General features: G+C 38.0%; 2 protein-coding genes across 3 annotated transcripts; both read left to right on the top strand.

Annotated features, from left to right (window-relative positions):
• Positions 1-24,207: 24,207 nt before the first annotated feature.
• Positions 24,208-32,879, top strand: LOC148075144 (acetylcholinesterase-like). Its single transcript, XM_087796343.1, has 10 exons — positions 24,208-24,339; positions 26,290-26,585; positions 27,076-27,298; positions 28,455-28,587; positions 28,853-29,004; positions 29,083-29,269; positions 29,623-29,933; positions 31,517-31,726; positions 31,808-31,965; positions 32,606-32,879. Exons 2-10 carry the CDS (start codon positions 26,300-26,302, stop codon positions 32,695-32,697), a joined length of 1,752 nt encoding a protein of 583 aa, XP_087652469.1. The 5' UTR covers positions 24,208-24,339; positions 26,290-26,299; the 3' UTR covers positions 32,698-32,879.
• A 28,893-nt stretch (positions 32,880-61,772) lies between these two features.
• Positions 61,773-66,905, top strand: slitrk3a (SLIT and NTRK-like family, member 3a). Of its 2 annotated transcripts, XM_087795312.1 has the most exons (3): positions 61,773-61,992; positions 62,441-62,525; positions 63,413-66,905. In XM_087795312.1, exon 3 carries the CDS (start codon positions 63,471-63,473, stop codon positions 66,180-66,182), a length of 2,712 nt encoding a protein of 903 aa, XP_087651438.1. In that variant the 5' UTR covers positions 61,773-61,992; positions 62,441-62,525; positions 63,413-63,470; the 3' UTR covers positions 66,183-66,905. The 2 variants fall into 2 exon arrangements, with proteins under 2 accessions (XP_087651438.1, XP_087651437.1); XM_087795311.1 differs by having other exon boundaries at positions 61,773-62,525.
• The last annotated feature ends 5,184 nt before the right edge of the window (positions 66,906-72,089 follow it).

Here is a 72,089-nt window from a genome sequence, read left to right as displayed (position 1 = left end):
GACTTCTTTCCACAGACGTGGCCCACAAACGTTCCCCTCACGGAGCGGCTCAACATCAGATGCATATAAACACCCTCATTAAGCCGGTTGTTAACAACATCAAAGTCACTTTCCGGTCCGTCCCACGGGTCTGCGAGCGACTCAGGTAGGAAGTGGCGCCGGAGAAAACATGGGATTGTCAAAGCCACAGCTGTGAGACAGAGAAGATCAATAATGCAAGCGCATGATAACATCTGTTGGAGGAACTCTGTGCCGCTACGAGTGCCACACAGACGCCGCAGTAACACCTTTATTTGCACAACAAAAGCAAGACGTGGAGTTGAGGATGATGTGTCGAAACTTGAAACAGAATCTATGAAAAACCGTTTCATTAATATGTTTATGGATCACAATAGTTTAGGTTTGGATGATGAATCTTTCAGTGATCAGCATTTACTTTTGTTTTTGTTGTTTAAACTATGGAAGTATATCAGCGCCATCAGATTATTGATTTGTTTATTTTGAATTTAACATATAAAACGTTTTTTATTGGAACGTTCTTGTTTTTTCCAGGAATTTAATAATATTTTAATTGAATTATTATATTAGAGAAATTCATTTATACAACAAAACAACTGATTTTGTTTTTATTGAATAATGTATTCTTTTTTTTATAGTTTTTTTTAAATAGTCACATTTTTCAAATTGAATAAAACCTTTTTTTACAAATAGATCTAGATAATTCCAATAATTGAGAAAATAATATTAAAAATTCAATAGTTGTTTATTTCATAACCTTTTGAATTAAATATAATTCAGCCAATCATGGTGGCGATATTTTATCATTTTACATTTTTTTATATATTTAAAAAAAATGTAATTATTTTTTTTACTACGAACTAAAATTGATTGAATTAAGAATTGTTATTTGTTATTATTATAATTATAATCATATCAAACTATAATCGTAAAAACACAAATTATTAATAAAAAATATATATTTATAAATAATATTTAATTATAAAAAACAATTTAATATTTAATATACATATTATTGACTAAAATTTGTCAATAAAAACAAATTCAACCTTAATTATACAAGTATTCAATTCCATTATTATGAAAAATATATTCAATATCATGATATTTATATTATATTAAACACAAAACAACAACAATTCGATAAAAAATTTGTCTACTTTTAAAATATTAAATTAAATCAATAAATATTCAGATGTCACTATTTAATAATAATCCAAATAATTATTAAATAGTGAACAACCATTGGCTCTTAAACACTTATTATTATTATTATTATTATTAATTGTTATTTTACTTATCAACAGTAGAAGAGTCAAGGTCATTTATTTTGACTTCCTGTTCAAGATTTACATTGAATTTTACAGCCTTACAAAAAGAAACTCATTAGCTCTGTATCTCACATCTATTAACTCTAGATGTTTGATTACATAAATATATATTCCAGGTGTGTACTTGGCAAACGGGAAAAGTCTGGATCGTCTCCACTTTAAAAAGATAAACTATCTTTACAAGGTCACAGATGGCTTCACTCCACAGGTATGAAGATAAACTCGGCACACACCTATACGAACACACACACACACACACACACACACACACACACACACACACACACACACACACACACACACACACACACACACACACACACACACACACACACACACACACACACACACACACACACACACACACACACACACACACACTCACACACACACACACACACAAGGGTTAAAATTCCAATCATAAATCAGCCGCGCTGACATTTAAAAGGCCCTCCTCGCTTCTCTGTGAATGTATGCAAACTCCATGGGATTGAGTGCTGCGGGGTCAGCTGGGGGATAGACGGGGTTGTGACAGTGAAATGAATGCTGCGGGTCTCATTACGGAAGGTGTCGTCACTGCTATGTCTCTGCATTAGAGGGAGAGGAAAGATGTATGTGACGGTTCAGATCCACATTTGAAGATCCATCCAGTGATGGCAGCAAGAATTCCTGTCAAGACGGTTTCCTTTTGTTAAGTTTTACCATCCATCTATCCATCCATCTACCTATCCACCTTTTCGTATCGCACCGTAACTATCGTATCGTATCGATCGTATCGTATCTATTGTATTGTATCTATAGTATCGTATCTATCTTATCCTATCTATGGTATCGTATCTATCGTATCGTATCTATCTTATCCTATCTATCGTAACTTATCTATCTTATCTTATCCAATCTATCGTATTATATCCATCTTATCCTATTTATCATATCGTATCTATCGTGTTGTATCGTATCGTAACTATCTTATCCTATCTATCTTATCGTATATATCGTATTGTATCGTATCGTAACTATCTTATCCTATCTATCTTATCGTATTGTATCGTATCTATCTTATCCTATCTATCGTAACTTATCTATCTTATCTTATCGAATCTATCGTATTATATCTATCTTATCCTATTTATCATATCGTATCTATCGTGTTGTATCGTATCGTAACTATCTTATCCTATCTATCGTAACTTATCTATCTTATCTTATCCAATCTATCGTATAATATCTATCTTATCCTATTTATCATATCTTATCTATCTTATCCTATCTATCGTATCGTATCTATTGTATCGTATCGATCGTATCTATCATATTGAATCGATCGTATCGTATCTATCCTATCGTAACTATCATGTTGAATCTATCGTATCGTATCGTATCGTATCGTATCTATCTGAATACTAATAGACTCAGGGACTCATTTGTTCCTCTATTCTTCGCCATTAGATCGTATAAAATAATAAGTTCTGGGGCAGGAGTGGAGTGAAAAGATGACTCTATTCTATGTTAATCTTTGGATCCTTTTTTTGTGTTATTTTTGTGTTATTTAAAGTTCTTTATACTTATACTCTGTAATTTTTATTATATTTATTGCCCTTTGTTCTTGTTTTATGAATCTATCGTCTGTGTTGCTGTGTGTTGGAAAACAATTTCGCAAAGGAGACCTCCAGAGGATCAATAAAGTTTATCCATCCATCCATCTATTTGTTTACATCCTATAAACAAAAAAATAAAACTACAAATAGCATAACCTTTACAAAACATCATCATTCATCTCAATTTAAAAAATATATACATAAAATGTAAAGTGTATTTACAAAACACCCTATCTTGGCAGGCACATCTTTGTCATGATTTACGCAAAATAAATAATTTTAATACATTGACAAAAATAAACATCTTATCTAAACGGGAACATTAGAAACCTAAAAAAATTCAAGTGTTTTTTTTTATTTTTTTTATTCTATATGCAGCAAAGGGAATAAATGAATTTATTTATTTATTTATTTATATACCATTTCATTGTAACATTGTGTCTACACAAGAATGATCTGTCTCGCCTGCAGTTAATACAAAACTCTGCAGTGAGAATTCTGAACCGCTCTGGTAGAAGAACTCACATTTCTCTGATCCTTAAAACTATTCACTCTCTGTCCATGAGTGCACTTGTGTTTATTATAAAAACAACGTTTGTGTTACAAATCAAGGTTAATTCATATAGAGACTCACATTTGTTTTGACCGATCAAGTTTACCTCTCACCCTGACATTTTTTTTGGTTTCCTATTTAATCCTTGTGTTATCTCAGGGTCAAGATGACCCCAAATGCCCGAAAACAAATGTGTTTGTGGTATCCCTTTTGGGTCAAAATGAACGACCTCCACTACTTTTCATGTATTTATGAAAGCCAGTGTTGTCGTTCACCTTGACCAATGGACAACACAAGGGATACCACAAACACGTTTGCTTTCGGGGGCTTTGGGTCATCTTGACCCAGAGATAACACAAGGGTTAACTTTTAACTAGCAATGTTTGACTGTCATGAAATTAGGCAGCAACATTTGACCTGATTTTGCTTAAATAATTAAAGAAATTTACATTTTAGAAATCTCAATATATATTTTCTCACTATAAGGTGGTTTAAATTTTGGACTTTCCATGACTAATCTTGACAGTCATACCCGAGAACACTTCTAAGGCACTTTTCTTCTTATGAATCTTCATAAGTCATATTTCATTACACCGTGCGAGATGCATAAAAATGCTTTTAAGATACTTTATGAAGATGAATTCATGCTAATGAATATATGTAAGAGACATGAAGACTATGAATTATGGGTTCATAAAAGGAAGTCAGCGTCCGGGACAATAATGAGGCAAATAAACAACAAAAGCTGCTTCACTTTCCGTTTTGATAATAAATGCTCCTGAGGGCCTGTAACTCTGTTTAAATTGGCCAATTTATCGTTTTATTATTAGTAACAGAAGCACCTTGCTGTTTATTTGAAGTGAGACGGACAAGACTCGTTTGTATGACAAATTATGAAAGATTTTTCTTTCTGTTATTATTCATTTAATTTATACAAAATATATATTTAAAGTCAAGGACAACCAAATGCTTGTTGATAGTTGATTTCTTCAGTGGTGATAAAATATAAGAGATAAATAAAGTATGTTTGGAATGTACAGCTATTATAGTTTACGGATTAAAAAGCCTAAAATTAAAGAATGCAAGATGATTATTTTTTGATACATTTTAAGGATGTACATGAGGGCATTGAGGAGCTCCATCAGTGATAGGATGCTCCATCCCCGGTGTGTGAGGGAGAGGTACTGCAGGTCCTTCCTCCCTGCTGCCATCAGACTCCACAATAAGAACACAGCCAGATAATCGTCTAACTGCACCTTTCTTGTTATTTTTGTAAATATGATTGTGTATATAATATAGTGCAGATTTATTTTCTATTCTATTTAGATTTTTTCTTTTCTTTTTAATATTTTATTTCTGGGTGTTTTATTTTTCTTCTGGTATATTGTATATATGGTATATATATATCTGGTATATATTCTCTTGCTGTTTGTTAAAAAGAATTTCCCCTCGCGGGACAATAAAGGGATTCTGATACATGAACCCTAGAAGGTTGCTGGTTCGCTTCCAACCTGCAGAGTTTTATTGGTTTACTCCGGGTACTCCCGTTTCCTCCTACTGTCCAAAGACATACTGATGGTGGTTATTAAATTGTCTGTAGTTGTGAGTTTGTGTATGAGTGTTTGTGTGTTCAGGGTGTCCACCGCCTGTTGCCCGAAGTAGCTGGGATAGGAGGTAAATGGGCCAAAAAGTTGATTAACAGAATCAGAATGATGTGTATTGCTATCATCTATAAAGGGTTTGACTAACTAGGAATGTGCTTTGGTAGAGTTTTTGCAAAATTAAACGTGAACAACTTAATCTCAACCCTTGTGTCGTCTCTGGGTCAAGGCGACCCAAAGGCCCAATAACATTTTCCCAGAGGCATCACAAGGGATATCTCAAACACATTAGTTTTCTGGCCTTCCGGTCACATTGACCCTGAGATAACACAAGGGTTAACCTAAATAAAAATTAAATTTTAACTATTTAAGTCTAAGGTAACTTGACTTAGTGTTTTTTAAAAATAATTAATTCTAGGTGAAAGATGGTTGTCTCTAAATCAGTTTAAGTTAAGATTCCAGCTATATGACCCGTGATGATGGCAGTCTTTAAGATTACACCCTTATCCTTTGTGTTATGTCGGGGTCAAGGTGACCCGAAAGGCCAGAAAACAAATGTGTTCGTGGTATCCCTTGTGTTGTCTCTGGGTCAAGGTGAACGACCTCCACCACTGCATATGAGTTCATGTTCGTTGACCTTTACCTAGAGACAACACAAGGGATACCACAAACACAATTTTTTTTTTCGGGCAACCGGACCCAGAGATAAGTACAAAAATTATACAGATAGAAACACTGAGATAATAAGGATGGACTGACGGAAGTTACCAGGAAACACAGAAGAATGTGAATATATTTTTAGTTTTTTTAGCTTAAATTAAAGTAACATAAGCTTTTGACTCTTGACAAGAAAACTTAATATACAACATAATTATTTTGATCAAGTTCTCTTTAATAAATATTTCTGTAAAGCATCAAAAACGATACATGGGACCCTATTTTTCGCCGGTAATACCGTTTCATTCCGTTAAAATAACAATTATATTAAAATGGGTTGAGGGGACCCCTGCCACTAATAAGCTCTGGTTTCATGCGTTTTCTAAAATCTCTCCGCTCGTGTTAATGTGTCGCTCCGTCTCGAATGACGCACGAGTTCGTCTGTCAGCGTTTGTTTTTCCTGCTTGTTGTTCGCCACCGCGAGGATGAGTGGCTAATCACGGCTAATGAGAGGTAGCAGGAAGTCGACGCTGGTCCGCATTACCTGGTGCAACGGCGACGGTTGGGGGAATTGCTTTAATGATGTAAATTGTAGGGGAATTCATCATCTGCACAGGAAGTGGATAAAAAAGAATGCGAGAATGATTATAATTAGGCGACTAATTATAGTGTAAGCTCAACACGGCACATGCTGGTTGCTTCTTAGGATAATTCAGCGACACGCGGGAAAACCTGCTGGTTCTTGGTTGTTTTTCTTTTGAATCTGTGATTCTGGTGCAAGTTTGATTGACGTGACATCTTTGGAATCAAAGTCAGGTATGGTGTGTGTCTACAATTACACAGCAGAGGAATATTAGAATGGGTTTAAAGTTTATATTTAATATAGTAAGTAAGTAAGTAAGTAATATTTATTTATATAGCGCTTTTCGAGACCAGGGTCACAAAGTGCTTAAACAATCAAAACAATACTCAATAGTGCCCCTGGTAAGTAAGTATGTAAGCAAGTAAAGGTTATTTGTAAAGCGCCTTTTTGGACCAGGGCAAAAACAATACACAGTTAAAATATATACTATAAAAGTCCAAGACACATAAGACAAATACAGGAGTCCCAGATAATCAGGGAAAAGCACAAATAAAAAGGTCTTAAGATGTTTCTTGAAGGAGTCAGCAGAACAACAATACACAGTAACCACCTCCACAGTAGTTCATGGAACCTTTTAGAAGAGTTTTTTCAAAGCAGCTGCAAAAAAAAGATTGCGAATAAAAGGTCTGCATCTATTTTAAAGCTTTTTGTGGCGAGAAATGATCAGCGAAAAAATGACGTCCCGATAAAGCTACCTGTTTTTTGTTTTTTTCGGTTGGATCATGGAAGTCAGTACCGCCACCAAGGAAATTGTTTTTCTTGTCATCAGTCTTTACCGTATTTAATGACATGAAAAAATGTTGGTTATGTTATTTTACCAATCTTTAGGGTGATCGAGGTTATGTTATTGTTAATGTCTACCTCACAATAATCGATAGAACTCAAAGAAATGCCAGTCACAGTCCCAAAAAAGCGTGATTAAATGGTGGTGGTGTTCTCGATTTCCATCTGGATCCAAGAGATTTTAAAAGGGGGAAATAATATGTTGATTTAAGTGTCTTTAAATAGATCTTGGACTCTATTGTACTCATCCATATGTGTCTGTTTGTACAAAAACTCACTTTTAATTAAGATGTTTGACTTTTGTAATGTTTCTTAAGCCCCACCCACTGAAAAACACTTCATAACCACGCCCACTCTGCTGTGATTGGCCGCGCGTCAGGGTTTGTCACTAGTCATCGTTAATCCCAGATTTCTCCACCTCAAAGGGACTGGTCGTATAAACAAAGCAGCGGTGTGATTACAGCTGGCTGGAGGAGAAGTGAAGCCAATATCAGATCATTATGGACTCCGCTCTTGTAACCCTTTGTTCGCCCAGATTACAGACGGGGGGAGAACTTTTTGCATCTTTTTTTTTACTGCATCTTTGAGAGGAAGACTTCAACGTTTGAAACATGGAGGGTGAGTCAGGAGAGTTGAGTTTTCACCTTAAATGAACTCGGACGGCTTAGGTGCTACAGAAGAAAAAACAGAACTAAATCAATGTAAACAAGTTGCTAATGTTGCTAAGCTAACATCACTCATGGTGGTTCATCCACGTGGTCCTGCGTCACTTCCTTGCAGAGGACGCTTCCTGTTTAATTTGAAGCCGTTGTATCGATTCGATCGTGCGTTTCATAAAGTCATTGGAAAGGACTTCCTCCTTGGTGGAGGTATGCGCTGCCTCAGCGCTTTTTATCGGGGGGAAGTGATAAAGCAAGCGACAACAACAACAACAATGGCCGTTAAACTCTCCATGTATTCGGTTCAATCACAGGAACCGAGATCAACAGTACAAGTGGACGGTATAGATTTATCTAGGGCGGCTGAAAAAGACACGTCTCCCTCGGGACATGGCTGAATAGGTCCGACTTCTGTCAGGCAAACTGAGAAAGATTTCGCCGTTTCCCCGTGTAGGCATGAATGGATGGAGGCTGTGAGAGCTCAGCGTTGTTTCCGAGCCATCGTGCCTTTGGTGGCAGCTCCAGCTGGAAGGAGACCACGGTGTAGCGCCAAGTGGAAAGATGATATCCCAACTCTGGCACGAGGCATTCGAGGACGCCTCACTGAGATCTGGCCAGAAGATGAAGCCATCTTAATTTTCACAGCAAAAAGGACTTTTAATTCTAACACTGGAAACAAACGTTTTATTTAAAAAAAGGACTTCCTGATAAAATACATTTATCAAAGGACTTCACTCTTGCTCTTCGAGGATCAAAGGCAAGATATTTCAAAGTGGCACAACCATAGAAAGGGAATACTTCTCTTAGAAAACAAAAGTTTTCGAAAAACGTGTACCCTGTTGCTATGTTTGGCCTGTAGAGCCTCGGGGTCTCAGCAGGGGGTCTCATCAGACCTGCTCCTCTGCCCGATAAAAAAAAAAAAAAAGCGACGTTGAGCGATAGAATTCAGACGGCGACGACACAAAGAGCGAACATATTCAAGGACTCAAAAGATAAACAAGATGCCACAACAAATCTTAGATGAATGAAAACCTTTTTTTTTTCCCCACCTCTTCACTTCTCAAAACTATGCCTTATTGTTATTCTACATAAAGGAACAAAACCAACTTTCACAGATGAAAGAACGAAAGATTGATCATACAGAAAATATGTCTCCATGTTTCCTTATCTGCCCTAAAGTCGCCCCATCTCATAAGTAGGTGTTTTATCAGAGCAGAATATGTAAAAATACAAGTCGAAAAATGTAAATAAATTAACTTTTCACCATCTTTTATAGTGATACTTCGTGGAAATTCTAATTGACCTAATTTTCTTTTTAATTATCAAATAGTTTCAGAGAATTCTTTATACTTTGGGTAAACTATGTCCGTACGACTGTGGTGACCACGTTTCTTTGTCCCCAAAAACACATAAAATCATCCGAATACCTCCATACTGCTCGTCCATAACGTCCCTCTTTTTTTTTTAGCCTCGACATTACACATAAATAGACCATATTTTAAGCTTATTTGTAGCGGAAGGCTAACATGCTACAACAACACACTCTTGCAAGCTTAAAATATAGACTTTTCTTGAGCAGCATGGAGGTATTTGGAGGTTTTTAAGTTTGTCTTTTTGGACAATGAGGACAAAGAAAAGTCGTCAACGTTCCCTACCGTCATATGGACCTACATTTCTGCCCGTAACTCCAAAAAGACATGGATTTCACTGAAAATAATCCCAACCGTAAATCGACATGAATGCGGGAGAAGTTTGAAGTTTGGCTGAACTATCACTTTAATAAAGCTGCAATGCATGTTGGGTCACCCTGAACTTGAACATTCACCTGCTTCTTCTCGATTATAATTGATCCCTGTGCTCCAACAAGTGGTTCAGCAAAAGGGTTAATTGTCCATCTCCGAAACACGGTCGATGATCCGACCTCTTGGAACAATAGTGTCACAAAAGGATGTGGAAATAATTAGTCTCTTCAAATGAGTTTTATTTTGGGTGACATCCATTAGTGCTGAAGTGGAGCTGGTACTGAGCTGGTAATTGTGCCTAATCTATGTCACGGGGGTTAACTCGGGGTCGAGTTGAACTCGATGGCGACCAGGAACGTGGTCTTTTGATTTCTCCGTGTCGTGTTTAAGATGCAGACGATTTTTTGGGGGGTCTGGCACATGATCAACAAGGTTTAAATAGCGAGAAAATATGTGATTAAAAAAAGTAAATGAGAAAAATGTCTGTGCCGAGAATAGCGGTTCAACTACTGTGTTGATTTAAGTGTGTCTTAAATATATCCTGAACTCCATTGTATCATCAGTCTGTTTGTACAAAATGCTCTTTACATTAAAATATTTACGTTAGAAAATGTGCTTAAGCCCCTCCCACTGAAAACACTTTTGCTGTGTCTCAAATCGCATACTAGCGTACTAAAAGTTAGTATTTTTAGTACGTTAGTGTGTCTCAATTCTTAGTATGCGAAATTTAGTGCGCCATGCACACTAAATTGGCATACTAACACGCCCACAAAACTAGCATGGTTCGATGGACACTAGCCACACTAAACAGCCGCCATTTTAGTGACGTTTTAAACGGAAGTTACGTCATATATAAATGCATATATATGCATATACTTAAATGTGTATTTTCAGCAGCAGTATGTAACCCACATATAGATAGAAACGATCCACTTCCGGTCCGGCTCTTATTTTAGCGGGCCAAGTTCCTCCTCCACGTGACTTCCGCATCCTGTGGTTGCCGGTAGAAGCCCCCACACGCTGTTGCCGCGGACTTTTAAAAAAAAACTCCTTGACGCGGACTTTAAAAGTCGGATCAGAAATCGAGATCAGTATACTGCAGCGGTTTTCGTCACCTATCCGTTCACGCTACTCATCGGTCAGGTTTTTTATTTTTATTTTTTCCCTTTGATGACTTTTCATTTCACCGAGGTGAAATGATGGCGAGCTGCCCAACCCCCGCTACATCGCGGTAGGAGTACCTCTGTTTTTTCTTCCTCCGAACCTGGGACATGACTCTATTTCCTCCCTCAATTGGATTATGAACATTTATGAACTGGACTCTAATACAAAAAGAGAAAATACTTGAACGTTTTGGTTTTGTTTATGACATCAAAATTGTATTTTGATTTACCTGTGTCTGGAATTTACCTCTGTTAATTTAAAATATATATTTTTTTCAACCTTAAGTCGACAGTCTCTTGTTCAATCCCCTGGGCTCCTGTATCGAACCTAGACAAAAGACCCTAGCCCTTAAACGTTACAAGTGGCGAGCTAGCCAGGAGGAGCCCAAGTGGGTTGAATAAATTGCTTGTCTGATACTTGTTTTTTTTCATGTCAAAAATGGATTTTGTTGTTCTATCAGGGGTGAATATATCGCGCTCTGTATTGATCATGGGTGTCACTAATACTAGTGCCGATGATGAAGTCCTTGATGAACTCCGCACATATGGTTCACTTAAAAATGTTTTGCCTGTTAGCGACCCGAAAAGCACTTTTTATAAAAACCTGATCGTTGAGTTCGAAGAAGGTAGCGCTTTTAGCGCCTTAGCTCGATTACTCCCATACGACTATACTTCTGTTCACGACCATGTGTATAGCCTTACTGCTCTCGCTTATGAGTATGTCGCCACAGCAAGTAGCAGCAATATTCCCCACGATTACCTCACTAATTTTAGAGCGATAGCAGACCGAAGCGGCACACGTTTAGAGGACGTGCTAAAAACAGTGATGGATCAAATCCGTGAGCATTTAAGTGGAGCAACTGAGGACGAAGATAATAAAAATGATAATGAAAATGGACATAAGAAAGGAGGGTACGGCGAGAAACCAGAAATGTACTTGCTGAAGGCAGAACCACCTGTGACTGAGACCCAGACGTCCCTGCCTGCGCCCCTATCTCCTCGACCACCCCCTGGTCCGTCTCTCATTGAACAGCAGGGGGCAAGACGTAGGCATATGCCCCAACCAGAACCCATGAGAGCTGGGTCTGTGCCAAGGGTTTCCCTGTCGCACAATGACCTGAGTCCTCCTGAGATACAGAGGGTTGTAGTAGAGCATGTTGTCCGAAATACTAACCTGAATGTACCTTCTCCCGTGCACCTTCGCTCTTTTTCTGGACGCATTCCGAAGCCGACCAGTGAAGCTGATTTTGATTCATGGCGAGTCCAAATTGACCTCCTTCTTGCTGACCCAGGGATATCTGCATTATACGTCACCAGAAGGATCATGGAGAGCCTGCTGACCCCCGCTGCAGATCTAATTAAAGGTTTGGCCCCAACTACTCTGCCTAATGTCTTACTACGGGTATTGGATTCAGCTTTCGGCACGGTACAGGATGGTGAAGAGTTGTACGCCCAATACCTGAACATCTTGCAGAATCCAGGGGAGCGGCCATCGGTGTATCTCCAGCGGCTTCAGCTCACGCTCAATACAGTGGTGAAGAGAGGAGGGATAACGGCTGCTGAGACAGACAGACACCTACTGAAGCAGTTTCTGCGGGGATGCTGGGAAAACGAGGTGATAACCAAGTTACAACTGGAGCAGCGGCGCATTAACCCGCCACCATTCTCGGAACTCCTGTTGTTACTACGCATGGAAGAAGACAGGCAACAAGCTAGGGAGATGTTGATGAAAAGACACATAGGTTCTGTGTGTTCAAAGCAGAAAGCCAACATCCAGTCACAGAGCACTTGTTCCTGTGGACATTCTGGCAGTAATGAAATCAAGGAACTGAAGAAACAAATGGCGCAACTCCAGCAGCAGTTTTCTGTCTTCCTTACGACACAGCGAAGTTCAGCAAAGTTCAAAACTGTGCCGCGTCAGTCCAGCCACCCTTCATTTCAGCCCCAAGCAAAGCCCAAGCCATGGTACTGCTTTAACTGTGGTGAAGATGGGCACATTTCGTCCTCCTGCACCAATGCAGCCAATGCAACTCTGGTTGAGCAGAAGAAAAACCAGCTACGCCAGAAACAGCATGACTGGAACAAAAAGAACATTCAGACTGGTCAGTTAAACTAGAACCAGCTTCTGTGCAGGGACTCTCATGAGCTGCTATCCACAACAGACCATGTCCCAAGACTACGTGCATACTGCCACATCTACCCCGAGGCCTTGTCGGAACCAAGAGCACCGGTCGGATTCAGATTAAGGGAACCCACATAAACTGTCTCCTTGATACTGGCTCCCAAGTCACTACAGTGCCCCACTCGTTTTACAACGAGTACCTTTCTGATCACCAGATTAAACCACTGCATGACCTCTTAGAAATAGAAGGAGCAAACGGACAGTCTGTACCTTACCTTGGGTACATCGAACTGAACGTGACATTTCCTCCTGACCTCCTTGGTTCCACGATTACCATCGACACTCTGGCCCTTATAATTCCTGATTTGAAGCAGTCTCAACAAATGATCCTCATAGGCACCAACACCCTTGATGCTGCCTACAGACTAAACTTTGACAGTCACCTTGACCAGCCTCTCCAACCCTCCGCTCCTGGTTACCAATCCGTGGTGCGTATCCTTCAACATCGCCATATGAACAGCTTGGATAACCAGTGTGCCCCTCTGCAGTTAAAGCACCCGTGCACCATCTCTGCCGGCCAGACTATAGTCCTCGAGGGATTCCTGGCCACGCGATTTCTGAAAATGGAGAAGGCTGTCATGATTGAACATCCGGTTTCATACTCACTGCCTGGTGGTCTCATCGTGAAGTCTTGCCTCGCTGACCTGCCGGCACGTTGCCCGTGCCATTTGCCGGTCATAGTGACCAATGAGTCCGACCATGATGTCACCATTCGAGCCCGAGCTATCATTGCAGAAGTATGTTCCTTCCAAAATGTCCATGCAAAACGGCTAAACGTCCTTACTGACCAACCTGAAAGCACTCCACTGTCGACACACTACGACTTTGGGGATTCTCCACTATCACCTGAATGGAAATGGCGAATTACAAGACAGCTCAACAACATCCCTGAGGTTTTCGCCAAGCACGACCTGGATTTTGGCCGAACGGACAAAGTCCGACATCACATCCATCTGTCCGACCCAAGTCCATTCAAACAGAGACCCCGGCCAATCCACCCTCAGGATGTTGATGCTGTGAGAAAACACCTGCAGGAACTGTTGGAGTCTGGTGTCATTCGAGAATCCGAGTCGCCTTTCGCATCCCCAATAGTGGTCGTGCGAAAGAAAAATGGAAGTATTCGTCTATGTATAGACTATAGCAAATTAAACTTGCAAACTATTAAGGACGCTTACCCGCTACCGAAGTTGGAGGACACACTTTCTGCACTGTCAGGGTCCAAATGGTTTTCAGTTCTTGACCTAAAGTCTGGATATTACCAGATCGAGATGGAGGAGGCTGATAAACAAAAGACTGCGTTCGTTTGCCCACTAGGGTTTTACGAGTTCAATCGGATGCCACAGGGTGTGACCAACGCCCCAAGCACCTTCCAGCGGCTTATGGAGCGGTGTATGGGGAAACTACACTTAAAAGAGGTTTTGGTGTTCATCGACGATCTCCTAGTCTTCGCACCGACTCTTGAGGAGCACGAAGAGCGGTTGATGAAGGTCCTAAATTGCTTGAAGGAGTTTGGGTTAAAATTGTCTGTAGAGAAATGCTCATTCTTTCAAACGTCTGTGAAATACCTTGGACATGTAGTTTCTCAGGAAGGTATTGAAACTGACCCAGACAAAATAAAGACCCTTACTTCATGGCCAGTCCCTCGGAACCTCAAAGAACTAAGGTCCTTTCTAGGGTTTGCTGGGTATTACCGGAGGTTTGTGCATGGATACTCAGCTATCGTGAAGCCACTCCACGACCTCACCGCCGGTTACCCTCCGTTTCAGAAGAAGCTGAAGGCCAGAATCAAGCCTGATGCTTATTTTAACCCAAAAGAGCCATTCGGAGGTCGTTGGTCACCAGAATGTCAAGATGCCTTTCAAATGATCATCTTGAAACTAACCTCTGCTCCTGTCCTAGCATTTGCTGACCCTGAGAAGCCCTACACCCTGCACACCGACGCTTGTTCGAGCGGCCTTGGTGCCATCCTTTATCAGGAACATGACGGGGTGAATCGAGTTGTAGCCTATGCCAGCCGTGGACTTACCAGGAGCGAGGCCAACTATCCTGCCCACAAGCTGGAGTTCTTAGCTCTTAAATGGGCAGTCTGTGAGAAATTTAACGACTATTTGTATGGTTCCCAATTCACAGTGATTACAGACAGCAACCCATTGACTTACCTGCTCACATCAGCCAAGCTTGATGCCACCAGTTATCGCTGGTTGTCTGCCTTGTCCAGCTTTAATTTTAAGATTGTTTACAGAGCCGGCAAGCAGAATGCAGATGCCGATGGCTTGTCTCGCAGGCCCCATGGTGAGCTGGCTGATGACCCATCATCCAGAAAAGAACAAGAACGAATCGTCAAATTTGCCCAGCAACATCTAGATCCAGCCAGTATCTCTCTCGACCAACAGACGATCCGTGCCATCTCCGACCGCCATCTGTGCCGTTCAATCGCTGGTGACCCCACTAATGCTCTACTGCTGTCCATGTCCACTCATGTTGGCAGTGTGCCGGACAGTTTTATGAACGACGATCAATTCTCCCTTCCCTTGCTTCCGCAGTTCTCTGCCGCTGAGATCGCCAGTAAGCAGCGTGCCGACTCCATTCTCCAGCACGTCATCGCACAGCTCGAGCGAGGGGAGTCGCCGCCGCCAAAGCTGAGGGATCAGCTCCCAGATCTGCCTCTGATACTGAGAGAAGTTAACAAGTTGGAGCTCCGTAACAGCCTTCTCGTCAGAAGGAGACAGATTGGGAGTGAGAGCACCTACCAGCTAGTGCTGCCAGAAGAATTCCGGGCTGAAGTGCTTCACCAGCTGCATAACCAGATGGGTCATTTGGGGACAGAGAGAACCTTGGACCTAGTCCGTTCCCGTTTTTACTGGCCACGGATGTCGCTGGATGTGATCAATAAAATCCGGACCTGCGAGAGATGTGTGCGACGCAAATCCTTGCCTGAACACGCCGCACCTCTTGTAAACATCCTAACGTCCCGTCCATTAGAACTGGTGTGTATGGATTTCCTCTCTGTAGAGCCAGATGGAAGAACCAAAGATATCCTTGTCATGACCGACCACTTTACGAAGTACGCAATCGCTGTGCCAACTCCGAATCAGAAGGCCACGACTGTCGCCAAGTGCCTCTGGGACCACTTCCTTGTGCATTATGGCATTCCAGAAAGGCTGCACAGTGATCAAGGTGCTGACTTCCAGTCCAAGATTATAAAAGAACTTTTTGAACTGGCTGGTATCCACAAAATCCGAACAACTCCATACCATCCAAGAGGCAATCCCGTTGAGCGGTTCAACCGAACTTTGCTGAACATGCTAGGTACACTCACAGAGCAACAAAAACAACACTGGAAAGATTACGTCAAACCTCTTGTACACGCTTACAATTGCACCAAAAACGATAGTACTGGATATTCACCGTACGAACTGCTTTTTGGCCGCCAACCCAGACTTCCAGTGGACATGGTTTTTGGTCTACCCTTAAATGATGACAAGCCAGAGTCACATACCCAGTATGTCCAAAAGCTAAAATCCCATCTAGAAGAGAGTTATAAACTGGCTATTGAAAACTCACAAAAGTTGATGAACAGAAATAAACTGCGTTTTGATCGCCGGGTAACCCCATCAGAATTAAGCTTTGGAGACAGGGTCTTGGTGCGGAACGTACGTCTGAGGGGCAAGCATAAACTGGCAGACAGATGGGAGCCCCATGTGTACATAGTAATAAAGAAAGCTGGAAATCTTCCTGTTTACACTGTAACCCCAGAAGGCAAAGACAAGCCAGAAAGAACATTACACAGAGATCTCCTTCTTCCCTGTGGGTACCTACCTATTCTAGAGCCTGACATACTGGGAAAGAAGAAAAGGAATCTTCTTCCCCTGCCTCCTCTCATTCCTGCTGACGATGATGCTGAGAATGACAGCAGTTTTATTGTGCACGTTCCCTCCACGCACAACCCTGTTAAATTCACCACTTTTGTTGACCTGCCCACTGCCCAACAGGCTGCTCCTTGCCTTGAACCTTCTGAGGCCCCTGTTCCGCCCCGAGCTTCTGTCAATCCGGATGATGGAGGCTCTGTAGTTGGTGAGCCCGAGTCCTCAGAAGAGGAAACCTTGCCTGTGGGTACAGTGGAACCTGAAGTGCCTGACATCAACATTGAACTCCCTGAATTTTTCTCTCCTGCTGAAGTTCCCTTGGCTGTGGGTTCTCCTCCTCAGTCAGAACCCTCCGCCAGTGATCATGAAACCGACCTACCTTTGACCTCGGAGCCATTGAGTCCTGAACTCGAGCCAGTTCTGCGTCGTTCAGCTCGCTCGATACAACCTCCAGATAGACTGCAGTATTCACAGCTCGGCCGTCCATTGTTGAAGAGCATCCAAAGCCTCCTACATGGACTCAGCTCCACCTTCACTTTCGCTCTTCAGGAAGATGAAGATTGTGTGGTTCCTACTGTCCCCAGCCAGACAACTGTCCGGTGCCAGCCTAGACCATGTCCGAGGACGTACATGGGATCAGGGGGGGAAAGTGTAACCCACATATAGATAGAAACGATCCACTTCCGGTCCGGCTCTTATTTTAGCGGGCCAAGTTCCTCCTCCACGTGACTTCCGCATCCTGTGGTTGCCGGTAGAAGCCCCCACACGCTGTTGCCGCGGACTTTTAAAAAAAAACTCCTTGACGCGGACTTTAAAAGTCGGATCAGAAATCGAGATCAGTATACTGCAGCGGTTTTCGTCACCTATCCGTTCACGCTACTCATCGGTCAGGTTTTTTATTTTTATTTTTTCCCTTTGATGACTTTTCATTTCACCGAGGTGAAATGATGGCGAGCTGCCCAACCCCCGCTACATCGCGGTAGGAGTACCTCTGTTTTTTCTTCCTCCGAACCTGGGACATGACTCTATTTCCTCCCTCAATTGGATTATGAACATTTATGAACTGGACTCTAATACAAAAAGAGAAAATACTTGAACGTTTTGGTTTTGTTTATGACATCAAAATTGTATTTTGATTTACCTGTGTCTGGAATTTACCTCTGTTAATTTAAAATATATATTTTTTTCAACCTTAAGTCGACAGTCTCTTGTTCAATCCCCTGGGCTCCTGTATCGAACCTAGACAAAAGACCCTAGCCCTTAAACGTTACAAGTAGGAGGATAAACACGTCTTCGCTGCTGATACCAGCTTAAATATCTCGCGATTATTTAGATTCTCATATTTTTTCTTTATTTCTTTTTCCAAAGTTGCAATACGTGGTGCCAGCAGGTGTCGGCGATAGCGTTCAAACAGCTGCTTGAAACATCGTTAAATAGAAGTAGAAGAAGAAGCTCTCCTGTGATTTCCGGTTAGTGTGTAGCTTCAGGGTTTGATTTGAGACATACTATCTGCGGAGAATTTGCGTACTAGTTAGTATGCATACTAAACTGATGCATACTAACTTCTAGCATACTAAGATTAGTATGCGATTTGAGACACAGCATTTGTTTTTCGAGAGATTCAATCTTGTTTACCATAACCACGCCCACTCTGCTGTGATTGGTCAGGTTTGTCACAACACGTCCACAATCCGGAAAGTCTCCAAGGGACTCGTTTTATAAAAAAAGCAGTGCATGATGCTGGCTGGAGGAGGAGTGAAGCCATTATTACGTCATTATGGATTTAGCTCTCGTAACCTCTTGTTCGCCCAGATTTCAGACCAACTTTATAAAGTAATAAGTTCCAAACATGGTCATGATGAGGGACTTACTGCATCTTGGAGAGGAAGACTTCAACGTTTGAAACATGAGTTTCCTTTTCCTTTCAAAAGAAAGGTTTTAGAATTAGATTTGAACTTTGATCTGTAATGGTGTCTGCAGCAGCTGCTTTGAAATAACTCTGCTCATAGATGTGAGTATGTTAATCTCTCCAACCACTGGCATTACAAAGTATTATCTTTCACTCGTCGAATGCCACAAGCATATTTGCAGCGAGCACGGAGGTTGTCATATGAACTCATTAAGAAACTGTAACATGTACATGTTAGATATACAGTTGTTTCATTTCAATACATTAAAAATATTTTAATACCAGTTGGTCTTCCTTTGTTATCATATGTATCTGTTTGAGAAATCTTATACTAGCTACTGAACTACTTAAATTTTAAGAAATTAGGAGTTTGGAAATCCTGCAAAAAAGGTGCAAACCTGTGTGGAAATGTCTTTGAAGGTATTGTATAAATTTTTTTCTAATCTTTGCTCTTTTACAATTTTGTTCTTCATCCCTCCACATATTCATCAGTCCCTTTTATGACTAATATGTGTGTAATTATATTTTACCTCACTTTATACTGGCTTGAACATCGCGTTGTCTTTTAAACTTTTATTATTCATTAGTTGATCAAATTGAATCAAATCAAACTCAAGTTGATCTTTAGAACTTCAAGTTATTCATTCGTTGATCACATGTTTTTCTGTAACACTTTTATTTATTTATGATCTGGTTTCGACGAACCATTGTTTTCAGTAGCACAAGAAAAACAACAAACTGTGCAAAAAGAAACAGTAAAGTGAGAGATTAAAAAAAGAGTTTTGAAAGCAACTACAAAAAAAGATGAACCATAAATAATTAATTATTTAACTACACAAATGGAATCACAAGCTTATTCTAAACATTATCTTAACTTCCAGTCCAGAGATCCTCTCTCTTCACAAACACACTTGTAATTATTTAAATAAATTGTTCTTTAAATTAAATTTATTATCAATAATTTAGCGAGAAAATTAAGTTTTTAGGAAAAAAAAATGCATTTAGATCTGTAAACTTTGATCCTATCAAATATCCCGGGTTATTAAAGCAACACTAAGTAAGGTCAAACTTGTTCGTTTTTGGCTCCCCCCTCTGTTAGAAATGTGTAAATGCAACTAGGTAAACGGTGTTGAATAGTGCCATAAACCTGTTTCCGCACCATTCTTTTGAGTATAAAACCAGAGAAAGTCCCTTTCAAAAGTGCTCTCATTACTTCAGCCACGACAGAAATTAATTCAACTGGCAGAAGATTTTTTCCCAGGAAAACTATTCATGAAAAGAATGGTTAAAATAATGACTTGAGAAATCTACTGCATGAGGCTCGACTCAATGGTCTAATCGTGGCCATGAATACAATCAATCTTATAAAGCGCTGCTATAAAAACATTTTAAAAAAACAAGTAGTAATAAAAAAGATATACATCCAGGACTCGACAGGTGAGTCCTGTCTTACGTTGCTAAAGTTCAACTATTGTGTAAATTTGTTCAGCTACACGTTTAATTAAATCCTTTTCCTGTGGCAGCTCCTCCTGTGTCTACGCCATGTTGAAAAATGAGATTAACAAGAAAGAGAGAATTTCCAGAGGAAAATGCAGTGTGAATGCTGACCCTGCTGTGCTGTGGAAGTAGTACTGGAATCAGTATTAAACATAGATAAAGTGGAATTAGTATAAAAATTAGAAGTAGTAGAAAAGTAGTGGTAGAATTAGTAGCGAAAGTAAATAGTAGTAGTATTAGTAGTAGAAGTAGCAGTGGAAATATTAATGGAATTAGTAGTTGAAGAAGAAGTGGAATTAGTAGTAAAATTAGAAGTAGTAGAAAAATGAAAGTAGTAGTAGAATTAGTAGTAAATGAAGAAGTAGTAGTAGGATTAGTAGTAGAAGTAGTAGTGGAAGTAGTAGGAAATATATACGTAATAGGTCAAAGTTGAAGGAGTTGAAACATGAGATTTTCACCATTTAAATGAATGGTGTAGAAAAAATAGGAATAAAAGAAAGAGTGGAAGAGATAAAGGAAAGCTAGAACTTAGCTAGCATTTTGGAAAAATGAGCTGAATTGAAAACATTTTGAACGGATCAAATTTGTGGGAGAAGAAGTGGCACAAAGTTTAGGTCAGAAGAAAACAGGATCTCAATTGTTTGAATGCTTCCCAGCATTCACACAATAAATCACAAACCCTTGTTGACAGACAGTACTTCAGACACATTTGTATAATATGCAAATAAATATATATTTAAACAATGCATATTTCAAACATATATTATCATTAATAAATAATTACTTTCTAATCAAAATGTATATATGTAATCAATTAATTACATTATCAATAACCTTAAATTTAATTATACTCCCCCCCAAAAAAAAGTTGGTGTAATGCATCTGCCCTTAAGCAAGTTTTCTGCTTATCCAACATGTTTTCAAGTGACATTTAAAAAAAAGCTTTATCAATGTTTTCATTCGTCAACGCCTAAAAAAAAAAAATCAAAACGAGCCGGAAGCAGGTGACGAAGCAATCGCCGGCGAAAAGAGAAGCAAACGTGCGACAAAGAAAATTAATACGAACATAAACAAGTCTCCCATCTTTGCTTCTCTCCTTCAATCTCATATATAAATGTGATGGTTCATCTCCCCATACAAAACCCCACAGGCAATTTAAAGAAAGTAGGCCAAAATGAAATATGGCTGCAATATAAAAACACAACACTTTAGACACGCGGCGGCGGCGAGATGAGACTCGTTTGAGAGTGCACGAGTGATTGAGCATCGGTAAAGTGTGTGCACGTGTAAAAGAAACAGGCAGGAGAGTTTGGAAATCGTCTTGGTGAAGTGGCTTTAAGGCACTTTATTGTTTTGAAATTTGAATTAAAGATGCAATAAAATCATTACACAACCGCCTTCTTTTTTTTTTCTTTTTCCCTCCAGAGTCTCGACTTACGATAAGCGGCTATGTAAACATATGCGGTCAAGTCGTGTCCACTTTGATCGCTGCAGTATCGCAGCACTTCTCTAACCTTTTAGCCAGAATCACACTGACGGATAAATGGGCTAAATCCCCGGTAATCTGACAGTGACATGCATGAGGGCTCGGAAGAGTGAAGCCTGACCCAAATATGGGGAAAAAAATGGGCATAAGCCAAGAATGTGACCTATTATGCGGCGATATGGTTACGATGAGTGATTGAACGAAAAAGAAAATAAAGAAATAAAAAAAATAAAAGTCAAAATAAATGATTCAACGTTGACGTTTGGTCTGGATTTGGGACTTAATATGAGATATTTTTAAAGTGGGATCTGCCCCAAATTTTGTGTTGACAGTGGATTGTGGGGGATTTACAAAAAACCCAACAGGTTCACGGTCATCATGGGCTAAATCCTGTTGATACCGAGCTCTCGCTCGCTCGTGGTTAAGCACAAATGCGTCCCTGACCTTATAGTACATTAAAATGGGATATTTATTTATAATTCGCAGCATAAATGTGAGCAATCGTCAGCGTAAAAATGAAAGCATTTTTTTTATTAACCTTTCACGTGATTTATGCAAAAATAAAATTAGGGAAAAAAGGCCTGACTCGATACGTCTCTCTATGGCTGGATATATTTAGTGCGTTATCGCTGCCAGCATGTGCCAGAGATTGCATTTTTATGATGCTCCGTGCGTCCATGACAGGAGATTGACAGTTTAAAGGGCATGGGTGGAATCGTCGCCTCTGTGAGGGGTTTATGTAGGGGATGAGTTTATTCCAGCCAGTAAATGCGCAAATGTCAAAGTGAAGGAGATCACCGATCGCACCTCTGACCTCTGCCAATGTTTTCCGGCCCGAGTCGAATTTTCTTGAGAATAGTAATAATCAGGATGAGAGGTTAAAGGTTGTCGGTTCGATTCCTGGATTAATGCAACCTTTTTGTTTTTCTCAGTGGAGGTTTTTGCTCTACTGTTTACTCCGGGAACTCCGGTTTCTTTCCACAGATTTTTTTTTTTTTTTCAAGCACTGAATTCAATCATTTTATTGAATTCGTCTTTTATTGAATAATTGATTTAAATGATTTTCTAAATTTAAAGGTATTTATAACCAAATTAAAAAATGAATGATTCTTTTCTACAGGTAGAGTTTGATATTCTTATTCAAATAGATTAAAAGTTATTTTTCTAAATTCAACATTTTTCAATACGTAGCCTTTTTATTCAACATCAAATGTTGGTATAATAGTACAACAAGAAAACACAAACTACTACTTTAACTTCTACTTGAGAGTCGAATGATTGGCTTAAACTTTCTAGAAAATGACACAAAAGTCATTATTTTCTACTGCTTATTGGGGTAGAAAAGGTAACGCCTATTGAAAAAGTATTCAGAATTCTAAAAAAAAGGGTTATTGGAGTCTGGGAGGAAACCGGAGTACCCTGAGTAAACCCAAGCGAATTGGGGAAAACCTACAGATGTTTGTAGTTGTGGACAATAACAACAATCATCATCATCATACAAATAATAATATTCCATCTAAAATTGTAAATTACTATTGTAATTGTTATTATTATTATTATTATGCTATGACTACTACCACTACTAAATAATAATAATAATTGCTGACATTTGCTGTCAGGGAAAACACATTTCTTTGAGTTATTCTTCTAAATCAGGCCCCTGGGGCCACATGCTTTATTTGTATTGATGCGGCCCTCATGAGATCATTCATTAATGTTTCCGACAAGTTGTACTATTTAACTCATGGAAGATATAAGTTAAGGATTCTTTTTTTTTCTTTTTTTTAAAATCGGTTTTATTACTTTTTATTTATCTAGTTTGGGTGAAATCGTTCGGAATTTTAAGTACTTATATATCATAACCTATACTATTGATATACTATCAACTATATGATAACTGTTGTGTTATCAGTTTTATCTTGCCCTTTAAAGTATATACTTTATCGAATATTGTTATGATTGTTTAAGCGCTTTGTGACCCTGGTCTGGAAAAGCGCTATACAAATAAAAATTACTTACGTACTTACTTACTTATTGTTAATTTTGTGTGTTTTCTAATTTTACTTCCACCACAAAAAAAAAATCCAATGTTGTGTTTACAATAACAGTTTATGATTCTTATTCTAAAAATATTTTACAACATAATAAATAACTTTGCTTATTAATAATTTATTTTACATGAGTTTACTCTATCGTTTACATTACATAAAATAAAAATATATATAATATAATTAATTAAAAATTAAAAAATATAAGAAAATAATATAATACATGCATATGATTCTTTATTAACATTTATTTAAAGTTTTCCTATCATTTTTAAGCAACTTTTATTCCTCACTTCTCTCTTTTGGCCCCTAACAACAAGTCAGGATATTCTGTGGCCCCCTCCCTGAGTGAATGGAATTGCCTTCTTCTAAATATCAAGAGTTTCCAAAGACATTGTCGTCCTCGCGTTGACTTCTAATTTTAACATCCCTCTCTCTCACTCCCGCTGGAGAGTTTCCTCCAGGATGAACTGTGACCACCAGCAGGCCTGGAGCAGCAGCTGCAGTCGCGGGGGGAGACAGCGAGGCTCACATGCTCGTCCAACGCCTTCTCTGACCTTCCACAATAACAACCTTCTCTTCCACTGAGCAAACATCCGCGAGGTAAGGCATCCAAGATGATCCTGCGACGGCTCCGTCCGGACTCTCGTTATCCTTAGTCTTAGTTTTTGTGCGCTCCGCGATTTTTTCCTACTGGATTGAGGTCGACTGGGCTTTTATTTTGAAGGATTGTGTTACATAAGCGGCTGCGCAAGTGGAAACCAAAGTATCGTGTGTCAATACTATGGTCTGTTAAAGTTGTAAAAAAAAAAGTGACACTAGTACCAGATTATTTTATTGCTTTTTACCCTCAGATTAAAATAAATACATAAACAAATCGTCAATTAAAATAATTGTTTACAAAAATGATTAAACTTTTGTAATAATTCATGTTAAATTAATAACAATATGCTTTAAATTTAATATATTTATTTTAAGTATTGTGAATCAAGAATATTGTTTAATTAAATGTAACATGTCTTTATTCATTAATAAATATTTATTTACATGGCTTTTTTATGTTAATGTATTTCTAGTTTATTTTAATTCATTGTGTATTCTATTTTATTAACCTCTTTTTGTTTCATATTTTTTATATATATTCTGTTATGTCACAACAACAAATTCCGGTCTTGTGTTCACGACGTTGGCAATAAAAAGTTTTCCGATTCGGGTTCTGAGCGACACAATACTTGTATCATTGTAAATACTAACTTTTTTAATAATTCATGTTAAATTAATGTCATTATGCTTTAAACAAAGCATTTAATATATTTATTTTCAGTATTGTGAATCATGAATATTGTTTAATTAAATGTAACCTTTATTTATTCATTAATAATATTTATTTACATGGCTTTTTTATGTTAATGTATTTCTAGTTTATTTTAATTCATTGTATTCTATTTTATTAACCTCTTTTTGTTTCATTTTTTTTTAATATTCTGTAAGCGCAACAACAACAAATTCCGGTCTTGTGTTCACGACGTTGGCAATAAAAAGTTTTCCGATTCGGGTTCTGAGCGACACAATACTTGTATCATTGTAAATACTAACTTTTTTAATAATTCATGTTAAATTAATGTCATTATACTTTATAAAAAGCATTTAATATATTTATTTCAAGTATTGTGAATCATGAATATTGTTTAATTAAATGTAACATATCTTTATTCATTAATAATATTTATGTATTAATGTATTATGTATTTCTAGTTTATTTTAATTAATTGTATTCTATTTTATTAACCTCTATTTGTTTCATTTTTGTTATATTCTGTAATGCCACAACAACTAATTCCGGTTCACAACGTTGGCAATAAAACATTCTCCGATTCGGACTCTGAACTACACAATAATTTTATCATTGTAAATAATGTTCTTTAAAGTTTTCCTCATTTCTAACTAGAGTATTGTGAAAGTATCAGTGTCTAAACGATTAAAGTGTCTAAAAGAAGAAATATATAAATATGTTTTAATTAAACCAAAGTTGATTTTTAAAGTTTATTACAAAGACATCATTTCTTTAAGTGAATTTACAGACATTACTCAAACCACTGCAGGAGCCAGGGCCACGAGTAGGCAGGTTTAAAACAATTTAACATGTTATTTGTTTGGTGGTTAACATTGTAAACGTCAAAAGAAAAAAAAAAAATATAGTGAAATGTATTACACTGTAATGAAAGATAAAACTTTATATATTTGAATGATTAGCACCTAAATTATATAAATATTAAGTTAAATAATAAACCTCTGATTTCTTAACTAAACTGAACTAAATTGAATATATTTTTTTGGCAAAAAAAAAATCTAATGTGTTTAAATTAATTGATCCATTCATCTACGACCTCTAAGACATACTTAAATCCTGTTGCGAGGGTCATGAGGATTACATTTTTATTGATAAAATTATCTTTTTAGTTTGGCACACAATCTTAAAATGACTATTTGTATGTTTGACACGTGGTCATGTGGCGCTACTATGAATCCTTCTCTCCGCTAACAACGTTTCAGGTTTTCCCCCATGGCCTGCAGATACCTCGCCCTGCTCCTGTGTCTCCATCCTCTCGCGCCATCACTGGCGACACAGGATGACCTTTTGATCGGCACAAAGCACGGGAAGGTTCAAGGGAAGCCGCTTCCAGTGCTCGGCGGGGAAGTGAAAGCCTTCCTGGGAATTCCTTACGCCAAACCGCCTCTAGGGAAGCTGAGGTTCAGCGCTCCCCAACCTCCCGAGAAATGGCCCGGCGTCAAAGATGCCACCAAATTCCCAAATACTTGCTATCAGATGCCGGACTCCAGCATTCCAGGTGGGATACTTTTTTTTTGAACCTACAAAAAAACAAATGTATTGTGCAGATCATTTGAAAGATTATTTTTAAATCAAAACATTGGGAGACACAGTCGGTTTTTCCAGCTCGCCTGCAGGACTCCCCCGCATGGGTCAGATTGAGGCGCTGTCATGGAGACTCGGGTATTTATAGACACAGCCACCTGTCAGGGGTTGTGTTGTCGGACTTTTTGCCAGGCATGTGTGTCCAAATACTGTACGCTCCAAATATAGCCGCCGGGTAATAGAAACCATCGGAATCAATCACGGGGAAAAAAAAAAAAGATCTCCTTTGCTGTGTCAAACAACAAACCGGAGAATTTCCGGCTACTTCCTGTTTATGTTCATGTCTGAGGGCTGATGAATGGATTTGCAATTGGTCTTAAAAATAGACTCATTTTCCTCAAATGTGGGGTAAAAAAAATACACACAATAAGAAGGAACGCGTCTCTTATTTTCTTTCAAAACAGGGTTCCGAGGGACGGAGATGTGGAACCCAAACACTCCGTTGAGCGAGGACTGTTTGTACTTGAACGTCTGGTCTCCGAGTTTGGACAAAACACAACCACTGGCTCCTGTGCTCGTCTGGATTTATGGGGGCGCGTTCATGACGGGGACATCCAGTCTGGACGTGTATGACGGACGCTACCTAAGTAGAACCGAGGGTGTCGTGGTGGTCTCGATGAACTACAGGTAATAATTACACAATAAGAGATAACTATGCCCACAGATTAAAATTGTTATAATATAATATAAATTTACATATTTGCTATACAAACGTTATCAAGAATATGTTTTCTGTTATAATTTATATTTAACCTGTTGAATAAGTGTGTCATTTTGCTTTGAACATGGTCTTCAATATATTTCTTTGCAGTATTTTGAAGTACATCATTTAAGTAAGTAAGTAAGTAATTTGTATTTATATAGCGCTTTTCCAGACCAGGGCCACAAAGCGCTTACACAATCAAAACAATATTCAATAAAGTATATATTTAAAGGTCAAGATAAAACTGATAACACAACAGGAGTTCCAGAAAATCAAGGAAAAGCCTGAACAAATAGAAACGTCTTAATTTATTTTTATTATTATACTGGAAACCTTGCAAACATGTCAATGTCTTAAAGACTCAACAATGTTTAAACCAAAGTTAAATTATAAGTTGTATATCCTTGAATTTTTCACCAAAGATGTTTTGATGCTGTTTGTATTTTCATAATGATTTCAGTTTATTCAGAAAATTTCACAAATCAAATCTTGCTTCCCTAAAATGATCTGGTTATTACAAAGACACAGTTACTTTAAGTGAACACAAAGACATTCCCCCAAACCACTTAAGGAGCCAGGGCCACAGGTAGGGAAGTTCCCAAACAATTTAACAAGTTATTTGTCCGTTTGGTGGTTAATGTTTTTTAAATAGAAAAGGAAATAATGTATACTTTAAACTCAATGTAATTCTTGCTAGTTTAGCTGTGTTTAAGCTATGGTGGAATGTATGACTCTTTAATGTACTTTTAAAGTTTTTTATATTTTGAAGATTAGCACCTCAATTAAATACATATTCAATAAAACAACAAACCTCTCAATCCCTAAACAAATATATTCAAATGTATAATTTGTTCAAAGAAAACAAAAAACATATTGGCGATACAAACATTACATTATTATATTAATGGTTTCACAGTATATTAACATTTTTTGGACGTGAGAAAATACAATTTTCAATCTTTAACGTCTTATAAATTTGATCATATATCATTTTTTTTTTTTATAAAGATGCAGGAAATAATCAGCCTTTTACAGCTTAAATTTGCTTCTGATTTATTTTTATTTTTTTGTCCACTACAGACTTGGCGCCTTTGGTTTCTTATCACTTCCAAACCATAAGAACATCAAAGGCAATGCAGGGCTTTTTGACCAGCGCTTAGCCCTTCAGTGGGTGGCGGACAACATTGCACTTTTTGGAGGAGATCCTTCAAAGGTAAGTAAGTAAGTAAGTAAGTAATATTTATTTATATAGCGCTTTTCGAAAGGTGCGAATTTATTCTTTTTATTTTACTTTACTCTAACCCTTGTGCAGTGTGACCACGAAACCAACATGTTTGAAGTATCCCTTGTGTCGTCTCTGGGTCCAGGTGCTACCAAAAACACATTTGTCCTCGACCTCCAAGTCACCTTGGCCCAGAGACCGCACGAGGGGTTAAAATCTGCGAGAATTGACTCAAAAAATTGCCACATTCGTGCAGGTTACGTTGTTTGGTGAAAGTGCTGGGTCAGCATCTGTTGGACTCCACCTGCTGTCACCGGGAAGTCAGAATCTTTTCCAGCGAGCCATCATGGAGAGTGGCTCGCCCAACGCACCCTGGGCCACCATCACTAAAGCCGCATCTCAAAAAAGGTAACCCAAAATAAACCTGTTTAATTCTCAAAATAAACCTGTTTAATCCATTTTTTTTCTTTCTTTCCTTCTATCAAGATCTGTGACGCTTGCAGGTCTCGTTGGATGTCCGACAACTCCTGCGGCACATATGGAAATGTGTCTCCTGAAGGCTGATCCCAAGATCATAGTATCGAAGCAGTATTCTGCTATAGAAAAAACAGCAGTGCTAGGGATTCCCTTTGTTCCCCACAGTGATGGTGACTTCCTACCTGATGAAGTGGAAGTGAGTCCCTTTTTTTCCAAAATATTGTCTTAATGTGTATGGTGAACAATTGGTTAGTGCAACAAGAAGGTCTACGATAGAAGTATATCTTTGTTTTTCCACCACATTCTTCACACAGTCGGCAAAAGTGAAACGTTAAATAGTACATAGCTCTGTGCGACTGTGGATGTCTGTTTATGTTTGTCTCTCAATGACTGGCGACCTCCCCAGAGTCTCCCACGCCTCTCGAGCAATGAAGCTATGATTGGGTGCAGACCCCCTTTTCGACCCTGAAGTCACTAGGGACTTTAACTGGGAACGAGTGTAAGAGGACGGCAAATGACGATCGTGTTTCTTCTCAAATCTGTTAACAGACGATGCTGAAGTCCGGCAAGCTTCCGAAGAAAAATGTGTTGTTTGGACTCAACAGAGACGAAGGAACCTTCTTTTTGTTCTATGGACTACCTGGATTCAGCGCAATGGGCCAAAGTCTGATCACCAGAAACGAGTTCCTGCAAGGGGTATCCCAGCATATGGGGGCCGCCAGCGACCTCACAAAACAGGCCGTCGTTGCTCAATACACCGACTGGACCGACGAGAATAGCAAAATGAAGAACCGCGACTTCCTGGGACATGTCATCGGAGATCATTCATTTGTGTGCCCTATGATGGAGTTTGCCCAAAGGTAACAAGCTAACATGTACACAGATACTATTCTATCATAAGGCTACCAACTATTGCAAGGAGGACCTACACTCAAGGGCATTCAAAGATCGGCTAAAATAGTAAGTAGTAAGTAGGTAATAGTTATTTGTAAAGCGCCTTTCTAGACCAGGGTCATAAAGCGCTTGGACTATCAAAAGCAATACACATTTAAAAACTCTAAAAGGCCAAGACAACATTAGACAAACACAGGAGTTCCAGAAAAGCAGGAAAAAACCTGCACAATATAAGGTCTTAAGATGCTTCTTGAAGCAGTCAGTAGATCCATCAAACACAGATATTTCCAAAGCTTAGGAGCAACAGCCTGGAAGGATTTCTCTGTTCTGGTCCTGAAGCGTGTTCAGGAACCATCAGTAGATTCGGATCCACAGACCTGAGAGCCCGAGCTGGGGTGTAAGGCTGGATCAGATCACTGATGGAAGGAGGAGTCTGACCATGAATAGATCTGAAAGTAAGAACCAGAATTTTAAAATGTATCCTAAAAGAAACTGGCAGCCAATGCAGAGTATTAAGGATCGGGGAAATGTGAGTTCTTCTACTAGAGCCGGTCAGAATTCCCACTGCAGAGTTTTGTATTAACTGCAGGTGAGACAGATCCTTCTTGTGTAGCAGGAAAATAAACTTACAATTAAAAGACACTGTCCAGGGTCTTTCCCGTGGTTTCCTAACAGTCTACGATGGGTGGGACATGCAACCCAGTGGGGATTCGGGGAACCATCATTATCAGATGCCCAAGTCACCTCAGACAATTCCCATTAGGAGAAGTGTCTCTACTTCGAGCCTATCCTGGACGTCGCACTAAGTCTAACGGAGAGCTCAGAGGAAAACTTTGCCCACAATCTTGTTCTATGGTCAATACTAACCAATCGTGATCATAGGTAAGGCAGGATATGAAGTTCAACCAGTATCTCGAGGGCTTTTACCTCAACTGTATTTCCACCAAATTGGGGGCAGCGTCCACTGACGCAAATCTATACTTATTTATTAAAATGAACATCCAAGGTCTGCAAGTATTTAATACTAATAAAAACAAATCTGGAAATTCAGGGAATTAGCAACATGTTTTTCTAAGAGACCACATTATATGTTGCGACTGTTGGCCCCCGGGCTACATTTTGTCCAGACATGCTCTAATATAGACATAAGAAAATTGATTTATGTATGTTTTTCTCAACACCAGCTCACACAATATGAATTAAAAACATCACTATTCAATAGAGAGCCTGAATAAAAACATCCTTATTACTGTTCATCCTTGAGGCTGGAAAAAAAAAACGTTAAATGTCATCGCAATCTGTCTCATAGTTTCCTTTAAATTCCAGTCATTCCACAAATGTCAGCCTCATGATAACCCCAGGGGGGCCGTCTGGAGATTTTCTTTTTTTTTGGACGGGGATTTGTGATAACAGAGTCCGTATAGTTCATAGACGTGATTGGGACTGTAATCATTGGCTATAATGTCCATAGGCTTAAAAAGTTTTATGAAAAAAAGACTGAAAATTGTAATTATTCTGAAATTAATTTGTCACATTTTCACTTTTACAGATACTCACAACACGGTGGAAAGAGCTTCCTATACCTCTTCAATCACCAGTCTTCCATCAACCCGTGGCCGGCGTGGGCGGGAGTGATGCACGGATACGAGATCGAGTTCGTCTTTGGAATGCCCCTGAACGCATCCTTCGGATTCACCAAGAATGAAGTCAACATGACCAAGAAATTTATGAAACACTGGGGCAACTTTGCAAGGACAGGGTGGGAAGAATTGATAGTTTTTGGCTTTAATTCTAAATGAAAGTGAATTAGTTTCACTGTTTTAATGACTTGTCTGTGCAGGGATCCAGGAGTTGAAGGAGCCTCGTGGCCGACGTTCACTCCTGATCAACAAGAGTACGTCACCCTCAACCACAACCAGCCGGAGCTAAGGAGGATGTTGAAAGCACAAGAGTGTCAACTGTGGAATAAACTGATTCCTCAAATAGAGCAAGTTACAGGTCAGTCCAACTACCAACAACCACACACATTATCAGATATTACTTCTTTGTTAAGTGTCAAAATTACCTAATAATGCTAACTTAGAATTAAATTCCATTCATTCACTTACTTTCCAGATTTTTTTGTTTTTTTTAGTTGTTTAAGATATTTTCAGAATCAGAAAACTTCAATTTCCAGCGCTGTAAACACAACAAAAGGATTTAATATGAATGGATAGAATAGATTAATAAAATAATAACTAAAATAAAATTAGAAACATTACAATAAAATTCCATCTGAAAAATTATATACATCCAATTAAACAATATAACGTGTTTTTTAATCAATTATTCATTTTTATGCCATTTTATGGTAATTACTTATTTAATTTGAATTTATTGTTTTTTTATTTAATTAATCTAATTTTATTTAATGGGTTTTATTACCTTTTAGTATTCTGTAATAACACCATGAAAAATTTGATGAGAGAGTGACTGTCCCTGTTCATATTTTTCATCTACTGTATTATCTACTCTGAATTTCATCTCTAGAGATTCCAGAGTGAATTTTACACAGAGATATAATATAATACAATACACAATAAAATAATACAGTATATTGTAACTGACGATAATAAAACATCCGTTTCTCTTCTCACAGATCGTCTAGAAGTTTGTCTTTCCAATGGAAACACGTTCAACTTCAACTGGACTCTTTTGCTTTTACTGTCGTTTGCTTTGAAATGGTTTTAAATGATCCTCGAGGAGCTCGACTTCTTTCACACTTAACTGAGAGTGAGAAGATCAGTTACAGTCTAAACTACGTTTATGCAGGATTTTACGTTTGGACTTTTGGAGTTTTTCCCTCTTCGTTTGTAATAACTTCATATTTTGCTTGATAAAAAAAACTGCATGGACGTCTTATATATATTAAAACCGGTTGGATTTGCTGTCGTTAATAAAAACAAATTTGATCAAACAAAAGTTTTTTTTATATATATACTTTGCTTACAATGGATAAAGTTGTTGACCCCTAGACTTGACCTGGACAATATGAATATGACTCTATTCATGTGGCCCTCATGAGATCAAATGTCATGCGGAAACTAATGCATTTATTTGTAGTATTTATTACCAGTCTATAAATAGGACTTCAGGTTTTTTTCTTAGGGCTTTTGTCCTTTTATTAAATACATATTTTGAAAAGATTAAATTATTTAAACAACAAAATATATCTTTTTTTTTTCTTTTTTTATCATATTTAGTAGGATTTTTTTTTTCTCGTTTGCTTCATTAGTTTAACTTGATGGCCCCTGTATAAAATGTGGCCCCTGAGGAAATTAAACTGAGCAACACTGTTCTAGAAAAATAGTCTTAAGAAGCGTCTCACAGCCACCAGGGTCTATAACCTTAATCAGATTATCGTATGAGTGGTTGTCGGTCTCCGTCCGTCTCTCACCCCGAGTAGCTGGGATAGGACTCAGGTCCCTGACCCTGATGAAGGAATAACTGTAGAAGATGAATGGGTGTATAAAGTTTATCTAAATAATATTATATGAATAAAAAGGTAAAGAACTAATATGATATCCACGCTAAATATAATTAACATATACATCATACGTTTCCCATCAGTAAACTGGATAGTTATTGAGTGAGAAAAACAAACAGAAATGTCACAAGAGTCTGTTTAAAAGTCTCATACTTTAAAAACTAGTCACAGTTCGCAGCCCTCAGGTTTGCAGGAAGCCACTTAGATATGGATCATAATAGCCAAAGGAAATGTCTCTAAGTTTCTGCCCTGACATTAAGGAAAGACTTAAATACCGGGGGGGTTCAAAACTTCTGTCAGGCACGTTCAGGCTCCTCAAAAAACACAATTTTGATTGAATAGCGAGGTAATAAATCCATGTTCAGATATAATTCAGAAGAAAATATCAGTAAAATATAGCTGTATATTCAAGTGTTTGCACTGCCTTGAATTAATTTTCTGTTTTTTATTATTATATAAAGAGTCAGCGAAAAATTTTATTCCACTAATTTTCTACTCTCATGTCGACCAAAGGTTGGGATGATGCTCAGGGTAATCCATATCCGAGTTATAGGCAGAAATGTGTGTCCACTCTAATGAGAATTTGTTCCCGAATAAGCTTAAATAAGTCTGGATATCTTAAGTTTGTAGCCGAAGCTCCCAGTCTCTCAACTCCAGCTACAAGTGTGTCCTCATTAAAAGTCACTGCAAGTTTCGACAAGATCTACACCGTTGGCCTGGGATCTTCTGCTTAAAACAAGCTTAAAATATAGACCTCTTTAACTATTTTATCTGGAACACTTTCTCATGTCGAGGCTTCAATACCAGAGGGACAGTACCGTATGGAGGTATTTGGATGTATTCAAGTGTGTCTTTCTTGATGAAAATAAGGACGAAGAGAGCTGGAGCAGTCCCCACATTAGCATAAACATATATTCTTTGGCAATAACTTGAATATTTCCAACCCTTAGTCGACATGAGGGTGAGTAGAAAATGAGCACAAGTCACACACACACTTGGATCTTTTGTAATCACATCAAGCTACAGGATCCTGTTAATTCCTCGTTTTATGTTTTCAAAAGCAGGTGAACGACATGACAGCGTATGTACGAATCAAGCCTTTTCTAAACAACATCCTATCATCCTCCGACGGTCCTTTAATCCATGTCTAGATGTGAGAGTTTTCATTAATATGACCTTTTGCGTTGTGTTTTTGTCGTCACGCAAAGAGTTTCACAGATAATCAGCCAAGCGGAGGTGATGTTTGAGAAAACGTATTTGAGTCTTTGGCAATGGTAGACGATTCGCAATATCGGCTTGTGTAGGATTGAAGAATTACGTTTTGCCTAGTAGAAACAGTAATCTGTTACTTTTTAGAGTTGTAGACAAAAATGTTTGTTTATCTTAATGTAGCGACTAGAGCTCACTTGTCTTTGTCTTTATCTTCGTCCAAAAAGACACTTAAAAACATCCAAATACCTTCATACTACTCATCTGTGACGTCCATCTTGTATTGAAGCCTCGACGTAAGGAATTTTTTCAAAAAAGCTTTAAAAAGTCTGTATATTTTAGGCTTTTTTTTTTAGCAGACACTGCTAGGCTAGCTGCACAGCCTTTAGCCCTAATCTTGCACACTGATAACTTCTGCTACAAACAAACTTCAAATAAAGTTTATTTTTATTTGTTTCAAAACTATTTCTAATGTTGATGCTTCAAAACAAGACAGATTTTACAACCAGGCAGTATTGAGGTATTTGGAAGCTTTAATTGTGTCTTATTGGACGAAGATGACTTAGATCCAGTCACCAATTCAAAATGGAAACATTTTTGCCTATAACTCTAAAAGAATAACTCTGATAATAAGCCAAATCCTTAGTCAACATATTTTTTTGGTTGAACTATTACTTTAATATATTGCAATATATATTTTTTTTTTACAAAGCTCTGACCCGTTCACCCTTTGCCCCCTTGGATCCGGGGTCAAAACCTGAACAAGTGAATTATCCGTGACAGCAACTGCTCTGACGTTTAGTTGCCACCATTAGTATCACAAACAGCAAACTTCACAGGGTGGGTTGTTTTGAATTCATCGCAGGGACTTGATTCTCGTCTCTGACACCGACATGATAGATGTCAGGGGTGAGCGGTGATTAATGACAGTGACAGCATCATTAATCCATTATTCACAAGGACGGCACCTCCCACGGCATGTCATGTGAAATTAGTGATACGGACCCCGAGGCGTAGTCGAGCAGAACAAAGTGTCAAAATAATGGCAATACCTACTGACGAAGACTGACAACTTGATTATGCAGATGTGATATTAGAGACAACAACAGGTTTAAAGCCTTTTAAAATATGCAGCAGGATATAAAGAGTTTCACCGATAAAACCATCTTACAAAAAGAAGCCTTTTTGACTCAAATAACAGGCATTAAGTTCATATTATCCAGAGAAAACAGCTCAAACAAAGGATGATTGAGAAGACAACAAAAAGAGAAACATAACAATACATCCAAACACAAGGCCGCGACGCCAAAACCCTGTTGGTATATGGACCCACTTTGTAAAGGAAATACTTCTAAATATATACAGTAACATCAACATTTAGAGTGGACTTTACCCTCACTTTTCAATAGTTATTAAGCATTTGGGGGCAATAATGGCCAATTTCTTTGTAGGCTTTATAATTGTGATAATTTTTTTCCAATCACAAACCTGTGCTGTGTCCCAAATCGCACACTTCCCTAAGTGCACTGCTTTCAAGTACTCTGTACTTGCACAGGGCTCAAATTTCGACAGGGTAGTACAGTCTCAAATCAAACTCTGATGCTACAAACTTACTGGAAATGACTCGACAGCTTCTTCTTCTACTACTTTTTTAACGTGATTACAACCAGCCGTTGGAACCACATCGCCGACACTTGAGAGCGCCTTTCGCAAATCGAAACAAGTTATTTGGTTGTGTTTCTTTGTGTTATTATCGTTGTTGTGTTGTTTTGTGGTAAAAAAATGTGTTTTCTTGAGACATTAACGCCAATATCTGCTCCGAAGACGCGTCCTCAGCGACGTAGCTCTAGACCTAGCGTCATCCACGTCACTAAGATGGCGGACGTTGAGGGTGGAAAGTGTCCATCGGTGTGTGCATTGCGCACTACATTTTTGCACACTGCTCAGTGTAAACGCACTTGTGTACTCAAAATATCAAGTGAAAAGTTCAAGAGTGCGCGATTTGGGACACACACAGTGTGAATTTCGTGCTAACTAGCTAGCTACTAATCAACGGGCGCCGTGGGTTGACATAGAATACGACGTCGTCACAATAAATTTAAGTTCAGCAATTAATTTTAAGAACCTCTGGAAACACTTTGCTGACTCTGAGAAAATAATTTACGGTTGAAAACAAGAACAAAAGTTGCCTTAATGACAAAACAAAAGAAATCCAATAGCAAAGATTTGTGGACACAATAAGTCTTAAGAGAATAAATTATCTACTAAGCTCCGAAGAAATAAATTGTACGGGAATAAACAATAGCAGCAGCAGATTCTTATATATATTAAATATTATTATCTTCATTTAAATGATGATAAGATCAGGAAAGACACTAAATCCACCCCAAAGGCTCAATTTCAACAGACTGAAGATCTTACACACATGTTTAACTTGAGCCTCGGTCTTTAAAAAAAAAGAAAAAAGTCTTCCTCTACAAAGTGTGGCACTGCAGGGAGAAGATCCACTTCAGGTCAGCGGCTTTAACCTTTCACTTAATGAGGACCGCGGAGAGAATCCTTCTCACCCGCCCACAACACCTGGTGGACGGCGAGACGGATCCCCTGCAGTTTGTGTTCTGACCCGGCGTCGGTGTGTGGAAGTGGCCGTCATCCACCCGCTGTCATCCTCCTGTCACACCTCCAGAGTGCTGGGCGCGCCGGGTGAGGTGGACGCACAAGAAAACACAACTCTGCAGTTTGTGCATCTCAACAGCATCGTCTTGAAACATGTCTTTTTATTCGTCGTAAGAATATAAGCTTCAAGAATCAAATACCAGGATTAAATATGAATAATAGACGAATGTCCCTCGTCATCGTTTCTGATAAACGAAAAATCAACTTAAAAAATCGACTATTTAAGAATAAATACATTGATTTATGTTTACTTATGTTATTCATCATATTATGTTTAAATTATTTGCTCCATATCCATACAAAAGTGGTTTTAAATAAGAGGCATTTTGATATTTATTTTTAATAATCTAAGAAAAACGTTAAGAATGAAGGCAAGGATTTCCTCCACATATACTGGATTCATCAAAGTTATTTTTCAAATTTTCTTTTTTCCCCCATTTGTTGTGTAGTAATGGCCGTCAACAGATTAGATCATAATGAGAAATTAAACTTCATCTTTCATTTCACTTCACATGGGCGGGGGGGTCAATCATTGCATAATGACATGCAATTACACCAGAAGGACAGATAAGCCGACGAGTTGCTTTTGAATGACTCTTAGAAAAAAAAAAAAAAGTCTTGAAGCAATTACTTCCAGCTCGGTTGCAGCTCAGATCATTGTTGCTCTTGTGAAAAGACGTGTCCGCTCGTCTGCATATACTCAGCGACAAGAAAGAGAGACAATGAATGTTCGACTATCCTTGAGCTCAAACATGTTTTTGCTCTTACATCCCTCCTTGTTTGTTGCCCACAAAAAATGAAATATGAAAAAAGGAGAGACAAAAATAAAGTTAATTCATTCGGAGGGACAAACTGATCAAGGCTGCAGTTTGAAATACACGTGGAGGTGGTTTTTCTCAACGTTGCAACTTGTCTGACATGTTTTTGCTGGCATCAGTGAAATAAGACTCGTTATTGGGTGGAAGTTCAAAAAGAAAGACACTTCCTGTTCCTAAGACTTTCACAGGCGAGGGCAGGTTTCAAGGGGACGCAACATACTGCCAAAAGCAACATAAACACAATGAAAATATTTCCCTTTATTTTTACAAAAAAATATGTTTTGCATTGACAGAGTGCTTAATCAAATCAAAGTCTTATCAAATAATGCTCCAATATAACTTGACTTAATAACTTAAATAATATTTGGCAGAACATACTTATGAACTAAAAGATAAGCAACACTGCAACACAACTTTTTCCAGCAGGAAAACTTGATAAAAGGAGTTACCTTTTCTCTTTAATCCTGATTTTTCACATCACCTCTTATCTGGCGTTTTTTAATTAAATAACACTGCAAGTTGGATCATAATTTGAAGATCTCATCTTAATCTGTGTTCACATTTTGATGAACGAGAGAAAAAATAAAGCGTTAAAGAACCCAAAAAAAAGTCATGCTAAATAGCAACTAATGTTAAACTTCAACTCTCCAGAAGTACTTACATGTTTCAAATGTTGAAGTCTTCCTCTCCAAGATCCAGTAAGTCTCTCATCGTGACCATGTTTTGAACTTATTACTTTATAAAGTTCTCTCCCGAAATCTGGGCGAACGAGAGGTTACAAGAGTGAGAGTCCATTATGACGTAATAATGGCTTCACTCCTCCTCAAGCCAGCTGTAATCACACCCGCTTTGTTCATACAACGAGTCCCTTGGAAGGGGTAACTTCCGGGATTGATGACGCGCCGTGACAAACCTTGATGTTTGACAAATCACAACAGATCCCAACCAAGGAGGCATGGTCGGGAATATAAGAGTTCAAACCAATGATCTGAGGCTGAACGAGGAACGACCAGTTCAAATGATAAGAGAAACCAACTGCAGTTGCTCCACAAGGTTTTAAAATCATATAAAATTTAGAATACAATTGAATACAAAAAAAATAGTTTGAGTCAGGAAGCAGATTAACGCAACCGGAAGCATCTGTGTCGAAGGGTGTATTTAGAGATACTATATTTTTTGAGAAAGTATGTTTTTCAGTCCTAAAGAGAAAAAAACATATTTTCTTAAAGACATTATATGGATATGATCAATATATTAAATGTTATTAAATATAGCTATTAAAGCTTTGAATCATTGTGAGTCAAAAATGTATTGAACTCAAATCGGTTATTTGTTCTTTATTTTAATTTTTTTTCTGGCTATTTTCCAAAATGAAGTTCACAAAGTGATTTATATACAAATACAACTATTTATAAAAAGCTCTCAATGGGCAAACATGACATTAATAGCCAGACACAGAATACTTTTTTTTGTAATTAAAAAAAACAAAAAAACTCTTAAAGCCGTAATTTTAAGAGATTAAAATTGTAAAATGTACGCCTTTTAACGTTGTAACGTTACGAGAATGAAGCTATACGTGTCATGTTGTAGCATTTAGCAACACGCTAATCGCACAAGGACCACCATATGCAGCAGTAAAATCAGTGAACAGACTCTTAATATGTGTATTATTTCGTTAAAGATCGTTAAAGAGATGTGAATTTGTGATACAATAGTGTTTAAAAAACACTCATTATAGAGCAGAGATTGCCATCTAGTGGACTCTGAAAGCAAATACACTGCTTCATGAAGCTTCATGATTTCCGACGGCAAACTTGGGCGTTTATAACGAATTTTAATATTATAAAGTCAAATAAAACATGTTTTTGTGCGTGGTCCTAACGCGCTGCATCAGATAAATACACGAATAAAGGGTTTAATTCTGGTGATGCAGCGAGAATTCTGACCCGCTCTAGTAGGAGAACTCACATTTCTCCGATCCTTAAATCTCTTCACTGGCTTCCAGTTTCTTTCAGGATCAACTTTAAAATTCTGGTTCTTACTTTCAGATCTATTCATGGTCAGGCTCCTCCTTACATCACTGATCTGATCCAGCCTTACACCCCAGCTCGGGCTCTGAGGTCTGTGGATCAGAATCTACTTATGGTTCCTGAACACGCTTCAGGACCAGAGGAGAGAAATCCTTCCAGGCTGTTGCTCCTAAGCTTTGGAACAATCTTCGTCCCTCTTTGCGCTTGATGGATCTACTGACTCCTTTAAGAAACATCTTAAGACGTTTGTATTTGTTCAGGCTTTCCTTGAATTTCTGGAACTCCTGTGTTGTTCTCAGTATTATCTTGATCTTTAAAGTATGTACTTTTTTGAGTATTGTTTTGATTGTTTAAGCGCTTTGTGACCCTGGTCTCGAAAAGCGCTATATAAATAAATATTACTTACTTACTTACAATAAAAAGTTGAATATAGATGCACATCTACGTGATCTTAGTGAAACCAGAGAAGTTATAGAAGAAAGACAATCAACATGTTGACATCGCGGTCTCTTGGATTTCATCTAAAACATGGTCAGTACTTCATTATTATTGCGTACGGAGCCCAACAACATCTTGAACCCAAACATCTCTTCTTTACACCCCTCTTTTCCCGGCTCCCCCACTTCTCCATTACATCCTCTCGGCGCATTGCTTTTTGCCAAGCGCCTTAGCGTTGAGCTGCTCTCTTTTCAATACCGCTGATTAAAAATGTCTGATGCATCAACACGACTAAGCTGATTACAGATTTAGTTTCCCTGAGCATAGGTTTTTTTCAAAGAGGCCCGAGGAAAGTGGGAAAGAAGTGGAGAATAAAGGAACACACAGTGTGAAAGCAACTGAATTGCTTGGAGTGTCTCATTTTGCCAAAGCGTGATCCCGTGTGTGGCAAACCATTTTAATCGCACACCATTTCCACAAAATATTGAGGATAAACTCTTTATTCTCGAAAAAAAGTCACACGGGAGTTATTCAAATGTGCTACATGACGATAGAATGTATTCCCGAGCGGCTCGGCATCCGAAATGAGAGACACATGGAGACTTTCACAGCATGTAAACGCTGAGTACAGGGAGATGCACCTGGACAAATTGCCCTCTATCAGAAGAATAACATCGTCAGGCAGTCCATTTATTTTCAATCAGCCGCTGACCTCGATAGGAAAGTTGCTGTCGAGTGATATTATCCACTTTGCTTCTTCAGGCTTTCCGCTCCCCTCGTGTCACATTCAGCGCTGATGTGGACAAGAGACAAAGGCACTCGTGCCATAACATGTTAAGTGAAAAATATGACGGCGATCGAGGACAGGCTCGAGTGCAATGAAGCTGTGTACGAGGTTTTTAAAGTGATGGCCGTCAGTTGAGATTTTGCGCAGTTACAGGACTAAAAAATGAGCCAATTTGACTTCCACGTTTACCGGTATGTTGCCCTGTCTTCATAGGATTGATCTATTATGGGAAGCTTTCATTTATACCTTCAGTATTATTGTTTTAATTCCTGTATCATTTATAACATCCATCTAATGCACTTTAATTCCTTTTTTGCTCTATTATTTAATTCTATTTTGTTTATTATTTGTATGTGCTTATGGAAATATTATGTATTTCGACTGTGATTTTGTCCGTTAGCCAAGTACTTGCTGGCCCACTGCCTTAACCTCCATTATAAAATAAATGTTTTTACAGGGATTTACAACATTTTGACGTTGTTTGTTTTCATGTCCTCAACTATGGCCCTCTAACGAAAAAAAGTTTGGAAACTTTTGGTATATGTTTTTAATAAAGTTGATAATGCGACAAGGAAGAGATGACTTTATATTTTATTTTGTGTACTGAACCACCGTAATTAATAATTTATAGAATACATTATGGGTAGCTTTAATTTATACCTGCAATAATATTTTTTTTAAATACTAAATCTTTAACCATTTTCTTATTATTGTGTTTTAAGATTATCATTGCATTCTCATTTACTACTGTATAAATATATACTGTAATTTGAATAGTTTTCTTCTTATTGGTTTTAAAATAGTTTTTGCTCTATTTTTAATTATTATTTACTCATGGAAATATTATTTATTTTTCCCTTCAATTTTCTGTCTCTCTACATGTTCCAAATACTCAAAATACAAATGCAAAATGTATGAAAGTAAATATCTTTTAATAAACTATATAATGTGACAAGGAATAGATGACTATATTGTTTGGTGTACAACAACACCATATGCACCCTCAATTAATTTACAGTCATTTGTAATGTAAAGGATATGTCTATTAATGGTCGCCTTCATTTATATCTTGACTCAAATGATTGTTTTAATTACAGTATTTTTAAATTATTTTCTTACTATTGTGTTTTAAGGTTATTGTTGCCCTCTCATTTACTATTATACAATATAAACTAACTATTCATTTGTGTCTGATATTTTCCAGCTGTCTGCCATTTAGCGAAATACCATTTATTACATTTATTTTTTATAATAATTTTTATTGTATTTATACATCCATGTATCTGTACTTATTTTACAAAATGTTTCATCTTCTATATCACACATAATTTTCCTGTTTTGAATTTGAAAAAACAATGTTGTTTACAGACTACTGGGTAAAGGTAGTATTAATGTATATTTTAAGGGTGAATGCCAGAGTGTGAGGTCCTTCCCTGATGTTTGAAAATGTGTTATTCATTAAAAAAATATATACTATATATATATATATATATATATATATATATTCTGTGTATGCCGTTGAAAGAACGTTAGATGGTCATTTAAATTTACAAATATTTATAATGGCTTTTGTAATATTTTGCCATATATTGGTCCTAAAACATCACTTTAAGTTCTTAGTATTGACAAATAACTAACTAAATTGAAGGTATTATTTTCTAAGAGTTGAAAGCTCAGCTTGCTCTAGCAACGGTACAGATAGTTATACTGGTGTGTTGAACTCTGGCTAAACTGGTAGAATAAAGTAGCTTGTTGGGTTGTAAGAAAATATTGAAATGACGCCATATCGCAATATTTTTATTCCTGATACTGTATCGATTTTTAATAGTACTGTTAATAACAGAGCTAACAGCAGCGGCTCTGCTGCAGAGTTGCTTTGTGCGGATGTTTGGAGGAGAAATCCCTCCACAGGATTCAACACCACTAACTTTATTAAGTATCTAGAGAAGCATCACGACAAAGAAAATGAACAGATTGAAGAAACCAAAAAAGACGAAACAAAACGAAGCAGTTAACTTTGCTGTTCTGTAGAGACGAGAGAAACTTTCAGTCGACCGCATGAAAGTCAACAATAACAAACGTTCTTGTTAGTGTTAATGTTGACTTTGGAATCTGCCTCGATCTAATAAATAGAGAGTTTGTATTTAATATGGTTGAATAAAGGTACATTTAACTTTCATAAACTTCCGGACGATCAATGATGACACAAAAATGAGTTTAGTTCAGTCATAACAATGTTAAACATTCTACTTACTTACTTTTGAATAGTGTTAATCACACATAGTATAAATAAATAATAAACATATACATATATATATATATATATAAAATTTGGATTACGTCCTTTTGGTTAATTAAAAAAAACAACAATTTATTTTCTTTCTAATCGATCTATAAATGACATCAGACAAAGTCGTGCACACAATCATGTCATCTAAGTTCAGGTTCTTTTTTATACTGTATATTGTGAGAGAACTACCGATAAAACTATACCGGTAGGATTTTAAAAACCTCCAGCACGAGCAACGTTTCATTAAAGCTACTATAAGTGTACGACTCCTCATTGGTGTGTGAAACTCACAGTGAAGACCAGCCACGTAATAAATCCGCTTTAAGTGGAGCCACAAATGGAAGTTTTAGTGGACGCGTCAGCTTTTTTTTTTTTTTTGCCACTTGGCTTTTAAAACACATCCAAGACCATAAATAGTCCCTCATGAAAACAGTAGTAAGTTTTCTCCGGACACAGAGAAATAACATGACAAATGTGTTTAAGTACATGAAACAGGCTTTTAATTATAACGACACAAAAGACCATTTACAGCGATACTCTCAGTGCTAGTTTACACGTCAGATTTAAAATGCTTGCGAGTAACCAAAAAAGAAACGACTCAAACAGCAGTGTTTTCACCCAGATATGTCAAACGTAGCATTTGTGCATCTTTTACCTTAATCGGCAGGAGAAACCACACAATATTCCGTTGAACAATAAAAGCGTCTTTACTTTAAACTACATCCAAACAATTGGTAATGTGAAGGGTTTGCAATGTAGCTCTTTTTTTTTCGGCAGTTCCGACCCATTATTTTCTCTCATTTGTAATAAAAAATCTTTGATGTCGGCAGTTTGCTCCGAGAAGAAATCAAAGACCTTCGAGTTACCTCAGAGGGGAAACAAATCCAACCATTTTCCTTTAAGATTCATTAAGAGAGTGACTTACTATAATCCCTGTCTATCCGTACGAAAGTGTTTTTTTTTTTGTTTTTTTTAGTGTAATAGAAATGAGAGAAGGGCCGTTGAGGAAACTTGTGGCTACTGTGTTTGACAGATTAAAAAATAATGTTTTTATAATAATCCAAACCGTTGATTGAAATGTTGCTAATTCATTTTTGAAAGATTTTCATTTTCAAGATGAAAATTATCCTCCAGTAAAGCAACAGATTAATTAAAACTTTAAATAGAAAAGATAACGCCCCTGTTACTAATCTATGTTTAAATAATGTTCTAATTTAATTTATGAATTAAATTATTTTCCGTGCCGCTCAATCCATTATGGGGGTCGAGTGGGGGCTGGAGCCTATCCCAGTTTCATTGGGTGAGAGGTTGGGGACACCCTGGACAGGATGCCAGTCTATTTGTTACATAAAAATGCAATCCAACGATGCTTAAAAGCAGTTCCCGATTTATTCATTTTTTTCTTGGAATTAAACCTCACATTACAAACCTATAGTGCACACCTGGGCAAAGTGCGGCCCGGGGGCCACATGTGGCCCTTTGACTATATTCATGCGGCCCTCAAGAGGTCAGAGTAGAACATAGACATTATTTCCGACAGCTTTCAATTTAATATTGAGTTTAATATTGAGTTTATTATTGTATTAACTCTAAATACACAGTATATATATATATTTTTTTTTCCTTTCTGATTTTTTTGTTTTTACTTTTATTAAAATATCATGCCAATCAAAATTATTGACATCATATTTAGAGAAAATGGTTATTTCCCCATCATTTTCTTTTACTAGAAAGGTTTATAAAAGTGTTTTGACATAGTCAGGTTTATTTTATGCTGATATTTCTTTCTTTACTATTCTTACTTGCTTTGTTTTTTCAAAGTTTTTCTGTCATATTTTAGCTCTTCGCTCCTCTCCTTTGGATTGACGGCCCCTCACAACAGTCACAGTATATAATGTGGCCCCAGAGGAAATTTAATTGCCCACCCCTGCTATAGTGTCTTTTAGATGGATAAGCTTTTTTTTCAACTGTAACTTAAAGCAAAATAGATGTTAAACTTATTATTTTATACCAATCCTGAGGTTTGCTGAGAGTTGAGATTATTTCCAGAGTAATCTGTAAATCTTAAAAATCCATAAAATGGTGGCGACTGGAGCTTGTTTTCTTTGTCCCTCTCGTCCAAAAAGACATACTTATGAAAATCAAAATAAATCTATAATGCTCCTCCTTGTAATGGAATCAAATCAAGAGAAATGTTTTTTTTTAAATAAGTCAATATTTTAAGCTTGTTTTTAGCAGACGCTAAAATGCTAGCATGCTAAACAAACAGGAATTTCCCATTGTAGACAGTAGACACTCTCTTTTGACGAGGCTTCAATACAAGAGGGAAACCTCGACTCAACAGATTACTCTGAAAATAATCCCAACCCTGAGTTGACATGAGCGCGAGTAGAACATGAGCCTATTACATAACTTATTTTTCATAAGAATAAAACCTCTATTGTATATTTTAAATGTCAAAGAAAGTAGCGGATAAATATGTTTTTTGTTAGATTAAAAAAACAAGTAAAACGCCCTAATGAAAAAAGAAAACGTTTTATTCATTTTATTATTTTCGCAATGGAAATGATGCTTGTTTCATCCCAAAAAAAAACAACAACCCACAAACTATCAGCCACAAAATCTCCTTTCTGTGCAGTGGAATGGAACCTATTGATACGGTCACTTGCCACAACAATGTGATTTATAGCTCAAACATCAAGTCTTTTGTTTCTGGTCCTCGGGGTCTTCCTACAATCTTGAGAGGCCAGAATGCTTACACGGAGCCCAAGTTAAACGCTGAACCATATTTCATTTGTTTCGATGCTACGCTTGCCTGCATTGACGATGGGATCAGCGATAAACCAAATGGATTTTGATTGTTTAATTCCATCCGACCAACCCGAGTCAGCGTTATATCGCCATCGACAATTAAACAACGAAATAAACTCACTAAATGATATACTCAAAATGTTATACTTTCTCAACTCACAAGAGGAAACATCAAGCATCCGGATATTGATGCTCAAAATATCAAGAACAACAACAACAACAACAAAAAAAAAATACCCAGTCTTTGCTCTTTGTAGATCAGTGGAGGACAAACGTCTCCTGGAGCAAGACATGCTTCAGGGGACGATTCTTGAATTGATATGCCCCTGAAAGACATGTGCCGCTCAGGCAAAAAGAAGCCCCAGAGATCGGTCTCAGCACTCCGTAAACAGCCTCTGGGAATTGCTCCTGGCAGCCATGCAAGAAGCCAAGACTGTTTGACTGTTTGGAACTGAAGAGCTTCAAGTATTGTACAAATTCAACCTACAGATCAAACCTTAAAAAACCCTCCAAACCAATTTCGCCAACAGCAAACCAATCCCGACAACATAAATGAGTATTGATCCAATAAGAGTAAAACGGTAGGTCCCATTGATTCCCAATATTGACATTTCCCAGCTTATGTTCATCCCAAATTGTAAAGCAGCAACAGCTTTCTTAAAAAAAGACGCTTGCATGTGACTTATGTTGCCAAAGAAAAAGGGAAGATAAAACATGAGGGAAACGGGAAGGGCTGGAATGGAAAAAGATCTTGTGAAATTAATAAGTGTGATAACTCAAAATACGAGACAGAACAATGACAGGAAGTAAATCAATCACAGACATAAAACATTAAATAAGCAGAGATGACATCAGCGGACAATGACGGGAAGTAGGAGGACTCGTAAGTTGAGCTGTTGAGCAGATAAAGAAAGGCAAGCAATATAACGGAAAACCATAAATCCTTTACTTAGAGACATGAAAGCAAATTGAAATGAAATGAGGTCCTCACTCAGGAACAGTCTCGGATGATTAGTGCTTTATTTAGTGTTATCCACACAAATGGTTGACTTGAAACACAGATAATCAATTTCCAGAGCAACATCTGGTTCACTTAATACAAACTTTATTAAACAATGCATAACACAGATGAGAATGCTGTCCATGAAGCAAAGACTAAAACTAAGATAAGACGGAGACTAAGGCAAGACAAAGACCAAGATAAGGCAGAGACTAAGGCAAGACTAAGACTTAGATAAGACAGAGTCTATGGCAAGAAAAAGACCAAGCTAAGACTAAGGCAAGACTAAGACAAAGCTAAGACCGGGACTAATTCAAGACCAAGACTAAGGAAAGACTAAGATAAGAGAGAGACCAATTCAAGACAAAGACCAAGATAAGACAGAGACTACGGCATATCCAAGAGCAAGATAAGACCGAGACCAAGGCAAGACAAAGACAAAGATAAGACCGAAATTAAGGCAAGACTAGGAATAAGATAAGACAGAGACTTAGGCAATATTAACACTAAGATAGGACAGAGTCTAAGGCAAGACTAAGACTAAGATAAGACAGAGACTAAGGCCAAACCGAGGCCAAGATTAGACTGAGACTAAGGCAAAAGCAAGAAGAAGATAAGCCAAAGACTAAGGCAAAACCAAGACGAAGATAAGACCAAGACTTAGGCTAGACTAAGACCAAGATAAGACAGACACTAAGGCAATATTAAGACCAAGATAAGGCCGAGTCTAAGGCAAGACCAAAACTTAGGTCAGGCCAAAATTAGATGAAATAAGTCTTCTAAAACTGGGCTAGAAAAACAATAACTATTTTGTCATTATTTACTATAATTTAATTTAAGTAAATTAACACAACCAAAACTTCAATCTGGTTAAAGATAATAAATACAAATCGTTGTGTTGTTATTACATGTGCTTGAGTTGTATTTAAGATGAAGAGCTAAAGTAAACACATCACAGGAGAACAATCAAAGTGGAGAGCTGTTGCACTTAATGCATTTTGACAGACATGTCAAACTATTGATGCGTCAACAAGCCTTTGGCTTCAGGACCACCCCGACAATTTGCCATAAGGTTCGTGACATGACGTGACTCGCCACTTTAAAACAGTTGAGATAAAAAATCACACAATTCTTTTCGTGTTGAGCTTTTTATCCTGTTTGTTTACACGTCAAATAAAGCAATTTTAAACTTGTTCATTCAATATTATAGCAGCTCTTTCTATTTTTCTGTGAAAAGAAAAACAAAACAAACCCGCACACATGCAGAAGCAAACTTGTTGTTAGAGGACTCGTACCTAGTTATATTCAGCCCTGCAGCTAATTATCAATGTTTTAGTTTCTTCTCATTTCGCCTCATTTACAAATCCACAGCTGAAGCAATTACTTTAACCTGCGCCAAAATGGCTGTTTATGGATTGAGCTCATGGAAAAGAAGTGGCAAGGAAGCATGACCTTCATGATAAACACTTTTAATGATCCCCAGCAGGGGACATCACTCAAGCAATATGGCTCCTTCTGAAATAACCGGCTTTGAAATGAACACCTTGAAACACAACTTAATTGGAATGTGTGAAAGAATCCCACTTAAATCACCATTTATGTTGACTAAGAATAACACTTTGTCATGATTTATAAAAACAATGAAAGTTGAATATGCCTCGCAGCGAGAAACACGTTGATTTTTAAAATAGTCATGATTCATTCAGTGGATTTTTTTTTTTTGCACCTCAAAGCTTTAAAAGTCTGCACACTATAACAGGATTAGGATGGAAACTTCGCTTTAAAGTGCATTTTACCCAATAGTCGAGGGAACATTTGTGTTTAACGATAGGCTGGATGGAGTTACAAAGTAATGAACAACCAATGAAGTTCCTGGAAGAGTTAAATGGGGGTTATCTTGCAGGATAGTAGTGATGAAAGTGTATAATCTAGATGGATTAAGGTGGTGAAGACCGTCTGCTGCTGCGACATCCTAAACACAACAAAGAAAGGAGAATTTAAATTACGGGAGGAACATTTTCCCCATTTAGCAAAAGTGTTGACTACACATAGAAAGGCGTAAAAATCATCCAGTTAAAAGAAAAATTAAATAATACTGGTCATAAAAAAAGGAATTTTGTATTTATTCTATTAGCAGCAAGGGAAAATAACTGCATAAATCCATAGATTTGAGATCGAATATTGATCATTAATAACAAATTACTTCCTTATTGACTATTAAAGGCCCAATCTGCAGGCTTTATAATAGTGTTCCTGGCTCCTCCTGGTGTCGGAGGATTGTAACTGAAATTTAGTAAATCCTGATTCAAAATTTCAGTCTACATTTGCTTACAAAATACTTTAGATGTTGTGTCCGTTTCTAGTATTATCAAGTTGAAAACGTCTCTCACTACTTGTATGAAGACACTGCGGCGGTTTCACAGTAATAAAAATGACTGAATGCAACTGCGTTGTTTACTCAAACCTAAAACATCATTGGATCAGCAAGACGTTTCAAATGACAAACCATATACATACAAACCACATAATCCAGGCAGAAAGCATAACAAAAATGATCCTATTTAATTATAAGTAGACAAATTTTGCCGTTTTTCTTTTCGTTTGTGAAACAATATCCACTACAATTCAATTAGAATAAAATACTTGTAGAAGATTAACAAAACAAATACTATTTTACCATTTTGTTAAGTCTAATAATTTGACAATATGAATATGCACTTGTAATCCGTCGCAAATGGTTTTATTTGCCTAATTACTACCGATCCACAATTCTTCCTTTAACCTTTTTTTCGAAACAAAATCAATAATAATACTAAGACATGAATTGTATTCTTCTCCATTAGGGAACTAAGGTCCATTACTGACTCTGCCTTGGTGTGTTCCATCAGGCACCACTGCAGTGCATTGTGGGTAATATACAGCCTTCAAGTCAACATCCATGTTCACTCCATCCTTCCGCTCTTAGGGGTGGATCTCACCAAAGTTATCTCCAGCTTTTCTGAGAAATGGAACGACCCTCAAGAAGTCAGAGGGGATTTCCCCAAGGGGAAGTGCTTAAGGCACATAAATTGAGTATTGAAATGAAGCCACTGGTCATGTGACACTCAGAGGTGGGCGCATCACCAGTAAAAAATACTGTTCAACCGAGTCAAGACTGTTCAAAATTAAACCATCTCTTGTCACTTTAATAACGCTTAATTTATGATAGACTAGGCTAAACAAAACGTTAATAAATCATGTATTATTATTGATATTTGTTCTTCCGTCGACTGCTTTCATGTGATTGGAACCATGATTTCCCGAAGGAATTTCCCACGAAAGGATTAATAAAGTCATATCTAATCTAATGTGTAATGAATGCTAATGTTTTTGTTAATCTAAGGTGTGATCCACTCGAGTCTGGTTGCTTAAAGCGAAATGTTATCAAGTATTACTTATTCATTAGCATCCACGAACACTCAACCTGTTGTGTTCTAACGCTGTGTTGTGTTCACCGTTTGTACATCAGTCTGTAAAAGCTTGTCTTGTGAGTCCTCCGATCGTTCCTAATTAAATAAATAATAGCATCTTTTGACTTTATTCTTCGCTCCTGAGCAAGCGTCTCTCCGTGTCTGGGTTGAAACAATCGTCAGGAAACAAACGAAGTAAAAAAGTGATGGGTTCAAAGGAAGGTGGGATGTCTGGCAGCCTCGTGTTATCTTAGTGAGACATCGGAACAAAACAATTTAAGGCTGGGGTGCATGTCATGCATTTTTCATAACTTATCAAAATCATTTATTTTATTTATAATACATCACATAGAACATTTATTATAGATAAGCCGAGTGCTAAAATATAACAGAGAATACATCCACTGTTGCGGATTACAACCAGCCATCCAGATATGCTGCGTGTCTGCAAAATAAACTACAATCAGCAGAATCAGTTGAAAGTTGTGCGTCGGAAGAACCACACAAACAGACCCACAATAGCTTGATAAACATTTTTTGGGTCATTTTTTCTCAACTATATAAGGGACAATAAGTTTTAAAACTGTTTGTTCAATGCAGATTTGCTTTTGAATTTAATTTATATAAATATAATTAGAGGTTACTTCAGGTTATCCGGCTTGGTTTTAGCATCAAACGCATTGTTTATTATGTGGAATATGTTTTTAATCGTAATCGGAAACTTTTATTGACAGTGTTGTATACGCAAGATATTATGAATTGTTTGTCGCAGCATAACTGAATAAAATAATGAAATAATACAACACACAAATAAGGAATAGAACAATAGAAATAATGAAATTTTCCGAGTTTCAAAATAAGGTCTAACATTTCCACAGACCGACTTTCCTTATTGTTTACATGCAGGAAAAAACCTATTTTAGTGAATCAGAAAATAAATAAATAGTTGCACGCCTCCTTAAAGACAAGTCGAATCAGAATATTGTCAAAATTTACTCCGATATGATGCCAATGTTCTTCAACTATAGCAAGTTATTTAAAAAAAATGGTGTGTACGATTGATTTGATCTCAGTCTTGGTGGTGTGTTGTGTGAAGCTTCATGAAGCAGTGTCATGAAGCAAGTAAATGGTTACTTACACCTAAAAAGAGGTGAGATTTCACTTAACTAGCTAATCAACGCCAACAATTGTACAACACAGACTGCCCTCTAGTGGGCTCTGAAAATTATGCTTCATGAAGCTTCATCAGTCGATGTCTTGGTTTCCACTGAGGTGGTCTTGACTATATCAAATTATAAACAGACATACCGGTGGTGTTTCTTTGGGACTACTATACGATAAAAAAAAGAAGAGGAACGGAGTGTTTCTTCACGGTCTTGGTGGTGTGTTGTATGAAGCTTCATGAAGCAGTTTCATCTTTTTTCGTAGACGGTTACTTCAACTTAAAAAGAAGGGAAGTTTCAGTAAAAAAAAGCTAATCAACGCAAAAGATTGTACAACAAAGACTGCTCTCTAGTGGGATCTGACAATGATGCTTCATGAAGCTTCACCAGTCTTGTCGGTGTTGACTATATCAAATTATAATCACAGACTTTGTCTCTTTTGGACTACTCTAGCATTTAAAGGAAGAAGGATGAAGTGTTCCAAACATGCATTTTGTATGGTTTTGACAGCATAGGATCTGGAAATAATAGACTAGAAACACAAGACTTCTTATCCGATATGTCAGTCGAGTGATGGCTGGATGCTACTGAACTTGACATAGGAGCATTTGAACTGATGCTTTGTAGCAGTTGCAGAAGATGGCATGCTCATTTTGCCACAGTGACAGATGTCATAATGATGGATGATTGGCTGACATCTATCTTCTAACATCCTGCAATCTACTCACATTTGTCACATGGTTAGATTGTTTGCCCATGATGTAGATTATTCCAGCTGTGTGTCACTTGTTCTTCTTCAGTGGCAGTACTAGGTTGCATGATCGTTGTGGACATGATTACTTATTAAAAAAACAAAGAAAACACCGGATTTATTGATAAAATGGCTCATTTGAATGGCATATCAATTATCTTTACCCAAGATTCAATTTAGTCAACAGCGGGAGGCACATTAAAAATGAATAAAAACATGGATTTAATTAGAAAATATATTGACATTTTTCCAACTATTCAATTAATATTCCATACCCATTTATTTATTATAGATCTCAGGAAAAGGACAAGCAGAATTAACTAAACTATGCTTTACAATATTCATCCATGGAATTAAACTGAATAAAAGTTTCAGTCATGGATGAGACTAAAGCAACTTCAAAAGCGTAAGATTCTGGGGGTTATTTGAATAATAAAAACAATTAAAAAAATAAGGTTATTTTGAGGTAGTATTTAGAAAATGTTCCTGCTTTCAAACAAAGTGCTGTAATGACAACTTGTATTCTTCAATGTCTCTTTGTTGTATCATTATATAATTAAGAGCGTAATTACAGAAATAATGACTTTAAGAACATAAGTCAATTTAAAAAAAGAGTGGGATGAATGCAGATTAACTATTTTCTTTTTTATTACAAAAGATAATATAAGTGTGTAATTCATCGGTTCCTCGTGTCAGAAGTAGACTTGGATAGTTATGTTCATTAGTGTGCTCTGTGAAATTGTGTCCATGGAGATTATGCTCCTTCTCGCTGCTAATATGGGATGACACCCACACTGCAAGACTCTCGTATTACTGTATGACTCATTTTGTCTTCGCTATTTTTGGTCTTCTGCATTGGCGTGCCCGTGTGGCTGACTTTGCATGATACAAAGGCTTTATTTAAAAAAAAAATAAAGAATCTTTTTTTTTACCTAAGTAGGTGAATTTTCAACAGTTTTAACTTTTAAGTGTTTTCTTATTCTTCGTCGGGGTGTCGGCAAACTTTAGCATACAGCTCAAAAAGTTTTAATTTGTCATGATTAAGTCTAGATTCAATTGGTTGTGTTATATATATTAAAAAAAATACATATAATCACTAATACGTCTACAAATTCTGAAACTTTATGACGGACACTACTAAGTTGATGCAGGGTCAAGCTTAGACTCGGGGTTATCCTTCAGCCAAACTGGATTCCGAGGGGTTGAGCCTGAAGAAAGGACCGTTCCAGCAGTTGTCAGATCTACTCAAGTTTTTGCTCGTCTTAAACCACGGCAATCGTTTTACCCAGTGGGGCAACATTCACAATTCCAAAAGTAGTCAGCTTTTTTTTTTATATTTTAACTTCAATACACATTCTTCTTCTCTACTTTCAGGAAAACTGACAAAAACTGGTCACAACCTGGGGCTAAATTTATCACAAATGACAGAGATGACCCAGTTTTGCCTGTTTGATCCATCACTCTGTCAAACAAGGAAATATCCGACTCCTTCGGAGGAATAATACGGTGCAGTTTAATTGCATTTAATTACAGTTATTAATCATTTGGTCAAGGGAAATTAGAGCTCTTTGACAGGAACGTTCCATATGCAAACACACATGCATATACCTATATACACGTGTGTTTTTATACGTTTCTTTTTATGCAGAGAAGCTTAAGCGAATTAGGTACGACAAAGGATGAGAACATGAACATGTATTTAAAGAATCCTAATCCTGCCAGGAACATTCAAATCGACCATTGAAATCCATATTTCCTGACACTACCTAAATATAGGTCTAACTTAAAGTGATAGGTCTGGAAAAGCGATAAATAAATACATATTACTTACATTTCTACCTACCTTGGGTAATACATGTCTTTTTGTAGTTAGAGGCAGAAATGTACTGTATGTCCATGCAACGATTGCGAACAATTCTCACTTTTCTTCATCCAAAAAGACACACCAGGGTTCTCGCCAGCAGTATTCAGCATAGGGGCCCCCTCTATAAGGTATGATTTTCTGCCTCTATTCCACTGCCCCTACAGTACTCGCGCCTGCAGCTATCGATCTCACGCCTTCAGCATTCGCGTGCACAGGGACCCCTATGCTGTGAAAAGTATCGTGGTGAGAACCCTGCACGCCGAAAAAAAAAAAAGAATCTGAAATGTCCCTCTTGTATTTAACCTTAAACAAAATACATTTTCAAGAAAACAAGTCTTTATTTTAAGCTTGTTTGTAGCGTGAGCTTAATGCTAACATGCTAAATAGAAGGAAATAAGACTCCCATATTTTAGTCGACCAACCCCTTAGTTCAAATGAGAGTGAGTAGAAATTGGGTGAATAATCAATGGTGTCCAAATAAACTCATTGATCCCCCCAAAATCTTGTGGAACATATTCAATCTTGCAACCATTTCCTTCAGCTCGCAGATAGAAAGGGCATCAACTTTCCCTGAAACTGTCCTCACGCTCTTCTAGGAGTTTTACTGAAAGAAATAAAAAAATCTCCTGGGTAGGATCCAGGTCCTTGTCACTGTTGGACCTTCTTTGATGAAAGATATCGGGCCTGACAAGGAGACTTTTGATAGGGGCAGCAACCCGTTCCAAATGTCCCAGCTTTTAGGCTGAGCTTCTCTTCCCATCAGTATCAGTTCTTCGGTAACATCCCCAAACGTATTGAGTCACTAGGCTCAAGATGTTCTAGTTCTAGTTACAGCCCCCATGTAGAGGGTGGTTAGTCGTCCACAAATGGAATTGCGGGGTGAGACCCAGATGTGCTGACTGGAAGATCTGCCACAATTGAGGTAATAGAGTCGTACAAACTTCTTGCTACAAAAGTACACAATCAATCGCTCTGCCAGTATGAACCAAAAGTTTTAAACCTCTTCAGTCAACCCAGATCAACTTTTGCTGCCATGATCGTTAAAGTATTTCGTTTCATCAGTGCTTCAAGAGACTTGACAATCCAACCCTGTATAATTCGAAAAAACATTGAAATTCCAGCTGCCAATTAGACAATACGACAAAAACGTCAAGGCTTTGTTCGGGTCTGTGTTCAAGGTTGAAGGAGGTTCTAAGAAATGGTACCATTGTCACCATCAGGATATAGAAAAGTTCATCAGAAAAGCCGACCCACAGCCTGGTTCAGTTTAAAAAAGGTACAGGTAAAGGTGTCAAGTCACAGACTGTTGTACTTTCAGCCCCTTATGACCATAGTTGAACCTATAGACCAGGGGTGGACAATTATAATTCTTCAAGGGCCACAATAAATTCTGTGAATGTTGTTAGGGGCCGTCAAGCAAAAGGAAAGACGAGAAAATCCCTAAAAAAATGATTTGCATTCGTCATTAGGCCATGAAATTTATTCAGCTAAATAAGCTAAAATTGTATTCCTGTATATATGAGTTTTTTTCAAAACATTTCTTCAACTAACTTAAAAAAAATGTTTTGAGGGATTAATATATACTCGAGAAATTACACACAAAAAAGAGGGAAAAAGTAAATAAGTTTTATGTAAACATGTAAATGAATTATAAATACAAAATACATTAGAACCATTAATTTTACCGCATCTGGCCCTTTGACTGGTCTGCTATAGACCCAAATTGACTTAAAGCAAAGACCTCATCTCCAGATTCATACTTCTTAACCTCAATATTGTCCATGTAATGTTTCTTTGAGTGGAGTAATACATACATATTTGCTTTGATTGACACTTGCTGAGTGTGAAATCATCATCATTGAAGTAGATGATATTCTTTGGAGATTTTAAAGCATGTATCTGATATGCCTTCGCCTGTGAATCCCGTTTCAATTATAATTCCAGACGAAATCCGTTCCCTGGTGAACTGCTCTCCATCTCCCTGTTGCCTTTATAATTTACTTAGAAAAAAAAAAAGAAAAAGACAAGGGGAAAAAAAAAACTTGTTGAGACAGCAACTAATGCTCCGTCTCTGTGTCTCTGCCTCTCTCTTTAGTTTTCCTTGGAGAGCACCGTATGAGAATTAGGTCTCTCAGCAGATGTGTGGTGAGTATTTTTGCTCTGACAGTTTGGGTTCAGAGTGAAGCCGAAAAGAGATTCTGAAGAGGAAATCTGTGATTATAGACACCGCTTGCTTGTGTTGTGAGCTTGAGAGACAGGGCATTGTGTCTATACAAACGATTTCGACCAGAGATAGGATCTTATTGATTATGTAATTCAGCGTCTCCTTCAGCCGGAGCTCATCCGAGCCGTCATCTGGTAATAGACGGAGGGCTTCCTGGAAGTAAAAAGAAAAAAAAAAAAGGAAAAGGTTTCCCTTCATTGGCGGGCAAAAAAATTAAATAAATCAGTAATTAAGCTAAAGTGAATTAGCCTCTAGCACATGGGCCACATTAAATACGTGTGAGGGTCCATGAAGTGAAAAGAATACTAATGTAGAGGACAAAATAAAAAATAAAATGAAAGTATTGCTACGATAATAAAGCGTATTTACTTTATTGGTGTAAATACTTTAACTTTGAACTATGTAAAAAGTAAAAGCATTTATTTCAAAAATAGTGACATGTATTTCTTATTTAATATTTTTTAAGGATGAATACTCAAGAAAAAACAACATAAAAACTTTAACAAGTTATATTTTCAATTGAACTAGTCGTGAATAAGAAAAAAAAATTGCGGAATATTTGTTTAGTTTGTAGTTTGGAATTGACTTCATGAGGGCCGTGTAAATGTAGGTGAAATATCTATTCTCAGGCCCTTTTACTCTCTGATCTTTCTGTAAAAGGGTCTCAAATTGTGCCCCCTGAGATGATAATACATGGCCCTCTATTTAATTGTTTGGCAAAGGGACTGTAAAACTTTAGATGGTTAAGAAATAAAAATCATGACATCAAATATAAATTGTAAAGCTTTGACAATAAAGTATAAATGGAAAATATAAAACTCAAGTTACACACGAAACGTCCCCAATGTGAAACAACACATAAATCCATTAAACAATAAGTAACTTAAACCAAATGTGAATCAAAGATGTGTAGATAAAACCACTGAAAGACCAGCAGTCTCTTAAGAGTTTACCTCTAGTGGCCCCCCCATTCATTTGAGGCCCCTGAGCTATTCTGCCTCACAAAGTACGTCCAAAATCAGGAAATATTTACCTAAACATCGGGTTTTCTCAGCAAGAACTGATCGAAACTTCTTCATTTAAAACATCGGCGGAGTGTTGAGATCACTTTTGACTCCAACACTTTGAATGTCAGTGCATTACTGGCTGCTGTTCAGCTCTCTTGAACCACGGTTCAGGGGCCGAGACCCGCCATGCGACTCCATTACACGGGCAAACACTCTCTCAGTATGCATCGGGTCAGTGTGTTCATTTGTTCTCCTCTCGGAGTCTCTTATTGTACAGTTTAATAGCGTCTCAGGCTCCAGTGATGAACAGCCACTTATTTCCATCCTTTGCTGCGACGACGGCCTATTGGGTTTAACAGAGTGAAGCTGTTCATCGTGAGACAATGATGTTCCCTTCGTTAAAGTCAGTGTTGTTGTCGTGTATATGAGTGTATCAGCGTTCCTCTTTCTTCTCCAACGTCTGGAACTACAGCTAACTTCTTCATCACGTTTACTAAAGTCAAATGTATTTTTATGTATAATCCTGTGACAACAAGGGACCAATAACATACATGTTCAAGTGACAATAGACGCCTGTATACACTTGAATAAAAACAACTTTTTTTTCCTAAATACCTTCTTCAGTCCTGATTTATTTTTCTTTCCCAATGACCCTTGTTAAGGAAAGGCTCCTTTTTGACTTTGATGATAAATAGATGATAGCAATGCAATAGAACTGGGTCTGAATTTTAAATAATTATACCGTAAAGCACGTGTAGAAACTATATTTAATTTAATGAGAAGTACTGTATAAATTTTGCTTTGGCGTTTTTCTTCTTCTTTCTTTTTTTTTTTTCAAAAAATAGTCAAGAAAAAATGTCATGTGCTCATAAATTTAGACTTAAATTGTATCATCTTGTTCTTTCTATTTATTTCTCTTTGTTCTTGTTCTTATTTTTATGAATAATTGCTGTATTACTGTGTCTAATTGGAGAAGAAACGATTTCCCGAAGGAGACCTCCTGAGGGATCAATAAAGTTCTACCTAAATGAAACTGTATTAAGTCGTTACAATTTTTTTTTACCCATATAAGAGTATGACCGTCTACTTTAGGTGTTTTTATTAAGAGAAATACTCAATAATTAAACTGTTATTTGTCATGTGATCATAAACAACCGCAACTGTGTTACGTCGTAAATATTTTGTATCCATATGAGAGCATGACCGTGTACTTTAGGTGTTTTTATTAAGAGAAATACTCAATAATAAAACTGTTATTTGTCATGTGATCATAAACATCTGCAACTGTATTACGTCGTAAATATGTTGTATCCATATGAGAGCATGACCGTGTACTTTAGGTGTTTTTATTAAGAAAAATACTCAATAATAAAACTGTTATTTGTCATGTGATCATAAACATCTGCAACTGTGTTACGTCGTAAATATTTTGTACCCATATAAGAGCATGACTGTATACTTTTGGTGTTTTTAAAGAGAAAATAATCAATAATAAAACTGTTATTTGTCATGTGATCGTCAACATCTGCAACTGTGTTACGTCGTAAATATTTAGTATCCATATGAGAGCATCACCGTGTACTTTAGGTGTTTTTGTTAAGAGAAAATACTCAATAATAAAGCTGTTATTCGTCATGTGATCATCAACATCTGCAACTCTATCAACTCATAAATATGTTGTACCCGTATAAGAGATTGTGTGTTTTTGTTGAAAAAAAACCCCTCAATAATAAAATGTGTATTTGTCATGTGATCATAAACATCTGCAACTGTATTACGTCGTTAACATTTTGTACCCACGTAAGGGTTTAGAGATCCTTCCAATTTAAAAAGAACTAACCAACAGCTAAGATTGCATTCGCTGTAATAGCATTGTCATGCTAATCTGGGCTGTCAGGTTCCTTCACAAAAACTGACAGAGAATATTATCAATATTTTGTCACTTTTTTTGTCATTCGGTGTCGGTTAGAAGGAAAAACTTATTTAAGCATTTGCTCAGAGAAGTCTTCATTGTCACCACAACACTGTCTCAGGATACAAAATAAAACAGTTTTTATTTGAAGCACAAGATGCCTCTCTCTCATATTTCAGTAAATTACTTTCCTTCTGGAGTTTTCGCACAATTTGACATCGATCGTTGATTGTTAAAAACTGTAGTGTTGTCAGGAGGTGGTCAATAAAGGCCACTTTTACTCCCTCAAATCCATCGGAAGCTTCAGATTTCATTGAAACACTAAGTTTATTTGCCAATAGAGATGTTTGCTGATGTCAAGACATGCATACAAAACAATTAACAGTAACTATTTAAAGTGATAGTTCACGCAAAATTCAAACTTCACTCATTGTATTTATCATATATCAAATAAATGTTGTTGGATTTTCTGCTTATGGGTTTTACGCCAAGTAAAAGTTTAACTTATCATACCAATACAAAATACTGTACTGTATATATTAAAAAGTTATCTTGTTTCCAACCAAAAGTTTACTTTAATAAACCACCATCTTTACTAATGATACATTGTAAACAATACGTTTTATGGTGAATATTTGTTCCCAAATATTAAGTTTAACCTTATTTTAATTGGTAAGCATATTATAAACAAAGGTGTGTGCAAATATAGAAACTATACAATCGGCATTCGAGAGAGATACACGAAATAAGGTCTGATTTTTTATAAATAAATCGCAAGACTTGTTTTTTAAATATTTTGGAAGGACATTTTTCTTCATTATTTTCAAAAGTGAATTATAACAAATGGTTTGATATGATAATACTGGATGTAAGCTCCAGGAGTTCACGTCATGACAGTATAGTTCAATATTAAACATAAAAACAAGGCACATTGCCATCAAACTAAAAATATTCTCGTTGCAGAAATCATATCATTTCCCGTCCAAAAAACAAGTCGCACGATCATATCCTCGCATGGAAAGCAGAGCTAAATGATTCACGTCCATGTCGTGCTCGTGTTGCTTTCAAAAGCGCATGCTGCTTTTGAAAACGGACTTCTGTTGCCCGCTGGAGGCGAAGCGTGGGATGACACGCTCAAAAAAAAAAAAAGAAAAAAAAGGGAAAAAGGATGCTGTGAATCCCTGCGTCTCTCCTCCTTAATATAGTCAAGTCTTCTGGCTCCATTAAATGTGAGTGGCAGTGATGCAGTTCATCTGCAACAATAAGTTGTTTTGGGGTTTTTTTGAGGGGTTTTTTTGGGTGGGGGGCAACATCAAAGTCTGACTTGCATGATCTCCTGCTTATTTTAGGTTCGGGTTCTCCTCTCTTCCAGGGAGAATCTGGGACTACAGCGCTACCCCTCCTCCTCATCCTCCCTCTCCTCCTCCTCTCTCTCTCTCACCCTTTCGCTCCCCTATACCTCGCCCTCACTTCCATGACGCATGGCATGAAGACGGACTCTGTGAAAGTCAGACAGAGAGAAAGAGAGAGAGAGGAGAAAAAAAAACAGCTGACTGGATCGTGAAAAAAAAAAAAAAAAAAAGCATCTCGTTTCCGACGACTCCTGATTCCTGCTCCGGACTTTTGGTCCTGATGCTGAGGAGGACCAGTAGCCCGGGAGGCGGCGGCGGCGGCTGAGGAGAGGAGGGGAGGGAAAGGCGGAAGGAAGAGAGGAGCTGAAGTCGAGGACTTGCATCTTAAGATTTGGAGGAGAGAGGGATTTGAAAAAAAAAAAAAAAAAAAAAAGAGGGGGAGGTGGAAGGGTGGTGTGGTGGGGGGGGGGGGGGTTGGACGAGAAGTCAGAGGAGAGTCAGTGTCACCGGGGAGCGAGGAGGGGGGAGGAGGGGGTGGGGGGGAGAGATTGCATTCCTATCACGTCTCCATTCCTCCTCTACCTCAGCCGCGGAGAGAGAGAGACTAGAATGTGCGCGAGACTGATCTGACAAAAACCCAAACTAGTGGAGCTCTCCTGGCTTTTTTTATTTTATTTCTTTTTTTAATTCCCCCGATGCTTCTGAATCGCAAACTAAGGTGAGTTTTTTGGGGGGGGGGTGTTGTGGGGGTCTCTCCGTGACTGCGCGCATCTCTCTCCCGTGTGTCTGTGCGTTTTATTCTGGGAACATATGGACCGTTATTCAGCGTGAAGCTCGAGGATCCAGCTGATCGACACGTTTTGGAGTCAATGTCACGACGACAAGGCTCCTGCATTAAGATGACTCTTTTTTTTTCTTTTTTTTTTTTAAAAAAGGGGGGACTCCGGTGATTTATAAAAGCGCAACTTACTTCAGGGCACGGGGATTTGGAGTAGATTTGGAGCATTTTTTTTAATGTAAGTCATTCCGGATTGGAATCTAACGAGGTCCCATTGCGCATCTCTGCATCACACCTCTTCCCCCGTTGATCTAAATTCTAATATTTTTTTAAACCCCCCCCCAATTTGTCGAGATGTTCATGTATTTTTTTTTTTGCTTCCACGCAGCCCGTCGTCGGGCGGAGATCTGGACACTCCGGACAAGAGGACGCACCGAAGGCGGACATGTGAAGTCGGATCCCTGTTAAACTAAGTACGTATACAACCTGAATTAAATACCACATAAATGAAAATGTTATGTATTTACACACCAAGGTTTGGTTTAAACGTTATAAGTAGACTTGGAGCTTAACCTGAGACGCATTGTCATAATGATAATGTTTTATTTACGTGTGTTTTTGCGAGGATTTACGCTCTCAAAAGTGCGGAACAGTGGCACTGCAACGGAGTCTGGTGTGTGTGTGTGTGTGTGAGTGTGTGTGCGTAATGAAGGAAAGTTGCAGCCATCTCGCGTTTATATTCAAACCACTTACTCTTTAACCGTTTATAATCAGTTTTTTTTTCTCAATTGTCATTCTTAGGACAATTTTCGTCTCAATTTAACAAGCATTTATTTAGGAATACATTGGAAAGTCTCTTTAATTTGTACCTTTTTCAAGCTGTTTTTAAAGCAGCTTAATTCATCCACTGTTATAATTTCCCTACAAGCCAAGAATACTCATTTTGCGACCATCAGAAAGTCATTCTCTGTCGTCAATGCTTTTCTATGGAACACTCAATTCCCCCTTCTCACTGGGTTCTGTTTAATTTATTTTTTTTGGGAGAGATTCAAGCAGTCATTTCTGGACTCTAATTGACCAAAAAAAAAGGCGTTGAAGTCTCTGTTATGTAATGCACGGAGCTATAAAGCTGGCAGAAGGTTTCTACTCACCGCTAACCTCCCACCTACTGTTTATTCTTGGCGCTGAGAATATCTGTGGTGATTTATGATGACCCCGGAATGGTCCTGACTCAGTGATGAATGTTAAATATCCTGATGAGATGACGTCAATTGCAAAAAAAATAGATGCCAAATTAAATTATGCTTGATCATTTCTGAATTCAATCTCTTCTACTTTCTCACCGTGTTTTCTGTTGCAGTGCTGTGAAGTGGCTCCGTCCCTGGAGCCTAGACTTCATCCCAGTGGTGTCAGCAAGGATGCTGTGGGTTACCTTGCTGAGCACCATAGCCTTAGGATGGACCACCCCGATCCCACTACTAGAGGACTCGGAGGAGATTGACGAACCCTGCTTTGAGCCCTGCTACTGCGAAGTCAAAGAGGGCATCTTTCACGTGCACTGTGACAGTAAAGGATTTACAAACGTCAGCCAGATTGCACAGATATGGAGTCGGCCGTTCAAGCTCAACCTGCAGAGAAACTCCATGAGGAAGCTGTACTTTAACAGCTTCCTTCATCTCAACAATGCAATATCGATCAATCTCGGCAACAACGCCTTGCAAGATATACACGCCGGAGCGTTCAATGGATTAGGAATACTCAAGAGGCTATTCCTGCACGAGAACAAGCTAGAGGTTTTTCGTAATGACACCTTCCTCGGACTGGAGAGCTTGGAATACCTCCAGGCCGACTACAACGTTATCAAACGGATTGAAAGCGGCACGTTCAGGCATCTACACAAACTGAGAGTACTCATCCTGAACGACAATTTGATACCCGTGCTGCCCAATTACCTTTTCCGGTCGGTGTCCCTCACACACCTGGATCTAAGAGGAAACAGACTAAAGACGTTGCCGTATAAAGGCATGCTGGAGTATGTGGGGAGGAGCCTGATGGAGATCCAGCTGGAGGAGAATCCTTGGAATTGCGTGTGTGAGATTGTTCAATTAAAAACATGGTTAGAGAGAATACCATACACAGCTCTTGTGGGTGAAATAACATGCGAGTACCCGTTCCACTTGCATGGGAAGGACCTGCGGGAAATCAAACGCAGTGAGCTCTGCCCTCTGCTATCAGATGCAGATATTGAATCCAAGCTGGGGATACCCAGGATCCCGTTCAGCAACGAGAATGCATGGCCTACTAAACCGTCCTCCATGCTGTCCTCCTTTCACAACACAGCTTCTTCGGTGGAGTACAAGGAAAGAGTGAAACCCACAAAGCGACCAAGGCCCACAAGAAATCCCCCAACACCTCGTAGCATTTACCCAGGAATCAACCAGCCCCCTATTGCTCGATACCAAACAAGACCCCCGATCCCGATAATCTGCCCCGCTGAATGTATTTGTAACCTTCACATCAACGACCTGGGCCTGACGGTGAACTGCAAAGAGAAAGGTTTTCACAACATCTCTGAGCTCCTGCCGCGGCCTCTTAATGCAAAGAAATTGTATCTCAGTGGGAATTTAATCCAAAAGATATATCGCTCCGATTTCTGGAACTTCTCTAGTCTAGATTTACTGCATTTAGGCAACAATAGGATATCGTACGTCCAGGAGGGGGCGTTCATTAACCTGCCCAACTTAAAGAGTTTATATCTTAATGGAAATGACATTGAGAGACTCACCCCCGGGATGTTCCGGGGACTTCATATGTTGAGTTATCTTTATTTTGAGTACAATGTTATCCGTGAGATACAACCCAATTCCTTCTCCCTGATGCCAAATCTCCAGCTGGTTTTCCTTAATGACAACTTGCTTCGCTCCCTCCCGTCCGATGCCTTCACCGGCACCAACCTTGCACGCCTCAACCTGCGCAACAATTATTTCCTGTCCCTGCCAGTGCAGGGAGTCCTCGAGCATCTGACCTCCATTGTCCAGATTGATTTACATCAGAACCCCTGGGAGTGCTCCTGTGACATCATCCCTCTCAAAAATTGGCTCGAAAAGCTTTCCTCTGTCATCGTGGTCGGAGATGTTCTCTGCAAAACCCCAGAGTTCGCTTTCGGAAAGGATCTACGTTCGCTGCAAGTGGAGGTTCTCTGTCCACAACTGAAGTATTCCTCAGGACCGTCTCCGGCCCTGCCCGGGGGGAGTGACTCCACCACAGGGAGGTCTGACATGGGGGAGGCGAGCGACAGGGGACCTGTCCCACTATCTGTGCTCATCCTCAGCCTACTTATTCTGTTTATCTCCGCCGTTTTCGTTGCTGCTGCCCTTTTTGCTTTTGTTCTCCGACGCCGAAAGAAGCAACCTTACAGGAAGCGATCAGAGGTGGATTTAACAGGTATTCAGATGCAATGCAGGATTTTCGAAGACCCGCCGAGGCCAGCCAGCGCCGGGAACATGGGCACCCCAGAGAAGCCGTCGACCAGTATGCACATGCATTCCCACAGTAGTCATGCACATGCCCACGGGCATGTTTATGATTACATCCCGCACCCCGTCACACAGATGTGCAACAATCCCATTTATAAACCTAGAGAGGGTGAAATAGCCGAGGACGAGCGGGGACAGTTCTCACTCAAGAAAGATAACGGCTGCAGCAGCAACAGCAACTACAGAACCTTATTAGAGAAGGAAAGAGAGTGGACGCTGGCGGTGTCAAACTCTCAACTCAACACCATCGTCACAGTCAACCACGCCACGGCCAACGTGGCGGGACTTCACGAGAACGGAGGGCTGTGTCCGACGGTAATTGACAGCCAGAGACCCACGCCGACCGTGGGCTTCGTAGACTGTCTATACGGGACGGCTCCCAAGTTAAAGGACATGCATGTGGCGCACGCACATCCACCAGGCATGCAGTATCCAGATTTGCAGCAGGACGCACGGCTGAAGGACACTTTGCTTTTCACAACTGGCAAAGGATGCTACCCCGATTCGTCCCAAAGCGATTACCTCGAACTAAGGGCGAAACTTCAGACAAAGCCAGATTACCTCGAAGTATTGGAAAAATCGTATCGGTTTTAAGATCTGTTACCCACGGAAGAAACACACAAAGGAATACAATAAAAGGAGCATGATTTACGTAAAATATTATATAAACAAGTACAATAATGTCTTTTCCCCAACAAAAACCCATTTGGAGTCGAGGCCACTCTCAGATCTTTCAATCAAGTGCCTTTTTTCAGAGTAGCCAGCATTGTCAATAGCCCTTATTTTTATAAGATATTATATCCACATGCCCAAAAGTGAGCAAAAGAACAAAACCGGGAGAAACAGGATTTTGTCATTGAAATCATGAAAAAAAAAATGATTTGCCACTTCTTTCTATGGGATTTCCATGACAAACGAGACACACGGGAGCTGGATGTCTCCCTTTTACTCCAAGGATTGATTTCCTTTTTTTTCTTATTTTTTATTTTTCCTGACTTGGATGTACAAACACCCTGGAGCAGTGCACATTATGTTTCTATGAAATGATTTAAAGAAAGAGCAAAAAAAAAACAAAAAAAAAACAGGAAGAAAAAAACAACACGTTAAGATGAACTGCAGTTTGCTGCATGCACTCGCTGCAGTGCAAGTGTTGCGAGGATTTGCTCAGAACTCTACAACGTGAGCTGAGATACTACATTCACAGTAAAGTGTTCTATTTAATTTTGATATATTATTAATACTGTTGTTACTATTAATAAAAGACTTCTGTCTATATCAGAGTGCTCCTCCGATGAGTGAGGCGCCAACGTAGGGAAACATTTGTGAATATTATTGAGCGACAACTCTTAAGGTTTTTCTGAATATCTCCATGCACTTTGTTGAGACACAACTTTGCCCCCCCCCCCCCACCTCCCCTTCCGTCCACAGTCCTTCTGGATCCCCCCCCCCATCATCAACTATTGGCATTGTAGGAGGCACTTTAATGTTTTCTCTCAGAACGAGTGGAAGAAAATGTGCATATATTTATTCTGTAATTTCAGTGACAAATTTGTAAAAGGTCATGTCAAAACAATGTATAGTGAATATGCGTCTGGTATAGCCTTCTTAATAAAAACAAAACAAAAGTCTTCTATCATTTGATGAAAGGTTAACGATACGGTGGTGGTGGTGGTTGGGGGGGGGGGGTGGGGGGGGGTGTCAAGCGATAGCCTTGATATTCATGTCTGCAGGTGTTACTTTAACACGACAAATACTCTGAAAGAAAAAACGTGCCGAGGTGGGATTCGTGTCCATTCGTGGATCAGTACCAAATTCATTTCTGATCGAGGAAAAAAAAAAAACGATAAACGATGGGGTTTTAACTTTTCTTTTGCTCATTAACCGTTTGCTTAAACTGTGGGGATTTTTTCCGAGCATAACAGGCGTTTTGTTCCAACACATCTTTTGACCTAGTTGGAGACAATCTCGTGGTGAGGGATGCCAGCCGAAGTCCGGCTATGATGTTTTTGGACGAGGGATGAAATGAGGCGGAATAAGAAATGAACGAGCAACGTTGTGTTTCTTTTTTTTCTGCTGATATTGACTGACGCACATTTTTAAGGACGTATCAGTGTGTAGCAATGTGGTTTCAGTCCACAGGAGGGCAACAACAACGCACAGGGTCAACAGAAAGATGCACCATGTTGTTGTGATGTTTGGCTTTAGCTTCATCTTTAATGAATATAGAAATTATTTGATTAAACATTTATCAGGTTGGGTGAAGTGCAATTTATCCTGGTTTATTTTTTTTTTATTTGTTGTTTAAAAGTGGTACAATAAAACTGCTCAAGTTGTTTGAAACATGATGATAATCGATTTTTATTTTTTTTCGGGGGAAGATTCCTCCTGAGGCCAAACAAAATTTGCATTGTATGTTTTCAAATATACTGATTTAATGTTTATTGTGTTCATATGTCCTAACCCTAATACATGCACTCTATTGAAAATAAATAAATAAAAGAGTAAAGAATTCTTTGCTAGCGCTAACTCTTTTGTTGGGAATTCGAATCATGATAAGTCCTTTATTTTTACACTGTGTACTTTTTAGTTTGCTGGGATTATTTTGTTGCCTTCATGTTTTTATTTTTAAATCCCTGTTAATATTAATTATAATTGAAAACAACACAACAATCATCTTCAGTCATGTGTATTTTGACCTCATATATATCAGTCATAGACACTATGAACAAGCATGAACCAACATCTGACAATTGGTCCGATTTATCTTACCAAAAAAAAAAGGCTCTCACTGATTTTAATATTCACTTCATTTTAAACTAAATATTTAATTCATTACCTTGAGTTATGTTTACATTAATATGCATATTTTGTTATTAGCAAAGCAGATTTAGCAAAAAATAATGGTTGTGTGTGCAATATATTGAATTCTTATTCATTTCTTCTATTAAAAAAACAACTCTATTGGTTCCTACTTGGTCGAGTCCATGTGATTTTAAGAGTCTGTTGATACAAACATGTCTTATTGTTACTCATACATAGAAGGTCAGGTTTTGGATCAACTTCATTGATTCTGAAAGCTAAATCATCCACATTTCTGTCACAAATATGCCAGTCCTGATGATGATCAATTCACTAGGAGAACAGAAAGTTTTCTAATCGAACCTGGAATGAATTCTGACTTTGATGTTGTTTCATTTCACTTCACTTGCCTTTTGATCTCAAATCCAAATGTCCACTAGGCCCATATATTAGGGCTTGTCTGACCATGGTAACAACTCTGCACCCTACCGGTGAACCTTCCAATTGAATTGGTCTTCAGAACTTCCCAAATGGAGATTGCCAATTAGACCACATAAAAATAAGTAGGTCAACTGGGTCAAGAAAACCGACAATTTTCCATGCAACATCTGTAAAGACTAGATAGCATTATCAATTTTAAGGTTCAATTGAACAATTTCTGTCCAATTTGGTGACACCTAAAAGGTTCGAGTCTCAACTTCAGATGATTAAAGTAAACAAGCACTTGAGCTAGCCACTACAATTACCAAACCCATAATCTGTGCCGCTTAAAAATCGACTCCCTCTTCACTGTATCAGTTGCAGTCACGGTACAAGTAGACTTCGGTCCCTCCCCATCGGGCATATCTGCAAAAGTCCTACTAGATCATAATAATAATGAGTGAACGCATCGACGCACGCCTGTTAATGCATGCGTAATGACTTATAGATTTTAATCAATATCACGATTAAGGCTTTAACCATGACAGAGCTGATTCAAATGAATTCATTTCCTGATATTCCAGATACCAAAAAGCCCACAAGAGACTCCATTGAGCTGAAAGTGTTGAAATAATATGTGGACATTGCTGGTTGCTGTTGGTTTGAGTCAGTAAATTTTACAGAATCCGTTGCAAGCACTAACTTTTTTTTAGGGGGGTGTCCTTTGGGATTTTTTATTTTTTAGTTGTGCTTGGCTGTTTTAGATTCCTCCTCCTAGTATATTTCTGTACCTTCAGGAGTTGTTTTGCTTGTGCTGCTCAGTGTAAGAAGGTGCTGATACCGTGAAACACTTTTCTCTTGTTTCCCTTTGATTCTGCAAGTTTTAAGAAGGTTGCTTATGATTAATTAATAAGAACAAGATTAGCTTTTGACAGAAGCATGTGAGGAAAATGAGCTGTTTTTTTCCCCTCAAACAAAATAGACCTATGAATACAGATTTAAAGGCCTATACTATTGTGTTGTTTCTATATTGCAGCCCCGGGTGTCAAACGTGATGCGCCCTCACTGTTTGAAAAACAGCAAATTATCTCCAGTTTTCTGAAAAGGCCAATTTGTCTCTGTCCGTGGTGCTGAAGTTGCAGTACCCTGCAGGTTATATAGACAGAAACACAAATTACATGTGCATGAGTGGGAGTGTATAGGAAAGGTAACAGCCGTCCTTTCAATCTCTAAACATATATTTCTCTGGCTTGTTATATTTCCACAGGAACTGTTGTTGCTATTTTTCAGCACTTCCACACACCGTGCACTACTAACTAACACTTATTGCCGTTTTTATGAAAATGCGAAATGAATACGTTCCAAGACAGATGATATACTCGGCTATAGCGTCAGCTTTCCTTTGGACCGACGAGTCTTTAAAACATCAGTCAACAGTGCTGCAGTGCAGGAACTTGACTGGCTCCAGTATGTTGAAGTGTGTGTGAAGGGGAAGAGAAAGATGATATGTTTATATTGATCAGCGCACACAGCCAGTGTGTGGTAAATGTGGCAGCTGTCAATGTAACAACAAAGGCGTATGAAATAAAATCTGAATGAGCTACTGCAGCTCATTTCTTAATTTAAGCAAACGTAACAACTTTCTATTGTTTGGTTTTAATTGTTATTATTTAGTGTGCGACTTAAAACAAACATATGACATGAGAAGATCTATCTTTGATCCTGTATGTGCAAGTGGAATATATTTTTGTACCTATTATTCCTCTTGAGCAGAGATCACATTGTTAGCTAAAACGCAAAAAACCTAAATTCAAGTAGCACAAAACATTTATTGTATAATGGTATTAGACAACATACAATTAAACGTATTGACCATGTTTTTTACATATTTCTTAAATGTATATTCACAAAAGAAACAAATTAGAAAAAAAGCCATCTTTTCAAGTTTGAAATATTTTATTGTATGTTCTTGAAAGGAGGCTAAAGGAAGACCAAAAAGGTGGAAGGACTAGCGACTTTCTAAAGGCTGAAAAAAAAAGCTTATTTAGTTTAAACCCTCTTAACCCTTTATAGATGTAAATTAATATTATAATCCACATTCATTTTTAATATTTCAAATTAAACAACTTTTTTATTTTCTACTCTTTTTAGATGTTTAGCAGGAAAAATATTTTCAATTTTTGACTTTGGGCTTTTCGATTGCGGCCACCGTGACGAAAGGCAACTCTCTTACCGTTTTAATTATCAAGGTGAAGCAAAAATAAACTTTGAATTAATGTTTTGTCTGCAATTTAATGCTCATAAAGTGATAATGAACCTATAGACTATGAAGGCTGATTCTGTAGTAAAGAGTTTTCTTCTATATTGAATTGCCTAATTTTCGTTTTGTTTTCCATGTTCAAACATTATTAAAAAAAAAAACTATTCAATTCTAGGAGCTTTTTCTTTTTCTTTCTTTTGTTAAATTAAAAGTGAAAACATAGTGGAAAAACAATACAGAATGTTAATTATTAATGTTTCACAGCTTCAGATTATTTTTAGTTGATACATTAAAGCATCAATAAGTATGTTTAAAAGGTTGCTTTTGGCTCCCCCAGTGTCAAAAAGGGTAATTGCAATGCCATTAAATCCAAGGCTCTTGTCTGTTAGTTTTTCTCTCTTTCTGACTAGTTAAAAATGTATCCAAGTATCTCATATTATGCTCTCTGATCCGCTGCTGTAGAAGAGTTTAGTGGTCACATGACACTGATTAAATCTCACGACGGTTCACCCAGACAAAGTAAAAGGCATCATTAAGAAGCTTGAGTTCAACTACTACAACTACAAGTCGTGATTGTTTAAAATTACAGAAAATACGAACCACAAAAAAAGGTTAAATGTTACTGTTTTAATCATCAAACTAAGGCCCTGAGTTCTCTGCGGTACGCAAGTCCTTTTATCCGTTTGTGTGGCGATGACAACTAGCATATCACATAAAGATAGTTGTACAGCTGCTGACAACACAATAGGCGACATCAGAAGGAACACTTTAGGAAAGCCACAGTGGAGCTGAGAGGAGAACTCTGCAGTGTGTTCTGACAATAATGCAGTGTGTGTAATATTGACAAGAGAAAGAAAGCAATTCTGAGGAAAAGTCAAGAGATAAAAAGGGATAAAAGCGAAATTCAAAAACGAAATTCCCTTTCTGTGATTCAAATTTCAAAATAGAATTTAATATTTGCACATGAAGAATGTTGATGGGGAACCACGTTGATCGGTTTGATAACGATTTGGAGCAATTCA

Source organism: Callionymus lyra, chromosome 7, assembly GCF_982586985.1.
Source record: "Callionymus lyra chromosome 7, fCalLyr1.hap1.1, whole genome shotgun sequence".
Classification (NCBI taxonomy): domain Eukaryota; kingdom Metazoa; phylum Chordata; class Actinopteri; order Syngnathiformes; family Callionymidae; genus Callionymus; species Callionymus lyra.
The sequence above is the reverse complement of the archived record's forward strand: the minus strand, read 5'-3'. Positions and strand labels throughout refer to the sequence as shown.

Bases quoted from the DNA above. Each gene is read 5' to 3' on its own strand.
- LOC148075144 (XM_087796343.1), top strand. From the start codon at position 26,300: ATGGCCTGCAGATACCTCGCCCTGCTCCTGTGTCTCCATCCTCTCGCG. The intron at 29,005-29,082 runs GTAACCCAAAAT...CCTTCTATCAAG, and splicing joins AAAGCCGCATCTCAAAAAAG to ATCTGTGACGCTTGCAGGTC. The intron at 31,727-31,807 runs GTGGGAAGAATT...TTGTCTGTGCAG, and splicing joins GGCAACTTTGCAAGGACAGG to GGATCCAGGAGTTGAAGGAG.
- slitrk3a (XM_087795312.1), top strand. From the start codon at position 63,471: ATGCTGTGGGTTACCTTGCTGAGCACCATAGCCTTAGGATGGACCACC.